The sequence below is a fragment of the Triticum urartu genome, chromosome 4 (assembly GCF_003073215.2).
Source record: "Triticum urartu cultivar G1812 chromosome 4, Tu2.1, whole genome shotgun sequence".
In the NCBI taxonomy this organism is placed as follows: Eukaryota; Viridiplantae; Streptophyta; class Magnoliopsida; order Poales; family Poaceae; genus Triticum; species Triticum urartu.
Window position 1 is genome coordinate 530,778,539 of NC_053025.1, and position 72,089 is coordinate 530,850,627.

Here is a 72,089-nt window from a genome sequence, read left to right on the forward strand (position 1 = left end):
CACTGGAGTTCAGAGTATGCTCATTACGGTCACCGTATACATTCTCGTGGTGATCATACGGTATCTAGCTCACGATATGTCTCCGTATTTTCTTAATGACACTGACGGACTTTGCATTTGATGCGTGCTCCGTATTTTGTTGACGACACTTACGGTCATTGTATTTGAAGCGAAGGCATGATATGGTCACTGGACTTCAGAATAAGCTCATCACGGTCACCACATACATTATGTCGTGCTAACCAACATGTGGTTGGATGGTTAGGAGGACAGTGGTTTCTCGAGCCCACCAGGTTTAAAGTCCCGGTGCTCGTATTTATCCTGGTTAATTTCAGTATTTTCGGGCGATGTGCGTTCAATGGGAGGAGACGTTCCACTCGACTACGAGGCACCTATGGTGACTTCGTAAAATCTCAAGATCATATGCTGGCTCACTCTCTCGAAGGTGCTCATAGGGGTAGGGTGTGCGTGTGTGCGCTTATAGCGTTGAGTGCTTGCGCGTATATATGAGCCCTTACGTCTATACCGTGTTAAAAATACATGTCATGATTATACGGTCACTGGCTCACTCGTACAACTCCGTATTTTGTTGATGACACAATCAATTGACTAGTCAAACGTTCCACGTGGCACAACTAGTGTTGCACCATCGGGGCGCGTAACCGTGGGGCCCACCGATCAGCCCGTATATGAAAAGAAAGAAATGGTAGTTTGAGTCTGTACTGTGTTAATAAAATACATTTTAGGGTGATCATGCGGTCACTGGCTCACCATACAACTCCGTAATTTGTTGATGACATGATCAATTGACCAGTCAAACTGTCCACATTTAGCAGCGCACATTACCATAGGGTGCACCCGTTAGCGCGTATATGAAGGACAGAAATGGTAATGAATTAGTCGTCGGTGGGTACTCGAAGTCGTGAGATCGGGCAGTCACCGGCGGTGGGGGGGCGGTTGATTCAGCGGTGTGGTGGGGATCGCCGAAGAAAGAGCTCGGCGCGGGGGGCCTAGAGGGATGGCTGGTGCGGTGGCGGACTAGCATTGGGGAGTGGTTTCGGGGCAGGCAGGGTGACGGGGGCCGGCAGTTCCGCCGGTGCTGGCTGGTGGCTCAGGGGGCTGGAGTTTGATGATAAACTGCAGGCCCTTGATTTCGTATCCAACAGCTGGAAAATCTAATGACCAGAGATGAAAAAGTCAGTCGACTGACATGTAGCCTCACCCAGCACGTACACATGCACGCACGCAAGACACGCACGCATGCAGGTGTGCAACACTAACACGTACACATAACAAACACGCGCACCCATGCAGGCATGCAACACTGACACGTACACATGCACTCACGAACACATGCATGTATGCACACATGCATGCAACACTAAAACGTACTCTTGCACGCATGCAACACTCGCACGCCTACATGCACACAGCACACGACGCAATTCATACACTCAACCTATACGTGCATGCACCCTTTGTTAAGGACATGGATTGTTACGGGTATTAATCAATCTTATCTGTGATAAGAAGAACATTGATGTTTGCAGCGGTCTTTATGAATCACAACGTATCGAACGGGCTATCGAGATAGTCGGCTTATCTACATGAAAAGGATGACGCCACACTCAATAAAAAATCATCGGTTTATGAAATGCCCGCTTCTGACCGCCCTGGCCCACCAAAGGTTCCTCTGCTGTCCGCTGCCTGCGTTGGGTCACTGACATGTAGGCCATGTACACAAAGAGCCCACACGTAATTGGAAGAACGGTGCGGTGTCCTACGTCATAATCGAGGGCGCCACTCATTGCACGCCCGACTGAACACGCCTCCTTGCCGCATTCAAATACCTCCATGAAACCGCCCATGTGGAAACCGAGAAACCCACTCTAGACACACGTTCGTTCATGACCGGGCCAGCATTAAACGCAACGCCGGCCGAGCTCCACCCATCCGCCGTCTATTTAATCTCCTATTTAAACGAGGCCAAACGCCGGCCAAGAATCGCACACCTCCACTGCTCCCCTATGCCTTACAATGGCTTACGAAGAGTAGTTATTCCGCACAAGCCATTTGTCTAGGTTTGTATCTCTCACACACACCCACGTAGGTGGGGGACGTGCATGAAGAGAAGAGGTGCACGCACGGCGCACGTACTCCCATCTCTTTCCCAACCACACCTGCGCGGGTACACGGTGGAGCTAATTTCTGTACGAAATGGCAGCCCACGTGGTAATTTGACATGTGTATTGGTTGTGCACTTGGTGGAGGGAGGATCGTCTACCACGGGTGAACAAACAAATTGCGACCTGACGCGTTATGTTAAAAAGAGGCAAACTATGTGGGGCCTACCTTAGAGGCAAGGCTCGCACGATGAGGTGAAGCTTGCTTACTAGTAGTACTACTGTACGCCTTACGCCCGCTCCCTCGCCCACGCGCGCGGTGGCTCGCAGGACGAGGAGAAAATTTTACTATTCCCTCCGTTTACTCCTCGTCCCTGCTACCTTGGTTAGAGAGATTATCATATTGTTTGGAATATATATGTTCTTTAGTACTCCCTCCTTTTACTTATACAAGGTCACTATAAAAAATACATTTTGCATCTATACAAGGACACAACTAGTAATCGAAACAAAAGTTACTACTCCCTCCTTTCTAGTTTGTGGCTCAATTTCAAAATCTCTCCAACCAAGGTAGACGGTGAGTGGTCGAATTAATTTTGTACTCCTAGTTTGCACAAGTAATTAGTACGCTCATTTTTCTCAACAAGTTATGTTTACCGAGGCATTAATTAGAATGAATGCATGAATGACCGGTATATTTTGATCTAAGGCACCTCAAAATCCAACATGTGATGGTACTAGTAGTAGTTAGTAGAATTGAGACTTATAAAATGGAAAAATGAATGTTTTTTAGATGAGCCCTATAAACCGTAGTGGGTACGTACTCCGTAAAATCAGATTTTCCCAAAACTAAGTCGCTCAACCTTTATTTTCTTGTTTCCCTTCCTGCCTCCTTGCCTCGAACAGACTATGCCAAACTCCCCAGCCTGATGCGCGGGAAAAGACCCACCCTCGCCTTTTTTTAGTCCGGGTTTGTATCGATGGATCGCGCGAAGCAGCAAAAACCCAAGTCGTGTCTTGTACTCGTCCATCGATGCTCGATTTCATGAATTCTGTACTTCCTATTGCCGACATGTGGGACATACAGCAACCGGGTCGACGTGTCAAGCACCAAATAACAGTGAAGAACAGCAGGGGGACGCACCCCAGTCGTACCGCCCCAGTAGTAGTAGTAATGAGCAATGAGACGTCAAATCACAATGCCACACCTTCCCAGACGGACGAAGCAACCATTATTTCACACTTCGGTTCGCCATCATCTCAAACCACGTAGTATTGCTTCTGCCGCAAGAGGGATACGCGCATCGCCTTGGTACATCATGACACGTGGGACCGCATGACAGGCCATGCTCCCCCGCCGATCGCTCGGTAAAATCACCTCATTGTTACTACTATACTTCCTCCATATCGGTTTACTACATGGCATGCACATCATTCTAGGTTGATAATTTAACTGGCTATATATGTGATGAACAGTATATGTTTAGAAACTGCATCTGCTTAATAATCCAATGATATACTTTTGGTGACATAGTAACTCAGATTTAGTTAGTCAAATGGATGACCTAGAACTACGTGCACGCCCTATAAACCGATACGTCTAAAAAACGAGACGGAGAGGGTAGTTCAATACGTATCTTTTTAGATCAATATAGTCGGGATTCACCTAGGAGCAAAACCAAGTGGTAGGCTGCACCTGCTGTGTTGGCATAGCGACTCAAGGAGGGTCAGTCCACACACAAAATGGCGACACACTCAACAGGACCCCTTTGTCCGACATGTGGCTCATCCACCGTCTTGTCCCACGTGTGATGCACCAAATTATAGTTCGGATCAGCGGTTGGAATTGGAGGCACCCCGGTTGTAGCGCCGCAATTGTAGAAAATGAGCATTGAGTGGTCACATCACAAAGCCCCACCTTTCAGGCATTAAGATGGATGGACGAAGCAACCATCATATCACTCTAGGGCGCAAGAGCATAAAGAAAAGAGAAAACCAGTGATGCATGCGGAAGCTACCTAGGGCACCCTAGGGTAGGGGTCTCCACTACAGATCTTTTTTTTGAAAGCACCTCCACTACTAATCGGCTTCTCCCTCGTCCTCTTGAAGAAAACCTATGATGCATGCGGCGGTAGTGTTTGTAGGAGTTCTACTAGGGCATGCGGGTCCACGTCATAGTAAATGGGAGAGGGATTGAGTTCGAGTCGATGCCTTAAATATGTGTGGGTGGCTTGGTTTAGGGGAATGAGGCAACATTTTGGGTTCAGGGACCAATGGAGATATAGTACGTACACAAAATTGTGGATGTAGGTTCGACCGAAAGGCAATGATGCATGGGCCCTGCATTTTGATATACCCGGGGCCGTGTGAAATTTTCTACTCTCCTCAAAACTAGTAAGGTACACATGCATTGAACGCATGAGATTTCGAAACCAACTTATGAATAAATACACACTATAGCATGTAAAGCTTTGATTCATATATGCATGATGTAGATGTTCATTTAGTTCTTATAGTTCATTTCATTCAAAATCAATTAGTTTTATAAAAATGTTAAGATTCATGGGGTTGTGCATTGTAAAGCCTAAAGTAAAAAACAAATAATGGCAATTCATTTAGGAAAAAAATCAATTATGATATGGAAGATTCTAGAACAAAGGAGAAGTGCTTGTGTTTTGAGGTTTGTGCATTATGCTTAAGTTCAACCATGGAGTCTTCTAAATTGTACATGTGGCAGATCTGGAGGAATGTTGATGATATCCAACGGCCAATAGTGCTCGTATTTGCCATCTCTGCACTATCGGATTAGCTTCATCCAGCAACCATCTTTCAAGTTATTCGCACACTATATAGTTCTTGTGCCATAGTTGCATGTCTTGGAAAAAAGCTACAAGTGGGTTGTACTAGCTATTTAGGAATAGAAGATGTATACATGGAAGTTGTAGGGAAAGAGGTTACATGGAGTATCTCAATTCCTATGAGTAGGGATTGGAAAAGACATGTCATTTGGTTGACATCATAGGAACTTTTCTATTGAATCTAGAGACGCCATGTATCTCAATTCCTATGAGGAGAGATTAGAAAAGAGATGTAATTTGGTTCAGATCATAGGAACTTTTCTATTGAATATACGCTAATTTTTATTTTCCTTTGAAATTATGGGAGTATAGGAATCCATTCATATGAACCAAGTGGCTCTAAAGCTATAGAAATGATATCATGTTTATTTCCTTTGAAATGTGGAGTATATGAATCTATTCCTATGAACCAATTGGCTCTAAAGGAAAAAAATCCTATAAAAATCATATCATATAGAGTTCCTATGATATTCCTCCACACCAAAGGATGGTTGAAATTGCTGCATGTGATACGATGGTCTTTATTTGTAGACTCCTCCCACATCTTTATAGTTACCTCTCGAAGATGAATGAAATGATATATACAGGGTATTCTACATGTGCAATTTGGTACTCGAAAACTCGGTAAAAGTTTGCGAGCTTCAAATATTCAATAAAGCTATATGCACTGCATTTTGGAACGGAGGGAGCATACGGCAGTTGCTAACACTCACGTGGGAGATTTGTGTGCAGGAGGAGTGGCTGTTGTGTTAAATGACATGGCAAAACTGACACACTACTAGGAAAAGGCCTACTAGGGGCGCACCAGTTTTGCCTACTAATGGCGCACTACTAGTGCGCCACTAGTACCATGCCACTAGTATTTTTTACTCATGGCGCACTAGTGGTGCGCCATTAGTATCTGGTATACTAATGGCGCACCACTGGTGCGCCATTAGTATCTGGTATACTAATGGCGCACCACTGGTGCGCCATTAGTATAGGCCACGGTGCGGCATTAGTATAGGCCAGTGGTGCGCCATTAGTATAGACCACGGTGCGCCATTAGTTTTTTTGAATTTCGAAGGCGGGAAAATAGTAGTGCCGCACCGTCTAACCCCCACCGTGCGCCATTGCTGTTTTTGAATTTTGAATTTGGATCTGGATCGCGATTTTTTTGCTCGTTTTTTTGCACGATATTATTTCAAATTTTGTTCCCATTTTTGGATCTTGTACGTTCATTTGCCATGTTCTTTTGCCGGAGAGGAGTTCGCCGGAGAGGAGGAGGAGGAGGTGACCGGAGAGGTGCTCGCCTACATCGCTGGAGAGGAGGAGGAGGTCGCCGGATAGGAGTTCACCGGAGCATCGGAGAGGAGGAAGGAGAAACCATGGGGGGATGGGAGGAGAGGAGGGAGGAGGAGCTCACCGGAGAGGAGGGAGGAGGAGCTCACCGGAGAAGAGGGAGGAGGAGCTCACCGGAGAGGAGGGAGGAGGAGCTCACCGGAGAGGAGGGAGGAGAAACCGTGAGGGGAGGGGAGGGAGGAGAGGAGGGAGGAGGAGGTCGCCGGAGAGGAGGAGGAGGTCGCCGGAGAGGAGGAGGAGGTCGCCGGAGTGGAGGACGAGAAGGTCGCTGGAGAGGAGGAGGGTAGTACGGTGGAGGAGAGAAGGGAAGATGGAGTGGAGGAGAGGAGAGATGGAGTGGGGGAGAGGTGGAGTGGAGGAGAAGAATGAAGAGGTAAGGAGGAGAGGACACGCCCAGCCATATATACGGCATAGTAATGGCGCACCATGGGCAGGTGCGCCATTACTATTTTTTTTGATTTATTTTGAATTTTGAAGGCGGGAAGATACTAATGGCGCACCATGGGCAGGTGCGCCATTAGAAACTTTTTTTTATTTTTTTGATTTATTGAATTTTGAAGGCGGGAAGATAGTAATGGCGCACCATGGGCAGGTGCGCCATTAGTAAGTTTGAATTTTTTTGAATTTTTTTGCCTCTCTAGATCTTAAAAGCCCGTATCTTTTTTTTTTAGGTTTTTGAGGATTTTTAAAATGTTTAACGGGGTTCCCTCGGTTAAATTTGGATGTAACTTTTCGAGTAGATGATTTTTCATATAAAAAACTTTTTCATCCGAGTTTGTATGCAAAAGTTACGCCCATTTTTACAAATTCTCGAGAGATTTTGCAAAAAAGTCGAAAATTCATGTTTGTAAATTTTGCTAACAACTAGACCACATATCACATGGGAATCTTATTTTCTTTTATTTTTTTGACATTTCTATCATTTTCTCTTTTTTTGAAACTGAAAAGGCGGTCCACGGGATGGGGGGGGGTGCATTCGGGGGAATGTTTGGGCCAAATTACTAATGGCGCACCGCGAGATGGTGCGCCATTACTAGTTCAACTAGTAAGGCGCACCACTCCCACGGTGCGCCATTAGTAGTTTAAAAAATAAAAAAAATTGAAATTTTTTTGGAAACATAATTAGTAATGGCGCACCGTGGGAGTGGTGCGCCATTACTAGTTAACGGTGCGCCATTAGTAGTTTTGAAAAAATTATTTTTTTTACTAATGGCGCACCGTGGATGTGGTGCGCCATTAGTATTTGCACACTAATGGCGCACCAACACATGGTGCGCCATTAGTATTTAGTAATGGCGCACCACATGTACAGTGCGCCATTAGTGTCCATATTGGCTATAGCTGTTTTTGTAGTAGTGACACTTTCGAATGCCGATCTAACGGTTCTTACGGCGTTCGTCAGGAAAAGGCTTGTGGCGAACGTTTGTCAGATAATGATTTACAGACACATGCATTGCACTGATACGTGTCCCCCTCTCTCTCACGCACACGCACCGTCCCGAGTCCTCTCGCACCCACCGTCTATCTGCAGGTAGACGTCACACACATATGTGCTCTTCACACCCTACCCTCAGAACTTCTAAAAAACAAAAGATGTCGCGCACATTTTATTTTAGCTCACACGTCACACACTTATACTATTACTCTTGTGGCGAACGTTCTTTGGGCATAGTATATTGTACTCTCATGAAGAGAAGCGGTGCACGCACACACTAGTTCTCTCACACCCACTCACGGGTACACGTAGGCACGCATTTTTTTGAAGCTGGTACAACAAAATCACTCCACTATATATATAAGCAGGAGCCTTAGCGCTTGCTTTACTAGGGTTCCTCTCGTTCACTCTCTCATGCTCTCCAGATCTAAGCAAGACATAGGTGGCCACACTCTCTCTTAGCTCATGCCTGGACACAAATCTGGTCGGACAACCTCGACCAGGGCAGGGGTGTAGGCTCTATTGCAAAAGGAATTGCCTAGGAGGTACTTAGGCACGCCTAGGCGCTAGGCGTTGGCCAAACGCCTCGCCTAGGGCGTAAACCGTAGTCTAGGAAGTGCATGCAACAAATTGTTTACTCAAGCGAGAAATCATGCCATATTGCACTGAAATGCCAAACATCACATATTCAAATGGTAGTAGCTAGTAGTTAACTTATTTATCTGCCCTAAATTAACATCAGTAAACATATAATCACAAATACACCCTGATAGTAGAATCTATATTACTGCCTAGGCTGCGCCTACATCGCTACTAGGCGAACGACAACCTCCTCGCTTACGCCTACCGCTTTTTCCAACCTTGGGTGTAGGTGCATCGTTCACGCTGTCGTCGGCGGCGAAGGAGGAGACCAACAGCTGCCGATGCGTCTTGATCGGCGGCTGTGCCGTTCTCTCCGAGAGAGCGCTAGCTCCGGAGGGCCTCCGACCCCTTCTTCCTCCCTCCAGTATTGTGGCCAAGATGCGGCCTCCCGACGCCGTCTTTGCCGCATGCCGATGACCCTCAGGTATATATTCCTTCGAAACCTGCCTTGCTCTACTGCCCCAGATCCCCACTTGGCTTCGTGTGGATCTTTTTCTACTTCCGTCCGCTGTTCCAATGCCACCTAGACTTTTACTATTATTAGAGGTAAAGCTAGTTCATACAGTCGACTCTAAGAGTTGGTTCAAATAGGGAAGAAGTGGGAAAGATATAGCATGAATCTACGACTTGGTTCTAAGAGGAAACGGGGGAAAGTAGTAGATACTGGCTACCCAACTGGTCTCTTGGTTGAAAAGACGAAGAAAACATGGTGGATGGCAAAGGGTGGGGGGAAGTGGACCTATCTCTTCGTTGAAAAAGGAAAGAAAGTGACGGGTGTTGGGGGACAACGCAAATGAGAATGAGTAGGTCTAGATTTCCTGTGCTCACATAGGAAAATGTCGCCGAGGAGATATAAAATGGGACAAATGCAGACATGCTGCCTGAGTGTTTGCCGCTCTCGGCAACCACATCTGCCTCACCACTTTATGCCCCTGCTGTCCCTACGTCCATATCGCTACTGTTAATGTAAAATCACATGAAGCATTAAGCAATGCCACCTAATGTCACTAATAAGTAATGGTCTAGTGTCGTTGATAAATTGAAGCAATGCCACCACCATTTTATGAAGTGCTTCCGTCTTGCTTTATTTCCCACGAATTGTGTTTTTGCAGTTACACTTAAATCTCGCACCACTAACATTGCTTCATCCCAGTGGAACTACACAAATTTGATTGGACATTTGCTGACCATGTGCTACTCTCATGACAGTAATACTAATGCTATTGTTCTACATGTTAATCTAGTGACAATGTTGATGTGATATGATGCTACTTACTTAAGGACACTTTCATACTGTCAATCTAGTGCCAATTATAACACAATAGATGTTGTTGTTAATCATATGCCACTGCAAATATCTCTCACTGTTTAAATAACTATATTTCATATTTGCGCAAACAGGGATGTTTGTCTCCATATCGTTTCGGCATGTCTGTCTCCGTATCGTTTCTATCAGCGCAATCAAAAGCACACACCTCATTTTTAGTAGAACTATGCAAAATGAGATGGCTATCTGTCGTTGCCGTCGTCTAACCACCCATCTTCCAGGTATTCCTACATTGGTAGTTACTAGGTAGAATGACCAACGCAATATAAAAGAAGTTCATTCGTACATTTTACTTCCTGATTGTAGTGTAGGGACGAGCGAAAACAAATACATCCTAGTCCAGAATGCACTTTCTACCAGTTCATACATGGAACGAGGACTAGCTGGCACGGCTGCACGGCGGTTTTTTGGACAGGTGCACGGACAAGAGGAATTGTGGTCTGCTTATTTCTGTAAATAGCGGTGCTTAAATTTAGTTGAATGCACAAGAATTTCAGCTGGTCAGTACACTACATGGTTCAGTTCAGCATTCTAGCTGAGAACACAATTATAATTGGTTATTATGGAATGAGAGAACCTAACCCTGGATGTTGTCAACAAGAAAAAACCAGAGTGAACTCCAGGAAATTTAAGCCTGCCTGGAGGCACTTTGCTCAGAGAAGCCTTGCTTGTTTTTTCATGATTTGTAAACCTTCTCACAACTTTGTCTTTTGCTATGAACTAGTATATGTTTGTTATGTTCTATGAATCATTGAGATGTATAAAATTTCTTAACTTATGCTTTTCAAGTTTTTTATGAAGCCGAGTTTAATGTGAGTGTTCCACATGAATGCTGGACTAGTGTGTGAACGTTTGGAATTTACATTGTGGCCTCAGTTAACAACATGAACCAATATAACAAGATACATAGTTGCTTATATGTCAGACAACAGTTTGTTGATTGTTAGCTAGTCGATAGCCTAGTGTTGAAGCAAGCTGAGCCAATGTGTCGTGTTTTGCACAACTGCTTACAGGTGGGGTAGCACCAACAGTGTTTACAAGTAATTATGTATACGTCGGCGCACAGTTCTCAAACGAGTACTCTATTTCATCAAAACACACACTACTCGTATGATAAAACTAGTGAGGACACATCTGTTTCGGCAACAATTACGATAATTCACGGGCACACAAAAGTAGCAGCAGTTCCCATGATGGATTCAAACAGAGTACTAGCCCTAGAGGGCTCGTTAACAAGCAAGGTTCGGATAATTAGACAAAATCCAAACTACTATTAAACACTAGCTGGGGCAAGTATTTCATGGCTCGATCTAATTTGGGCTGGACACAAGACTGACCTTGCCATGAACATCATCGAGGACGTCCGACAGCAGATCAATCCTGTGAACCTTCATGAAGACAACCTTGTGGCCTAGCTACTCATAAACTTGTTTGTGGAGGCATGCCATGTCATGTTCCCGCGTAAGCTTGACAAGAACAGTATGCCTCACAAAAGAAGGAGTAGCTTTGAATTTCTTGTGCTTCAGTACACCTTGGAGAACACGCCTGACAACAGTGAGGCTGGAATACAACTCTTCATTGGTATAAGCACAAATGGCTTCCAGGATCTGATGAAGCTATGTAGCTAGGGTAGGGTCACGGACCTGTCCTAACTGCCCTACCCAAGGACACCTCTAGAATAAATCACCTTTCAATCGACTTGGAGGTGTTCCACTCGACAGACTCGAAGACATTTGACCAAGAAGCAATTACTCGACCAAGATCCAACCACTCGACGGCCAGGAGACCTAAAGTCACTCCGCACGCTAACGGTCGGTCATTAAATAGCTTTTATGGTCATCATAGCACTTTATTACTAGCGTTATCAGTAACGCCCTACCTTAATGTACATTGAACCCTTCGTAACGTGGGCTGGCCGGGGTCCTGGCGCACTCTATATAAGCCACCCCCCTCCTCCGAGACAAGGGTTCGCACCTCTGTAACTCATACACACATAATCCAGTCGACCGCCTCCGGGCTTCGAGACATAGGGCTTTTACTTCTTCCGAGAAGGGCCTGAACTCGTAAACCTTGCGTCCTTACAACCTATCCATAGCTTAGACCTCGCCTCTCCATACTTACCCCCCTACATTACTGTCAGACTTAGAACCACGACAGTTGGCACCCACCTTGGGGCAGGTGTTTTAGCGTTTGTTGGAGAAGTTGTGACTTTTTTCCAACCCGAATCATCATGGTTTTCGGTGGAGTTTTGGTGGAGGGCCGCGAGATCCGTCTTGGCACGCTCACATTCATCGTCGACGACTCTGCTTGGCTCCAAGAGGCTCCGCTCGACGTGGACGCACTCCCTGCTCACGGGGCAACGCACTTTAGCGCGTGCGTCCGCGGTGTTCTCCTGCGGCAACCGTCGACCCCTTATCGGTCGGCTCCTATGTTGTCCTTACTCCCCGTTTCCCGCCGGCGCAAGTGTTCCGGTCGGTCGAGAGTTCAGCGGTGGGTGAGGCACGCGGTGGCGCGTCAGTCGGCCACCCCCCAGGTCGCGGCGATCGAGCTCGACGAATCCCTCTACGGCCTGTTCGACTGGCTCCGCAGAGACCGCATCCGAGTGCGATAGCAACGATCCGGCTGTGGAGGTTCTGATGGTCGATGGACCGCCCAGTCCTCCCGGTTTTCCCCGTACCGACGGAGGCGCGGGTGGAGGCGACCCGTCGCGTCTCCATGAGGAGTATCTTCCTGAGCCTCTCACATCACTGTAGAGAGAAGAACTTCGCCGCCGGAACATGGATGCACTGCACACTCCTATCGTTGGAGAGACCCCCGAGGCTCGCGCCTTGGAGGACGCGCGCCTGGCAAACTGGGCCGAGCGCACTCGACTGGAGAACCTCCAGCGAGCACTCGACGAGCGTGCGCGACAACGGATTCCTGAATCCAGTCGACGTCAGCTCTTCCCGCCCCCGCAGGTATATCGAACTCTGATTCAGAATTTAGCAGCTGCGGCCCGTATAGCGGAGTCGATTCAACCTTGCCAGTAGGAGGCTGGTAGAGGCTTGCTGCAGATCAGAGCGTTACTCCGAGTAGCAGGAGATCAGAATTCCGCTGTTTCTTAGTCGCGGAACGGGATTCACAGCATATCCATTGCCGCGGACACAGTCCAGTCGGCTCACAGCCCGAGATCGCCCCCGAGGCGTGAGGGACGTGGAGACCGGCGTGACCAGTATGGGAACCATGAGCAGTATGATCACTGAGTCGATCGTGACGGTCGACACCGAGTGCCCACGCCTCCCCCGAGGAGCGGGTCGTATGTGCCTCGCCAGCAGGATGAAAGACGCCCTCATAGTGGTGGGCGAAGGATTCTAGTCGACCCCAGAGGGCCAGGCTTTGACGCGAGATCCATTCTCGTCCAGGGTTTGGTCGACAGGAACAGGGCTCACCGAGAAGGTCACGACAGAGATGCACCTGCCAGCAGCAGAGTATATGTTTCGGGGCTAGAATGCTTTAGTAGAGCCATCAGGGCCGCTGTGATTCCTCCCAACTTCAGGTTGGCGACTGGAGTCAGTAAGTTCACTGGCGAGTCCAAGCCCGATACTTGGCTTGAAGATTACCGAGTGGCCGTCCGGATCGGCGGCGACAATGATGAAGTGGCCATGAAGCACCTCCCTCTCATGTTGGAGGGCTCGGCCAGAGCGTGGCTGAAGCAGTTAGCGCCTAGCAGTATTTACACTTGGGAGGATCTCTCCTGAGTGTTCGTCACCACATTTGAAGGTACATGCAAGCGGCCGGTAGGGCTGACGGAACTGCGGTCTTGTGTACAGAAGCCAAATGAAACTTTGAGGGATTACATCCAGAGGTGGATCACGTTACATCACTCGGTGGAGAATGTGCCCGACCACCAAGAAGTTTGTGCCTTCAAGGAAGGCGTCAAGTACAGAGAACTGAATTTGAAATTCGGTCGAACTGGGGATATGTCCCTGAATCGGATGATGGAGATTGCAACCAAGTACGCTAATGGCGAAGATGAAGATCGGCTCAGGAGTGGCAAACTCAAGTCAGTCGCCCAAGAACCCGGGGGCAATTCCAATCGGAAACAGAAGCGGAAAGACGAGCCAGCGGCTCCCAGGGAAGTCTTAGCTTTGGCCCAAGGAAAGTCTAAAGGGAAACCTAAAGGGCCTTGGAATCCCAAAAATGTTAAAGACCAGGAGGGGAATGATGTGTTGGACTTACCATGTCTCGTCCACACAAAGAAAGATGAAGAGGGTAATTTCATTTACCCGAAACATACCACTCGGCAGTGTCGACTCTTGATCCAGCAGTTCCAGGGCAAGCAGCCCAAGGGTAAGGAAAAGGAGTCAGACAAGGTCAAGGACAAAGAGGACAGTGATGACGGATACCCTCAAGTCAATTCCACCCTGATGATTTTTGCTGATGTTGAGAGCAAAAGTCGACTGAAAGTTATTAACCGAGAGGTGAATATGGTCGCTACGGCGACACCTAGTTACCTGAAATGGTCTCAGACTGCCATAACATTCGACCAGTCCGACCACCCAATACACATCGCCACCCCTGGGAGGCAAGCTTTGGTGGTCGACCCAGTTGTTGAAGGCACTCGACTGACCAAAGTCCTGATGGATGGCGGCAGTGGTTTGAACATATTATACGCTGAGACGTTGAAAGGGATCGGCATTCCGATGTCCAAACTCAGTGCCAGCAACATGAGTTTCCATGGAGTCATTCCTGGGAAGAAGGCTGAATCACTCGGCCAGATTGCTCTTGATGTGGTTTTCGGTGATTCCAAGAATTACCGCAAAGAAAAGTTGACGTTTGAAGTTGTGGACTTCCAGAGTTCCTATCACGCTATTCTGGGCAGGCCGGCTTATGCACGCTTCATGGCCCGACCATGTTACGTGTACTCAAATTGAAGATGCCTGGCCCCAAAGGTGTGATCACCATTACGGGCAATCGGAAGAAAGCGGAAGAATGTTTTCAGAAAGGTTCGAGGATCGCCGACACGCAGATGGCAGTGGTGGAGTTGCAGGAATACCAGAAGACTGCAGACCCGAGTGATCTGTTGCAAGCCAAGAAGCCCGCTACAGAGTCAGCTTTCCAGTCGACTGGCGATACGAAGACAGCTCACATCCACCCGACTGACCCCAGCGCCGCTCCGACTCATATCTCAACAACACTCGACTCCAAATAGGAAGAAGCGCTCATCCAGTTCCTCTGTGAGAATTGGGACATTTTCGCATGGAAGCCTTCTGACATGCCAGGTCTTCCCAGGGAGCTGGCTGAGCATCGCCTGAGAGTCGACTCAAAAGTAAAACCTGTCAAGGAACATCTCCGACGGTCCGCCGTCCAAAAGAGAAAGGCTATTGGCGAGGAAGTGGCTCGACTCTTAGCAGCGGAGTTCATCCGAGAAATCTACCACTCTGAGTGGCTCGCCAATGTTGTCATGGTCCCCAAGAAGGACAAGTCACTTCGCATGTGCATTGATTTTAAACATATCAATCGGGGCTTGCCCGAAAGATCATTTTCCTCTCCCCCGCATCGACTAGATAGTCGACTCGACCGCGGGATGTGAGCGACTGTCTTTCTTGGACGCCTATTCCGGGTACCATCAGATCCGTCTGTATGGACCTGACGAGATCAAGACAGCTTTCCTCACTCCATTCGGGTGCTTCTGTTATGTTACCATGCCATTCGGCCTCATGAATGCCGGAGCTACATTCATGAGGATGATTCAGTCAAATCAGTCAAAACATAGAAGCATACATGGATGATATCGTGGTCAAGTCACGGAAAGGTTCTGACCTGCTGACTGACCTTGCCGAAACCTTTGCCAACCTCAGGAGGTATGATATCAAGCTTAATCCATCAAAGTGCACATTCGGAGTCCCTGGCGGAATGTTACTCGGTTTTCTCGTTTCCGAACGGGGAATCGACGCCAATCCTGAAAAAGTTGGCACTATACTCCGAATGAAAAGCCCTGTGCGAGTACACGACGTCCAGAAGCTTACTGGTTGCTTGGCTGCCCTAAGTCGATTCATATCTCGTCTCGGTGAAAAGGCATTGCCTCTTTACTGATTGATGAAGAAGTCCGACAAGTTCGAGTGGACTCCTAAAGCTGATGCAGCATTTGCAAAGCTCAAAGCTCTGCTCTCCACCCAGCCGGTGCTTGCTGCCCCAATCAGCAAGGAGCCTTTGCTGCTTTACATTGCAGCCACAGGACAAGTCATCAGTACGGTACTTATGGTCGAGCGGGACGAGGAAGGGAAAACCTTCAACAGCGCCCAGTATATTATATTTCTGAAGTCTTGACCCCGTCAAAGCAAAGATATCCTCACTATCAGAAGCTTGTATATGGGATTTATATGATCACCAAGAAAGTTGCTCACTACTTCTCTGATCATTCCATTACAGTCATCAGCGACGCTCCATTGTCAGAGATCCTGCATAAAAGGGATGCAACTGGTCGAGTGGCAAAATGGGCGATCGAACTCCTTCCCCTAGATATCAAGTTGAGGCAAAGAAAGCTATCAAGTCCCAGGCAATTGCGGATTTCATCGCCGAGTGGATTGAACAACAACTGCCGACTCAGGTTCACTCAGGGCATTGGACCATGTTCTTTGACGGTTCCAAGATGCTAAATGGTTCCGGCGCCGGAGTGGTGTTGATCTCCCATAGAGGAGATAAGCTCAGATATGTTCTTAAAATCCACTTTGATTCCTCTAACAATGAGGCAGAATACGAAGCACTTTTATATGGGTTGCGCATGGCCATTTCACTCGGCGTCCGTCGCCTCATGGTCTATGGCGACTCAGATTTGGTGGTCAATCAAGTGATGAAGGAATGGGACGTCAGAAGTCCAGCCATGATTGGTTATTGCAATGCAGTGAGAAAGCTGGAGAAGAAATTCAAGGGGTTAGATCTTCACCACATACCCCGACTGAAAAATCAAGCAGCTGATGATCTGGCAAAAATAGGTTCCAAAACAGAAGCCATTCCCAGCAATGTGTTTCTGGAACATATCCACACACCATCAGTCCAGGAGGATCCCTTCGCTGAAGAGGCCCCACAGCCAAAAAGTGCCATGGATCAGAGTGAAGTTGAAGTTCCAGCTATGGTCGACCTGGTCATGGAAGTCTTGGTTATCACTCCCGTCTAGACAGAACCGTACATCGCGTACATCCTAAGGAAAGAACTCCTAGAAGACAAAGAAGAGGCTCGACAGATCGAACGTCGATCCAAGGCCTTTATAGTCATAAAGGGACAGTTATATAGAGAAAGCGCGACTGGGGTCGGCCAGAAGTGTGTTACACCAGAAGAAGGTCAATGATCCTTAACGATATCCACTCGGGGACCTGTGGTCATCATGCATCCTCTCGGACCATTGTGGCTAAAGCATACCGAGCGGGGTTCTACTGGCCAAGAGCCAATGAGATGGCGAAAGAGATAGTTGACAAATGTGAAGGATGTCAGTATTACTCCAATATGCCGCACAAGCCCGCGTCAGCCCTGAAAACCATTCCACTCGTCTGGCCCTGCGCTGTTTAGGGGATGGACATGGTTGGACCACTGAGAACAGGCAGGAGCGGCTTCACTCACGTGCTGGTAGCAGTCGACAAGTTCACCAAATGGATTGAAGCCAAGCCTATCAAGAATCTTGATGCTTGCACCGCTATCAGTTTCATCAGAGAGTGGATATTCAGATATGGAGTTCCACACAGCATCATCACCGACAACGGGTCAAACTTCGATTTCGACAAATTCAGGGCCTTCTGCGCCTCTCAGGGCACTCGGGTCGACTATGCTTCAGTCGCTCACCCCCAGTCGAATGGGCAAGCAGAAAGGGCAAACGGCCTAATTCTCAAAGGACTGAAACCCCGATTGATGCGCGATCTCAAGCACGCAGCAGGTGCATGGGTCGACGAGCTTCCATCAGTCCTTTGGGGATTGAGGACAACCCCGAATCGATCGACCGGAAGAACCCCATTCTTTCTGGTCTACGGAGCCGAGGCAGTCTTACCGAGTGACCTGCTTCACAACGCTCCCAGAGTCGAGCTCTACTCAGAAGATGAGGCAGAACAAGCCCGGCAGGACGCAGTCGACCTCCTAGAAGAAGAAAGAGAAATGGCCTTGATTCGATCGACCATCTATCAGCAAGACTTGCATCGATTCCAGGCCAGAAATGTGAAGAGCCGAGCCTTCCAAGAAGGAGACTTAGTCCTCCGAGTGGATCAGCAGAAACCACACAAGCTCGCTCCTACCTGGGAAGGCCCCTTCATAGTCACCAGAGTCCTCCACAATGGAGCATACCACCTCTACAATGTCGATCGCCAGATTGATGAGCCACGAGCCTGGAATGCGGAGCTACTCCGCCCCTTTTATACTTGAATTCTCACTCGGATGAGATGTAATAAGAAAAACTCATATAGTTTATTTGTCAAAGACAAGAGCGTTATAATTTTCCCAATGATTATTATTGTTTTTGTTTGCGTAAGAAATCCCCCAGTGGGTGGCTTAGCTGCGAATCCGCTTCGCCTAAGTTTGTAAAAACAGTTTCCTACCGAGTGGCGAGCCAGCCTCCCACTCGGGGGCTTAGCTGCGAATCCGTTTCGCCTAAGTTTGAAAAAATCCTACCGAGTGGAGAGCAATCCTCCCACTCGGGGGCTTAGCTGCAGTCCAGTACTCGCCTAAGTTCTCTCGCTTGGAGACTTAGCTGCAATCAGGCACTCGCCTAAGTTTGAAAAAATCCTACCGAGTGGAGAGCAATCCTCCCACTCGGGGGCTTAGCTGCAGTCCAGTACTGGCCTAAGTTCTCTCACTTGGAGACTTAGCTGCAGTCAGGCACTCGCCTAAGTTTGAAAAAATCCTACCGAGTGGAGAGCAATCCTCCCACTCGAGGGCTTAGCTGCAGTCCAGTACTCGCCTAAGTCCTCCCACTTAGAGACTTAGCTGCAGTCAGGCACTCGCCTAAGTTCGACAAAAATCCTACCGAGTGGAGAGAAATCCTCCCACTAGGAGACTTAGCTGCAGTCCGGCACTCGCCTAAGTTTGAAAAAAAATCCTACCGAGTGGAGAGCGATCCTCCCACTCGGGGGCTTAGCTGCAGTCTAGTACTCGCCTAAGTACGAAACACATCTCAATCCTCAAGGATGACGAGGGGCGGGTCGACTGCCACCTTCTCCTGGAGAGCTTCGCCACAAATACAAGACATGGGTCGACTGCTTCCCTCTCCTTCAGAACTGCGCTGCGGGTGCAGAAGTTGTCTCGAATGAAGAATGGGTTCACTCTGTAGGAGATTCATAAAGATATTCAACGGTAAACCAAGTTCAGATAAATTCTAAACGTTCCAGACCACAGATCGAAGTACTCGGGCATGCAGCCCGAAAAATTTTAACGGTTACAGAAACCACTCGGCATTCCGAGGAAAATTTAAGGTGGGACATAAGAGTTGGTTCACTCCGCGGGAGGAGGGCTGGCAGGCTCAACGAACTCATCCAGGTCGACGCCGTCGGCTATCCGAGTGGCTGCAGCGATGAAAGTCTCCATAAAGGTTCGGAAGTCATGCTTCTGGGTGTTGGCGACCTTGATTGCTTCCAGCTTGTCTTGTCGCACCTCCTTGCAGTGGACACGAACCAAGGACAGAGCCACATCAGCGCCACACCGAGCAGAAGACTTCTTCCAGTCCTGCACTCGGTCAGGGATTCCGTTAAGTCGAGTCATCAGAGACTCGAGATCATTTTGGAGCGTAGCCTCTGGCCAAAGTGTCGGGTCGATCCATGACATGGCGACCTTCAGTCGAGCCAAGTAGTCCACGGCACCGTCGATGCGAGATTCCAGTCAGAGCAGATTCATGGCAGTTTCATCTTTCACGGGAGAGTTGATTGGATCCAAACCTTGTTCGATCCGCCCAGTCTCCTCTTCAAAGTTCTGGCAAAACTCTGCATTCACGATCCAAGGATAAGTCAATTTTCATACACTGAGTCGACACAAAAAAAAACACCAGTCAGAACTAAATGTGCACCTTCAAGCTTGATGTACAACTTCTTGGTGAGGCTCCTCAAGTAGCTCTCCAGATCGTCCCTCCTGCGAGTGATGCCTTCCATCTTTTCGTTCAGGTTGAGGTTATCCTTCTTCCAACGTGTACACTCCCTGTTGGCTTCATTCAGAGCGGTCTTCAGCCTGGTATTCTCTTCTTCTAACTGGCCGACCGAAGCCAGCTTCTGTTCGGCCAGAGCGGTCTTGTCGTCAGCCTCCTTACGGGCAGCAGCCAAGTCCTAGTCCTTCTTCGCCAGAGCTTCTCTCAGTTTTTCTGCAAAGAAATGATGATTGATTCGGAAATAGCAGAAGGGTAATCAAGCCTAAAAACTAATCAGTCGACAAAATTGTCTTACCTGCGGCGCCGTCTCTGACCTTTTGCAACTCTGTCCTGGCCAGCTCCATATCAAGGTTCAGTTGAATCTTCTGCTTCTCCAAGTCAGCAAAGCGAGCTCCAAGATCGCAAGATTTCTGAAATCAAAGGGGAGAAGTTATCGTTACAACAAAAAAAAACAACAAAGGCAATAAATACTAAGACTACGGTCGACTGCCAGCAGTCCACCATAGTCTCGGGGACTACACCCAGTAGGTGCACTTAGCGTGCCCCCACCGGTTCTGATCCCACTCGACCGGCCCGCTGAAGTCGAGTCCAAAAAAAAGAGAGAAAGAAAGTAGAACTCAGACTACAGTCGACTGCCAGCAGTCCACCATAGTCTCAGGGACTACACCCAGTGGGTGCACTTAGCGTGCCCCCACCGGTTCTGATCCCACTCGACCGGCCCGCCGAAGTCAAGTGGAAGAGACAAACTACCAGTTTGGTTTATACATTTGGAAAAATACAAAGACTACAGTCGACTGCCAGCAGTCCACCGTAGTCTCCACTAGTCCAAAACTTCAATCGACGCACCCAGTGGGTGTACAGACACAAAGATTTTCGGAAAGAATCTTCAGATAGCCGACTAACCTGAACGTTGCTCTGGAGAGCCGAGCTGGCATCATAGGCGGCTTGGCTGGCGTCCCGCACCATCTTCATCTTCTCCATCATAACACCCGCCTGGCGTATGGCTTTCCTAGCAGCATTCACCTCGTCCTCTGGGACATGATTGGTCGCAAAAACTGAAGGCGGGTCGACAGGGGCCTGAGTAGTCGAAGAAGAAGGCAAGGCACTCGACAGGGGCTCCGCGAAGGTAACAGAACCCCGATTGATGTCACCAGTGTCCTGAACGACTGGTTCCGCCCTCGGCATCGACTGTAGCGCCTCGCTTACAGGAGCTCGCCTACTCTTCCTCGTTAAAGACCTCTCGGGCTCTTCATCATCTTCAGGGAGGTCAATAATGTTGGGAGCTGTGAAAAGTTCAAATTGCCAAAATCCCGTCACCCAATGATGCACGATGCAGTTGAATCGACCAAAGAAAGATAGTATGGCAGAAATCATACCTGGATTAGAAGTGACCTCATCCTCCATCACCTCATCATCATCCCTATAAGCTGAGGTCCCGAAAGTGGCAGCGCTAACAATTCCAAAGTTCGTCCAGTTAAAACAAGAAAAACAAACAACGCAGAGCGTCGAGTGAATACAAGGAGAGACACTTACGCGGAGGCGACAGGGATATTGATCTTGATCTTTGGCAGCGCCTTCCGAGTCTTCGGCTTTGCAACTTTGGGGTGCTTTGGCGCCTTCTCAGTCGGGGTTGGTGAAGAGACCCGAGGATGCTTCGAAGACTGACCAGTCTGAGGAGTTGCCTTGTCGCGGGCACTCGGCCGTTCTTGGTCAAGCTTGGATCGTCTCTCTATGCGAGGAGGTGACTCGACTTCTTCCCCATCACTTGAGTCGTCACTTCCACCATCCCCTTCACCATCGGAAGTCCACTCGCCACTTTCGCCACCACTCGCCTCGCCTTCCAGAGCTTGCTCTTGCTCCCCGTTGGGCATTGAATACATTTCAATAATGGCCTGAAAGAAAGCAGGGAGAACAAAGTCTGTCGACGCAATACAGACAGCTGCGCGAGTGAATTCAGATTACAAGCAAAAGCTCAGAATCAGACTTGCTCTGGTGCACACGACTGGTCGAATGGGGGAACTCTCCTGGCTCCTCTGGGATTGTCCTTGTTCCCGGTAATGCTCGACAGCCACTTCTCCAGCGTGTCGTCATCGACCTCCTCCGGGTGGATCCGAGTGGACTCTTCTAGACCCGAATACATCCACATCGGGTGGTCTCGGGCTTGGAGAGGCTGGATGCGCCGCTGAAGGAAGACCTCCAAGAGATCCATACCAGTGAGCCCGTCACAAATGAGCTGGACCACTCAGTTGACCAACACCTTCACGTGCGCCTTCTCCTCTAGGAGCACCTTCAAAGGGGAGGGTTTTTCCACTCAGTCCATGGTAAAGGGAGGGAGGCCGATCGATTGCCCTGGCGTCGACTGGTCTTTGCAGTAGAACCAGGTCGACTACCATCCGCGAACTGAATCGGGAAGAATCATGGCCAGAAATGAGCTTTTTCCCCTCGTCTGGATGCCAAGACCCCCACACATCTGGATCACTTGGGTCCTCTCGTCACTCGGATTAGCCTTTTTCACTCTCTGGGAGCGACAAGTGAAAATATGCTTGAAAAGACCCTAGTGAGGTCGACAACCCATGAAGTTCTCACACAAGGAAATGAACGCGGCAAGATAAACGATTGAGTTGGGGGTAAAATGGTGGAGTTGAGCCCCAAAGAAGTTCAAAAACCCTCGGAAGAAAGGATGAGGAGGCAAGGAAAACCCACGGTCGACGTGGGTGGCAAGAAGAACGCGCTCACCCTCCCGGGGTTGCGGCTCGGATTCCTTCCCCGGAAGCCGCGCCGAGTCGTAGGGGATCAGCCCTCCCTCGGCCAGGTCGTCGAGGTCTTCTTGGGAGATCCTCAAGTGGATCCAGTCGCCTTGGATCCAACCCTTCGGCAGGCCAGTCCACGAGGAAGATCCGCCCCGGCTCGTCGCCTTCCCCTTTGACCTCGCCATCACCTTCTTTGCCCGCTCCAGAGCCGCTGTCTTCTCCTTCACCATTGTCGCCGACGAGACGCGTGTGGCATGGTGGTGCTGGAGTGAGAGCGAGCGCAGAGGAGAGGCGTGAGGAGGAGAAGAGATAATCGGGCGCACTGTTTGGGAGACTGCGGTCCAACGTCTTATATGAGGCCGCTTCCGAGTGGCTGACAGGTAGGCCCAGATGGCTCTGTCAAATCCCGTAACGACCGCATGAGCGATACGTGGCGAAAAAGCTGGCGCGGGGATCGAGGTAGCTCCGCTCTATCTCTTCCGATTACTGCGGCCTCCCCCGTCCTGCGCACTTGCCAAAATTCGGATCCCACTAAATCCACGGGCAGCAAATAACTTGTCAGACCAAAGATCTCCTCCGCACCGTCACTCGGAGCCTTACAAGTAAAGAAACTCACTCAGCGAAGAATTAAGAATGGATCAAGGCGACTGAAAAGGGAGTTGCTGTCATCACTCAGGTCCGTTGATCCGAAACAAGATATGCTCACGGCATAGAAAATGAGTCGGAGAAGTCCTCAACTCCTTCCCCACTCAAACCTCGATCCATTCGGGGGATAATGATGAAGCTATGTACCTAGGGTAGGGTCACGGACCTGTCCTAACTGCCCTACCCAAGGACACCTCTAGAATAAATCACCTTTCAATCGACTTGGAGGTGTTCCACTCGACAGACTTGGAAGACATTCGACCAAGAAGCAATTACTCGACCAAGATCCAACCACTCGACGGCCAGGAGACCTAAAGTGACTCCGCACGCTAACGGTCGGTCATTATGTAGCTTTTATGGTCATCATAACACTTTATTACTAGCGTTATCAGTAACGCCCTACCTTAATGTACATTGAACCCTTCGTAACGTGGGCTGGCCGGGGTCCTGGCGCACTCTATATAAGCCACCCCCTCCTCCGAGACAAGGGTTCGCACCTCTGTAACTCATACACACATAATCCAGTCGACCGCCTCCGGGCTCCGAGACGTAGGGCTTTTACTTCTTCCGAGAAGGGCCTGAACTCGTAAACCTTGCGTCCTTACAACCTCTCCATAGCTAAGACCTCGCCTCTCCATACTTACCCCCCTACATTACTGTCAGACTTAGAACCATGATAGGATCCAATAGCCTAAAAACTCTATTTTCACAGTGCGTATATTCAGGTCATCCCCTCATAGCGAGTGACATGTATAACCACACAATCCTTGTCTGCATCAAGGCTCTAATTGAAACAGAAACAAATTCGGAATTACTTTCCAGCATAAGAAACACAAGTTATTTAAACCACTGTATAGCATGGCATCGAAGCTAATAAAATTTTGCATTATTCATCACCACATACGTAGATGAAAAACCACAATTGAGATCGGCAAAGAAGAAAATAACCTTGGGCAGCTCAGCGGGGGGGACACATCCTCGAAGGGGGAAAACTGCTCCTGCAGTGCCATGAGGGTTGTAACCTCAAACAAGGCATTGACCATCTCAGTAGTGGCCGTGAGCGTATCTGGGGTCGGCTCGGTGGCTGCCTCCCTCTTCTTGGAGCACTCTGTCTCGTGGGGATCAGCCTCCCGCGTTTGCTCCAATATCGGCAGATCTTTGCCTGGTTCTCCTTGGTCCATCATGAAACTAACGAATACTACGACACCACTGAAAGGAAAACACAATCGCAATGACAATGAAACAAAAAAGAGAGTGAGGATCGGTTTCTGCTTTGCAAAAGTTGATTTTTTTCTGAACGAAAATATACCAACATCACGGATCCGCTTACCTCCCCTTTGTTGGGAGAGAAGAATAGTGACAGATGCGAGTGTTGCCTTTCTTGAAGACGGTGAGGGAGAAGGGGATTCAGCGAAGAGTGAAATGATGTTGCTTCGTCCGTCAAACTTAGACTACGGGGTGGTGGGGTTTTGTGATATGACGGCTCGTTATTGCCGCGCTACGACCAGTGTGACTCTCCGCCTCCATACTGCCTACTAATTTGGTGGATGGCATTTGGGCCCCCGCGCTGCATGGCCCGCATGTCGGTGAACAAAAGTATAATGAGATTCAGTAGAGGGAGACATTTCGATGACCTAGGAGGAGCCAGAAGCGGTATTGTATCCACTGTACTAGTAGTAATTGTTTTTCTGGATAGCTGTAGAGTGTCTCCATTGTACTAGTAGTAATTGTTTCTCTAGACCCAAGACAAAACGGACCATCCACCCTAGTAAATAGTAAAATCAATTCAAAAGTCCATATATTTAATGAATGAGAGGCGCTACCCACACCCAGCACATCCCCCCTCCCCAAAAAAAACTGGGTGTTCTTCTTCCTCCTCACTCCCACCCACCTCACGTCTGCTCGCTCCACTTGTACCCCAAAATTCCTCACCTCACTCCTACAAAAAACCCCAGCTCCCCTTCTTCCTCACTACTACAGAAAAACCCCAGCTCACCTTCTTCTTCACTCGCACTACAACTAGGCTCGTCATTCGTTACTCTGCTCAAATCTGTGAGCAAGACGCGACGCCCTCGAGGAAAATGGAGTCGGCTGACCCCAGCGCCAAGAATATGAGGCTGCACCCGGTAGCACGGGGAGAAGCGGCGACCCCGCCCCCACCGGATCCCAGGAACCCATAAAATCTCGGGTGGACCGCATCAGCGATTTCCCGGACGTCGTCCTTGGGGAGATCATCTCGCTTCTCCCCACCAAGGATTGCTGCCGCACCCAACTCCTCTCAATTCGGTGGCGCCCTCTATGGCACGCCGTGCCCCTTAATCTCGACTGTTGTGACGCCCCGAGACCGATGCTCGAGAAGACTTTCATATATTCCGGGTTTCGCCATGTGTTTCATTTGTGCTTACCCTTTTATTTTTTCATTGCATCATGTCATCATGCCATCATCTCATAAATCTTTTGCATCTCAACTAAATAAATTGTGTGGATTTTCGATCCATTTAAATCAAGGGAAGAGTGACTTCTCTTTATAACATATCCTCCTAATATTTAGGGAGCTACTATAAATATTCCACTATTTTGGAATTCACCTTAACACACTTGCAAAATCCCAATGCCTTTGTTATCACAACTCTTGGCCTCTAACTTTGCTATATATCCTTTCTCTATTTTTCCAGAGCTCCACCGAGATTCTCAATCATTTCTGGACCGTCCTAGCACCCACTTTCTATTAGAACCCATTTGAATTAAATTCAAATTAGTGTGGACCTAGTTTGCCCAAGCCTCTTCCAATCATTTTTGTTAAATCCTTCATATTTTCTTGGTCCAAGGAAAATATCCCTGTTGGTCTAATTCCTTTTCTAATTCTCTCTTTCTGTTCTCCAAAGTTCTCTTTATTTTTATTTTTTATTGGGAGCCCAATTTAGCTTTCCAGGATAGCCCTCTCCTTCTCTCTTCCTAGTCTTCCTTTAGCCCAGCACAACAAGGCCAACCACTTGACCTTTTGGCCCATGGCCCGTATCCCCCCTAACCCTAGGCGCATCTGGACCCTCTCCCTCGCGCCGCCAGAGTCAGCGAGCGCTGCGGCCTCGCTCGACCCCTCCTTCTCTCGATCTCCCTCTCGGTCCTTCTCTCTCCCGATCCATCCCCTCTCCCCTCGATCTCTCCCTTTCTTTCCTCCTAGTACCGCCAAAGGAGGAGCCCGATCCCCATCGCAGCCTCTCCCTCGCGAGCACCCTCCTTCCCCTTCCCGTTCGCCTGCCTCGACATGGGGCCTTGCTCCTCCTCCCGCTCGCGCCTCCTCCTGCCTCGTCCATGGAATCCGCCGCCTCGACTTCTGGCTCCGGCCTCCACCGGCCGCTCCCTCCCGGGCCTTGGCCTTGTCCTCGACTACCCAGGCCAGAGCTCCCACTGCTGTGCCTTGGACAGGAGGTCCCTCACGGCCGCCCACCGCCGTCCTTGTCTGCGTCCGTGGAACCAGGCCGCCGAGCTCCACCAAGCCCCGCCGTCGTGTCCGGTCGCTGCCGGCGACCACGACCAGCGCCGGCCATCCTCCTATCGCTCCTGCTACCCAGCTCTGCTCGACACGCACGGCCCCTGCGTCTGTGGCTTCGCCTCCATCGAGCTTGCCCCACCGCCTCCGTTCTACTCCGGCCAGATCCAGTTGGCCCCGTCCTCCTCCATCTGGGGACTCACCGTTCCCCTCGTCACGTCGCCGGAGTTCACACCCAAGGCCGCTACAACCTCACCAACGGTCGCGTCCTTGCCTTCCTATACTACTATTGCGAGATGCCAGGGCCACCACTACACCTGTACATCATGCCGTGTTCGTTCGCACGCCAAGACCAGACCCATCAAGTACAACCACACCATGTTGATACGGGTACCACTACCGCCGACCTCCGAAGAACATGGTTTTGCTGAGTACCCCTTCGTTTTGTCAAGACCACCAAGTCCCACGACGACCTTGTACCACTACCGTCACAAGAACCGAGACCGGCAAGTCCGAAGACCCAAGTACCATGACGCCAAGTACCCCTTCGGATCGCCAAGGTGGATCTCGAACGTTGACGAGGATCCGATAAGACCGTCGACGTGTACAACCACAATGTGAACGTGTGCCCGACGACCCCGAAGACCTATGTTACACCAAGTACCACAACGACCTTTGACATGTACCCCTACATCGCACCGAACATGTACCACTACGTCCGGAGGCATCGGATCCGTCAAGTTCCACTACCGCCGTGAACAACTACCGTCGCCGAGATCGCGAGAACCCCTACTTCCTCCTCGAAACGTGAACGACTACCGTCGACCCCAAGTGACTCGGATTCGTCAAGTCCTTCTACGAAAACGTGTACCTCTACCGTCGTCGTGTACCCCCTACTTCCACCACGTCCCGAGAACGTATACTTCCTCTACTTGGCACCGAACGAGAACCGGCCCGTTTGCACGCTTCGAAGGTATAACCCCGAAACGACCGCCCGTGGACAAATGCATATGTTGTATGAAATGCTCGCGGTTGCACCGTGCCCGACGTGTTTCTTGCTTGTTCCTTGTTGCCATGCCATTGTCCCGTGGGAACCCGGTTGCCGGGATCACCCCACCTTCTATCGCATGTCACACTCCCGTCACTTTTCCTTTTGCACCGGTATCTCCATGAGCTATCGGAACCGGAATGTTGCCGTGGCACCATTTCCGTTGTCATTGTCGTGGCACCCCTTTTGTTTCTGCCACGATGACAAATGCTTCTTTATGCTCATGTCAACTTTTAATAAAAATTGCATAAACTTGTTCATGTCATTCGCATCATGATAATAACATTTAGATGGTTAAAATTGTTGTTTGCTTTTAAATTACTAATGCATATGGGGATTTACCGGATTCTTTATTTGTTATATCCGGCCCCATTTAAATTGTTTAGATGGTGTAGTTTTGTTATGCCTCACCTCTTGCCATGTTAATCAACATTTAATATTGTTGGGTACCTAAACGAGAGAGAACTAAATAATTATTGTTGTGTCCGTCAATATGCAACTCGTTGCATATTCAGCTCCACTTAATTTGTAGTTTTGTTTGTGAACTTTGCCATGCCATGCCTCTTTAAACCGGACATGCATCATACTTGATTGTGCATCGTGCCATGATTATGTGATGGTTGTTTACTATGTTGTTTGCTTCTTTCCGGGTTGCCTTTCTCGTCAGCTTCTGTTCCGTTCTGGAGTTGTGAGGATCCATTCGACTTCGTCCGTGTGTCTTCTTCATGACTCGTTCTTCTTCCTTGCGGGATCTCAGGCAAGATGACCATACCCTCAAAATCACTTCTATCTTTGCTTGCTAGTTGCTCGTTCTTTTGCTATGCCTATGCCGTGATACCTACCACTTGATTATCATGCCTCCTATATTGTTGAACCAAGCCTCTAACCCACCTTGTCCTAGCAAACTGTTGTTTGGCTATGTTACCGCTTTGCTCAGCTCCTCTTATAGCGTTGTTAGTTGCAGGTGAAGATTGAAGTTTGTTCCTTGTTGGAACATGTTTACTTGTTGGGATATCACAATATCTCTTATTTAATTAATGCATCTATATACTTGGTAAAGGGTGGAAGGCTCAGCCTTTTGCCTAGTGTTTTGTTCCACTCTTGCCGCCCTAGTTTCCGTCATATCGGTGTTATGTTCCCAGATTTTGCGTTCCTTACGCGGTTGGGTAATAATAGGAACCCCTTGATAGTTCGCCTTGATTAAAACTCTTCCAGCAATGCCCAACATTGGTTTTATCATTCGCCACCTAGCCTCTTTTTCCCTTAGGTTCCGCGGACTCAAGGGTCATCTTATTTAAACCCCCCCGGGCGAGTGCTCCTCTGAGTGTTGGTCCAAACAGAGCCACTTGCAGCGCCACCTTGGGGAAACTCGAGGTTTGGTTTTAGTTGTACGTAGTGTTCATCTGAGTGTGCCCTGAGAACGAGATATGTGCAGCTCCTGTCGGGATTTGTCGGCACATTCGGGCAGTGTTGCTGGATTTGTTTTAACTTGTCGAAGTTGTCTTGTAGAACCGGGATACCGAGTCTGATCGGAATGTCTCGGGAGAAGGTATATCCTTCGTTGACCGTGAGAGCTTGTCATGGGCTAAGTTGGGACTCCCTTGCAGGGATTTGAACTTTCAAAAGCCATGCCCGCGGTTATGGGAAGATGGGAATTTGTTAACGTCCCGATGTAGAAAACCTGAAGTTGACCTTAATTAAAATACATCAACCGCGTGTGTAACCGTGATGGTCTCTTTCCGGCGGAGTCCGGGAAGTGAACACGGTGTTGGAGTTATGCTTGACGTAGGTTGTTCTAGGATCACTTCTTGATCATAGTTTCACGATCGTGCTTTGCCTTCTCTTCTCGCTCTCATTTGTGTATGTTTAGCCACCATATATGCTAGTCGCTTGCTGCAGCTCCACATACTACCTTGCCTTACCTATAAGCTTAAATAGTCTTGATCGCGAGGGTGTAATATTGCTGAGTCCCCGTGACTCACAGATACTTCCAAAACCAGCTTGCAGGTGCCGAGGATACCGAGCAGATGACGCAACCAAGCTCAGGAGGAGCTCGATGACGATCTTGTCCTTTGTGTTGTTTCGTTCTAGTTGATCAATAGTGGAGCCCAGTTGGGGTCGATCGGGGACCGTGTCGCATTTGGGGTTCTTCTTTTATTTTGGTTCCGTAGTCGGGCCTTGATTGTATTTGGATGTTGTAATGCTTTATTCATGTATTTGTGTGAAGTGGAGATTGTAAGCCAACTATGTATCTCTTTCCCTTATATATTACATGGGTTGTGTGAAGATTACCTCACTTGCGACATTGCTTTCAATGCGGTTATGCCTCTAAGTCGTGCTTCGACACGTGGGAGATATAGCCGCATCGAGGGCGTTACAACTGTCGTCAGCTATCTCTCTTCAATGATTTTGAAATCCCTAGAGCCATCATCTCCTCCCACCAGGGCTCCATTCAAAGCCTCTGCATCCTGTCATGCTATCTGAGCAAGCATACCATGCCCTGCATGGTGGACGCCTGGCTGAAATCCCCTGAATTGATAGAACTACAGTTGCTTGAGTTCTACTATTCCCCTGGAAATCACGTACCAGATACTGAACGCCATCTCCCTGTGCCCTCAGCACCGATGTCCATCTCGAGGTTTTCCTCCTCTCTCCACACCGCCACCTTTGCGCTGTGCGACCTACCAGACAATCTGGTACTAAACCTTCGACTCCCATTTCTCAAGAAACTTTCACTTGTGCGGCTTCGTATATTGGAGGCCTCATTGCACAACATCATCCACTCCAGTTGCCCTGCCCTGGAGTGCTTGGTGCTTGTTTTCACAGTTAGAATTGGTTGTCTCCAAATAAAGTCGCCCAACCTTGTAAGAATTGGAATTTGTTTTGACGGAAGGCAGCTCATCATCAAAGATGCCCCTTCACTTCAAAGGTTGATCCTTGATTCTAGTTATTCACTGTTGCAAATAACCGTCATCTCTGCCCCTAAACTGGAGACCTTGGGTGTAATACATGATCTTTGTGCTCATTTCAATATGGTGTTTGGCTCCACAGTTCTTCAAGTAATTGATGTGGAGCGAACCTCGTGATGAGGGTCGGTCCATTGTTGACCCGATCTTTCATGGCACAAAACTCCATCGCAGCAAGAACTAGATGCGGGTTTAGATGATACGACCCTATCTAATGCTAGAGATGAAGTTACAATAAGTAAGATGGATTCTGTTCAGCCAAAATAATATCAAGAGCAACACAAACTAATAGTAGTACGAGAAAAAGAATCGCATGCAATCATACGTGCATGGGATCCTATTGGTGTACGCCACTGTTTTGGTAGTTTTAAATTACATGCAGCCGAGAGATTAGCAAGTTGGGCTTCTCTTGCACACGATGGAGTCCTATATGCATGCAACATGCACGTGCATCTACAATATGGAGACACGGTCCAGCAAATCATAAGGAAAGTACAGTTTGTTTCGGATGCAAGAGAAAGAAATCACGTTGGTTATTTCTTTAAGAGACTACAGTGTAACGCCCTCGATGCGACTATATCTCCCACGTGTCGAAGCACGACTTAGAGGCATAACCGCATTGAAAGCAATGTCACAAGTGAGGTAATCTTCACACAACCCATGTAATACATAAGGGAAAGAGATACATAGTTGTCTTACAATCGCCACTTCACACAATACATTAATAAAGCATTACATCATCCAAATACAATCAAGGTCCGACTACGGAACCAAAATAAAAGAAGACTACCCCAAATGCTACACAGATCCCCGATCGTCCCAACTAGGCTCCACTACTGATCGACCGAAACGAAACGACACAAAGGACAAGATCTTCATAGAACTCATCTTTGAGTTTGGTTGCGTCATCTGCACGGTATCCTCGGCACCTGCAAGCTGGTTTTGGAAGTATCTGTGAGTCACGGAGACTCAGCAATCTCACTCCCTCGCGATCAAGACTATTTAAGGTTATAGGAAGGGTAAAAGGTATGAGGTGGAGCTGCAGCAAGTGACTAGCATATATGGTGGCTAACATACGCAAATGAGAGCGAGAAGAGAAGGCAAAGGCATAGTCGAGAAACTATGATCAAGAAGTGATCCTGTAACAACCTATGTCAAACATAACTCCAACACCGTGTTCACTTCCCGGACTCCGCCGAGAAGAGGCCATCATGGCTAAACACGCGGTGGATGCATTTTAATTAAGGTAAGTTTCAGGTTTTCTACAACCGGTCATCAACAAATTCCCATCTACCCATAACCGCGGGCACGGCTTTCAAAAGTTCAATCCCTGCAGGGGTGTCCCAACTTAGCCCATCACAAGCTCTCATGGTCAACGAAGGATATTCCTTCTCCCAAGACAATCCGATCAGACTCGGCATCCCGGTTACAAGACATCCTCAACAATGGTAAAACAAGTCCAGCAAGACTGCCTGATGTGCCAACAAATCCCTATAGGAGCTGCACATATCTTGTTCTCAGGGCAACACCGGATGAACACTACGTACAACTAAAACCAACCCTCAAGTTTCCCCGAGGTGGCACTGCAAGTGGCTCTGTTTTGGACCAACACTCAGAGGAGCACTGGCCTGGGGGGGTTAAAATAATGATGACCCTCGGGAGCGCGACTCCCAAGGGAAAAGTAGGTGGTGGTGAGGCAAATGGTAAAACCAAGGTTCGGCCTTGCTGGAGGAGTTTTATTCAAAGCGAACTATCAAGGAGTTCCCATTATAACCCAACCGTGTAAGGAACGCAAAATCCGGGAACATAACACCGATATGACGGAAACTAGGGCGGCAAGAGTGGAACAAAACACCAGGCATAAGGCCGAGCCTTCCACCGTTTACCAAGTATATAGATGCATTAATTAAATAAGAGATATTGTGATATCCCAACAAAATATCCATGTTCCAACAAGGAAAAAAACAACGGTTTGCTAGGACAAGGTGGGTTAGAGGTTTGGCTTAACAATATGGGAGGCATAGCAAAAGAGCAAGCAACTAGCAAGCAAAGATAGAAGTGATTTCGAGGGTATGGTCATCTTTCCTGAGATCCCGCAAGGAAGAAGAACGAGTCCATGAAGAAGACAAACGGACGAAGTCGAACGAATCCTCACCACACGACGTTATCGGTACCAACCCGAAGAAGCACACCGGAAAGAAGCAAACAACATAGTAAACAACCAACACATGAACATGGCATGATGCACAACCAAGTATGATGCATGTCCGGTTTAATGAAGCATGGCATGGCAAAATGCACAAACAATCCTACAAATTAAGTGGAGCTCAACATGCAACTCCATTGCATATTGACGAAACACCACATTCAACTTATTTAGTTCGATCTCATTTATGTACCCAACAATATTAAATGTTGTTAAACATGGCAACAGGGTGAAGCAAAGTAAAACTACCTATCTAGTCAAGTTTAAATGAGACCGGAAGCAATGAACAACAATTCTGGTAAATCCCCATATGCATAACTTAGGTTTGGTACTGTTCTGTCCTAAACACGATTTTAGAATTATTAAACATGCAAAACAAGTACACCATGATAATCTATGCATTTTTCTACCCCATTTACATGTAAAGTTTATTAAATTTGGAGCTACGGTTATTTAGTTACGAATTAAATCATTTTAGCATGGTATTTAAGCAAATTTAAACAAACAATATTTTAAACATTTTAAACATGCATGCAAGTTTGATATTATGAATCTACACAAAATTCTAAGCATTTTTCATATGTAAGTTATTTTAATCCGATGCACCATTTGTGAGTTATTAAATGCGTGATGTTTAGGGTCCAAACTGTAAAAATGCAGTGCACTAGTTAAATAGCAAAAACGTTCTGCGGGAAAAAAATGTGGCTCAGGCCAAAACTGACTGGCCCAACATGCACAGGAGAAGGGCTGGTGCTGCTCACATTGGGCCTGTGAGGGTGTGTGTATGACAGTGGGGCCAGGATGTCATAGTTTTGGTACTGTTCTATCCTAAACACAATTTTAGAATTATTAAACATGCAAAACAAGTACACCATGATAATCTATGCATTTTTCTACCCCATTTACATGTAAAGTTTATTAAATTTGGAGCTACGGTTATTTAGTTACGAATTAAATCATTTTAGCAAAGTATTTAAGCAAATTTAAACAAACAACATTTTAAGCATTTTAAACATGCATGCAAGTTTGATATTATGAATCTACACAAAATTCTAAGCATTTTTCATATGTAAGTTATTTTAATCCGATGCACCATTTGTGAGTTATTAAATGCGTGATGTTTAGGGTCCAAACTGTAAAAATGCAGTGCACTAGTTAAATAGCAAAAACGTTCTGCGGGAAAAAAATGTGGCTCGGGCCGAAACTGACTGGCCCAACATGCACAGGAGAAGGGCTGGTGCTTCTCACATTGGGCCTGTGAGGGTGTGTGTATGACAGTGGGGCCAGGATGTCATAGCCACAGTGATAAAATATAAGGCCACAGCCAAAACAAGTGGAGCTTGGGGCTCGAACCCAGGCCTCCTAGGTAGAATAGAGGGGCACTGCCCGCTGCGCTAGAGGGAGGAATTTGCACAGATATGGGCGCCTGGCTCTTTTGAACTAGGCCTAGAAGGCCGAGCCCTGTGCTCTACCGCGCGCACAGGAAGATGGCGACGGTGCCGGCAGCCAATGGCGGCGACCACTGGAGCAGTGGCGCACCAGCGGGGGTGCGGGATTGTGAGGTGATGCTGCTACGGGATGAGCGTGTGCATGTGCGCATGAGTGCATGCGCGCAGATAGGGTCTCGCGGCCATGACAAAGCGGCGCGGCGAGGATGGAGGCTATGGCCGAAGGCCGAGCCAGGGAAGGTGTGCGCGCATGGGGCTGCAGCAATGCGGGAGCCAAGGCAGGAGCTGTCAAGGTGAGGTCCAAGCAAGGCGCTAGCGTCCAAAGGACATGGAGACGTGGCCGGGGCGGCGATTTGCAGGTGCGGGCGCAGGAGTTCAGGCCGGAGGCGGCCATGGCGTTCCCAGATTCAGCAACGACAACAGCTTGCAGGACGGGTCGCGGGGCACAGCGGCAGCTTGGAGATGGGCGGCAGCGTTGGGGCTTGCAGCCGGCGTGAGAAGGCAGCGGCGCGTGGCTTCCGCTAGTGAGGATCCTGCCAAACAGAGAAGAGAGGGAGAGCTGAGAGACCGCGGGAAGAAGAAATAGGAAGAGAAAGAAAAGAAAGAGGAGGAGGATGGCGTGACCTGGTCTGGCAGGTCGACGTCGAGGCAGGGCGATGTGGAGCTGTTGGTCTAGCGGCTAGACTCCGGTGAGTCGTCCGTGGATCGGGACGAGGAGGCCGCGGCCTCGGGCGCAGATGCATGGGAGCACAAGCGCAGGTGACGGGGATCGAGCTCCGCTCGAGAGCGAGGGGCGTGGGGTCTTTGTTCCCTGGCCGCTAGATCGATCCAGTGGCTATTGGTAGTGGCGATACTGGTTGGCCTAGCACTGAAGACGAGGTGGAGCTGTGGTTGGTGCGGGAGGAGATGAGGAGGGGATCTGGGAGGATCCCAAAGGAGAGAGTGGCGGCGGCGGTTGAGGAGATGGATGGGGCATTGTCCCTAAAATTTAGGGTTAGGAGTTTATCTACTATATATACCAGAATATCCATAGGAGGGAGTATTTTGGATCATCTGATCAAAATCGGACGGTCGGAGATGAATGGGTTAGGGAATCCAAACATGCAAACGGTGATGTTTTGTAGATGTTTGAGGATGATCCAGACACAACGGTGGCGACAGTCCGGGTTGTGTTCGGGACAACTTTCAGACGCGCGCGAGGGGGGCTGTGAGCTGACGAGAGAGGTTAGGTTGGACCTGGCAGTTGGTAGTGAGCTGTGTAGACGATCTCGAGCTGATAGAAGAGAAGAGAGGGAGGCCCGGTTACTGTTTTCGGAGATCAAAAACGTCCGACGAAGAGACCGGCTATACTGTCGCTGTAGTTATCCGTTGGGCTATCAAACAGACTCCAAATGTGATGAAACTTGACAGGCGGTCTATCTACACTAAAATAAGACCGCATGCCAACTTTCATCCCATTCCGAGAACATTTTCCGCCCACTTATAAAATAATAATTTGGACGTGCCACGGGCGCGTGCAAGTATGTCTGGGCTGAGAACGGACAACGGATGAAACTGGGGGAACCCGGACAGATGCAAGTTTTGAAAACATGATGATGCAATGCACATGATGACATGAAAAGATGCAGCACGCAAGAAAATGACATGGCAACAACAACGAATAACTGGAAGACACCTCGCGCAACGGTCTCGGGGCGTCACATACAGCCACCTGAACAACCGACAGTTAAACGTACAAAAAAGTTTCTCACGTGGAATATCATCAGTTTAAAGGAGTCTGGGTGGGGGCACCTGATTGGGAAAAGTGGATCAACAGCCACACAAATAAAAGAGCTAGTATATTTTAGTAGGTCTTTGCCGAGATGCAAAAGGCAAAATAGTTTAAAACTAGATAGAGTCCAGATATTAGGAAGTATGTCTATGTGTGCTTTAGGGAAGGTTTTAGGTGTGCATGTCTTTCAAGTTGGCTACTACTATAAAAAAATCCGATGCATCATGTAATGAGGGAGGTTAGGTTATGATGAATTAGACACCTTCATGTGTTTCGGCCGTCGGCCATTAACGAGTTTAGAGAGATCTTCTCAAAATATCTATTGGCTTGTGAGTTCCTGCGACGCGTTGCGTAGAAGATTACAAGCTGAGTCTATACGATTCGTCCATGTTATTCCTTCATGACGAGGGTCGGTGCGTTGTTGGCCCGATCTTTCATGGCACAAAACTCCATCACAGCAAGAACTAGATGCGGGTTTACGAAGATGTTCACAAACCTCGCAAAAACAACATGCCAACCCCTCGATCCGAAGGAATAATGTCGACGAACCGTACAGGCTCAGCTTGTAATCTCCTACGCAACGCGTCACAGGAACTCACCTGCCAGTAGAGATTTTGACAAGATTTCGGCCGAAACACATGACGGTGTCTAATTCATCATAACCTAACCTCCCCCATTACATGATGCATCGGATTTGGTTTTATAGTAGTAACCAACTTGAAAGACACGCACACCTAAAACCTTCCCTAAGGCACACGTAGACATACTTCCTAATATCTGGACTCTATCTAGGTTTAAACTATTTTGCCTTTTACATCTCGGCAAAGACCTACTAAATATACTGACTCTTTTATTTGTGTGGCTGTTGATCCGCTTTTCCCAATCAGGTGGCCCCCACCCAGACTCCTTTAAACTGATGATATTCCATGTAAGAACTTCTTTGTACGTTTAACTGTCGGTTGTTCAGGTGGCTGTAGTCTCTTAAAGAAATAACCAACATGATTTCTTTCTCTGTCATCCGAAACAAACTGTACTTTCCTTATGATTTCCTGGACAGTGTCTCCATATTGTAGATGCACGTGCATGTTGCATGCATATAGGACTCCACCGTGTGCAAGAGAAGCCCAACTTGCGAATCTCTCGGTTGCATGTAATTTAAAACTACCAAAACAGTGACGTACACCAACAGGATCCCATGCACGTCTGATTGCATGCGATTCTTTTTCTCATACTACTTTTAGTTTGTGTTGCTCCTGATATTCTTTCGGCTGAATAGAATCCGTCTTACGTATTGTTACTTCATCTCTAGCATTAGATAGGGTCGTATCATCCTCTCCCCCTTGAAGCGAAATCGTCCTCGATTTTGGGTTATTCTCTTGAAGAATGTCATCCTCCGCAGATTGGATGGGCAATGGAATATTTCCCATGGCTATCACTTCATTCTTCTTTGCTTGTTGTTGCTCTCTCAACTTCTGCCATCGTTCTTTCCTCCAAGCCTTGAACAACTTCTTTTCCATAGACATGAGAACATATTTCCCATGAGCTTGTTGTTGCTCACTCTTTTCCATAGACGTGAAACCATCGACATCGGAATTACGTCGCACAAAATCTCACAAGAAAATTTCCTGACTGAAAACAGTACCATAGTTTGGTGTGTGATGTCAAGTTTGTCGTCGCACCTCCTGAAAATGTACGGTCGTGGATGTGGTGTCATTGATAGCTCCAGCTTCTCCACCATGTCGATGCCGACTGCATTGACCGAACTGTCATGGTCAATCGTCATGGCACAAACTCTCTCTCCCACTTCATAGTAGGTGTGAAAAAGGTCAGCACCATAACCTTTCTGCTCCAGCAAAAAATTGCCGGAGACCTCCAGTAGCTCCTTGCTGACGGCGCGCCGGCCGTCTCCTCTGAAGTGCTGTGAGAAACACCGGTCTCTGCTACCACTTGATGTGGAGCGAACCTCGTGACGAGGGTCGATCCGTTATTGGCCCGATCTTTCATGGCGCAAAACTCCATCACAACAAGAATTAGATGCGGGTTTACGAAGATGTTCACAAACCTCGCAAAAACAACACGCCAACCCCTCGATCGGAAGGAATAAAGTGAACGAACCGTATAGGCTCAGCTTGTAATCTCTTACGCAACGCGTCGCAGGAACTCACATGCCAGTAGAGCTTTTGACAAGATTTCTCTAAACTCGGTAATGAACGACGGCCGAAACGCATGACGGTGTCTAATTCATCATAACCTAACCTCCCCCATTACATGATGCATTGGATTTGGTTTTATAGTAGTAACCAACTTGAAAGACACGCACACCTAAAACCTTCCCTAGAGCACACGTTGACATACTTCCTAATATCTGGACTCTATCTAGTTTTAGACTATTTTGCCTTTTACATCTCGGCAAAGACCTACTAAAATATACTGACTCTTTTATTTGTGTGGTAGTTGATCCGCTTTTCCCAATCAGGTGGCCCCCACCCAGACTCATTTAAACTGATGATATTCCACGTGAGAAACTTCTTTGTATGTTTAACTGTCGGTTGTTCAGGTGGTCGTAGTCTCTTAAAGAAATAACCAACGTGATTTCTTTCTCTTGCATCCGAAACAAACTGTACTTTCCTTATGATTTGCTGGACCGTGTCTCCATATTGTAGATCCACGTGCATGTTGCATGCATATAGGACTCCACCGTGTGCAAGAGAAGCCCAACTTGCTAATCTCTCGGCTGCATGTAATTTAAAACTACCAAAACAGTGACGTAGACCAACAGGATCCCATGCACGTATGATTGCATGCGATTCTTTTTCTCGTACTACTTTTAGTTTTAGTTGCTCTTGATATTCTTTTGGCTGAATAGAATCCGTCTTACGTATTGTAACTTCATCTCTAGCATTAGATAGGGCCGCATCAGTCATTTACATTATCATCTACACTTGTAACCATAAACTGCATTTTAAATTTCTGCGCATAAGTTATAGGTCATCTTGGAGTACACATTTTGTATTAATATTATGTTCTATGCTCAATGAAGAGTTTCTCCAGGGATGGACTATCAATGGTGCTGGATTCTGTCAAGATCTTATATATCCAAATGAATTGTTTTGATCTGAACAAGATTATTGGCTTGCTGCAATGCTTTCCATGTCTGGAGAAGTTGTATATAAAGGTGATAATTTCACGCACTTTGGAAGCCCGCATATTGTGTACTAGAATAACCGTTAAGCTATTGCTCTTTCGACACTCTTTTTTTTGACCTTAACAGTTTTCAATCTTCATGTCTATTTAGGCAAGAGGACGGGGTAAGAAAGTTATAACAAATCGGTGGATTAGTAAGCATCAGGATTTTTCTCACTTCTCATGAGATTCGATTGAAGACGATAACGCAAGAACGATATGTAGCCAACCGTGCAAACACTAGATTTTTCACATTCTTCCTGCTGATGCGAGGTTACTATTGTCCATCAGGCTTAAGTTTATCAGCAACATGATTTTGATGGATGGGTATGTGGAAGAGCAAAAAAAAGGAGTTTCAGGTGGGCAAAAGAGCTTCTGATCGTGCCGGGCTTCTATTTACAACATATTGTGGTCATAATCCAGTTAATTTTACGACCCAGGATGTTCATTCTATGGAGCTACCCAATCCATTTGATTGTGACTTCCGGAAACGGTGGTAGAGTTAGATGTTGTTGCCCTTTTCAACCTGGGTTTTTTTGTAAACCTGATGAACAATTAACCCTCGTTCTTTTGTATAGTTTGTAAGCTGGAGTTAGATGTTCTTGCCCTTTCCAACTCGGGTGTGACTGTCATATTTTCTTTGAAGTAAGGCAAATGGCTTGCCAGTCGTTTAATTTAGAGTGAAATATTGTAACAACTAACAAATCCCAACCAAGGGAAATAACATCACTCTCGCCGGCTGCTTGAGCTCACTGTGGATTACAGAAACCAAGTGATTAGCCCCCACCAGCACCCACAAACTTATTTAGAACTAGCACATCAAATGGGCTGTAAATTTTAATAGGAAAGGCTGCATGACCGTGACATATATGGATTCTAACATTTGGGACCTGTGAGGAAATAGCCTATCCAAGGTGGTGTCGACTTACTAGCCAGTCAACAATGGATTCTGCCAACCAGCCATTGGATTGACATCCAACATATGTCGTGTATCTTCTATCTCTTGTCTTCTTGTTCCTTCAGCCACCCAAACCAAACCACCCCATCGGCACCGCCTGCTCCCGCCTCCCATGGTTGGCTGCGCCTCTGCCGCCCTACCGTATATACCCTCCAACGTTGGCCAGTCCCTCCCTCTATTCCCCCACACGTCCTGTTATTCTCCGGCGATGTCAGCCCCAACACGCACCCGCACCTGAACCTACGACTGGACCGGCGGATCTTCCACGGCTCCTGTTCGTCCCGTACAAGGCCTCGCCGTCGTCCTTCGCCTTGCAGCCTTGATTCGCTCGCCGTGTGCGGTGCGCCGCCCTCTTGCGTCGTCAACAACCGAGAGGAAGAAGGAGATGACTTTAGTGGAGAGGATGACAATAGGGAGCTACCAGCGTCATGGCAGTACGCAAGCAAGTGCCTCTATATTACAAGCCCAAAAATATGGTTCCTCCTAATGGTTGGACATCTGGGGCTCACGCCATTGTCAACGTAGTCAATAAACGAGAGAATTACACTACGAGCGGCTTACACCAGGGACCCAGCAGGTCGCGTAATTTTTTTTTTGAGGAACAAGCAGTTGTTATTTATACTAGTTTTAGCGACGGATCAGGGTAACAACAGGGCTGTGCGGGGGCTGTGGCCCGTCTAGCCAGGATTTTATTTATGCTTACCACATCATGAGCCCAGTTGTGTTTTTTTCTTGCTGAAAATGGCAAGCCAGTTCTTTTTTTAAGAAATACCCAAACAAGGCCTACTTGCTTTATCAGCCCTGCTGGGCTTCAAATCTTTCAAGACGAGGAGAGTTTTATTCAGTTTGCCTAGAAATGGGTTGTACATTTTTTAAACACATCAAACCTGGAATTAGTTTCAATTTTTTTCATTACAAGATTTTAAATTCCATTGATTTTTATGCGTGGACAATTATTTGGATTTTATAATTATATAAATTATTTTTCAAAATAATTGAATGTGAATCGATATTTCGGATTAAAAACAGTTGACCGCACGAAAATATGCAAAAATTTGTATACTTTTTAAGCGTGGCCACAATATGGGGTGTAATGCTAACAAAAAGAAGATGGGCACCAAAAAATTCTTAAGAATTAGCAAATGGGCTGTACATTATTAGAAATAATGCACATAAGAGCAATGACTATTGGATGTCCATGCAACGGCTGTCGTGCTTCTGCAATCTCTGCTTTTCCTACTCTAGCCGCTCAAACAAGCGCTGGCAGGACTGCGTGCTCCCTCCTCCCGCAGCCAACTATGCTGCCGCACAGGCCTCACCACCCCACCGTACTCCCATCGCTGGCCTAGCCATCCCTCTACTCGCCCACACCTGTTGTTATTCTCTGGGGACGACAGACGAACCAATAAACCCTCGTACTCCTCCGCGTGGGAAACAACAACCGAGTCTTCCCTGGCTCCGTGTCGTTCCCATCCTAGGTCTCGCCGTCGTCCACTGCCCTGGTGCTCTCGGCGCGGCCTGGTCAGCGTGGTCAATAAACGACATCCATCGGAAGTGGACTGTACATGGAGAGGCTGACAGCTGGGTCCACGGCCGCACGCAAGGAAATGCGTCCTTATTACGCGCAAAATAATGATTCCTCCACCTGACAGCTAGGACCCACGGGAAGGGCTTCTGTATTTCTTAAAAAAAATGTTCCCCCTGCTGACAGGTCAGACCCACCAGCTATATCTTCGCACGCAAGGAAGTGCGTCCTTATGACGCACAAAAAAATGAATACTCCCCTGCTAGCTGGGACCCACCATAGTGGGTGGCTGACGTGTCGGCCTACTAAGTTGACCGGGATAGAGGGCTTTGTCAACTTAGTCAATATGAACGATTCTAGCTCCAGTGACCATCTGATGTCCATCCAACGGCCATAGTGCTTCTTAAACCTCTGGTCTTTTTGCTCCAGCCGCCCAAAGCAGCGCCGATCGTGCCGCCTGCTCCTGCCTCCCGTGGCCGGCTGTGCTGCCACAGAGGCCTCACGGCCCCATCATATACTCGCATCCCTTGCCTGTCTATCCCTCTACTCACCCACACCTCCTGCTATTTTTTGGCGACGGCAGCCGAACCAGTCAACCCTCATACTCTCAACCGCGTGGGCAGCCACTGCCGTGTCTTCCCCAGCTCCGTGTCGTTCCCTTCGTAGGCCTCGCCGTCGTCCAGCGCCCAGGTGCTATCGGCATGGCGTGATCAACGTGGTCAACGAACGACATCCATCGGAAGTGGACTGTACGTGGAGAGGCTGACAGCTGGGTCCACGGCCGCACACAAGGAAATGCCTCCTTATTACGCGCAAAATAATGATTCCTCCACCTGACATCTGGGACCCGCCATAAGGGCCTCTGTATTTTGCGAAAAAAACGTTCCCTCCGCTGACAGGTCAGACCCACCAACTATATCTTCGCACGTAAGGAAGTGCCTCCTTATTGCGGACAAAAAAATGAATACCTACCTGCCAGCTGGGACACACCACAATGGGAGGCAGACTTGTGGGCCTACTAAGTTGATGGGGATGGAGGGCTTTGTCAACTTATTCAATATGTACGATTCTAGCTCTAGTAACCGTACGTTGTAAATCCAACGGCCTTAGTGCTTCTTCAACCTCTGGTCTTCTTGCTCCATCCGCCCAAAGCAGCGCCGGTCGTGCCGCCTGCTCCTGCCTCCCGTGGCCAGCTGTGCTGCCTCGGAGGCCTCACCGCCCCCATACTACTCCCGCCGCTGGACAGGCCATCCGTCCGCTCACTGACACCCCTGTTATTCTGCGGCGACGGCAGCCTCACACCACAGCCGAATCAGGGAACCCTCGTACTCCTCTCCGCGTGGGCATCCACTGCCGCGTCTTCATCGGCTCCGCGTCGTCCCTTCCTAAGCCTCGCCGTCCTCCACCAACTTCATGCTCTCAGCGCGGCGTGGTCAATGTGGTCAACGACTGACTTCCATTTGAAGAGTACTGTACGTGGAGAGGCTGACAGCTGGGTCAACGGCCACGGCCCAGTTTTCTTGTGATTTTGCAAAGTAAGTCGCTTTGTCAGGCCTGTTGGGCTGCAAATCTTTCAAGACGAGGAGAGCTTCATTCGGCTGGCTGAGAAAATGGCTTGTTAGTAATGAGAAATGGGCTGTACATTTTTAGAACACATCGAACTGGCAATTAGTTTCAAATTTCTTTTTTTATTTTGAGATTTTAAATTGCATTGATTTTTATGCATGGACAATTTATTGGATTTTATATTGATATACATTTATTTTTAAAATCTGTTTGAATGTGACTCGAAATTTCGGGATTAAAAAGACTTCGGACCGCACCGAAATATGCAAAATTTTGTATAATTTTTTAACCGTGGCCACAATATGGGCTGTAATGCTAACAAAATGAACATGGGCTCCAAAAAAACCTTAAGAATTAGCAAATGGGCTGTAAATTATTAGAAATAATGGCAGATGGGCTGTATGCTATTTTCCACAGATTTGAGGCTTTCCTAAAAAAAGGTTGACGTACAAGGAGTGACTGTTGGATTTCTATCCAACGGCCGTCGTGCTTCTTCAATCTCTGCTCTTCCTGCTCCAGCCGCTCAAACAAGCACCGGCGGGACTGCCTGCTCCCTCCTCCCCGCGTCCGGCTGTGCTGCCGCGCATGCCTCACTGCCCCACTGTACTCCCATCGCTAGCCTAGCCATCCCTCTACTCACCCACACCCGCTGTTATTCTCCGGCGACGGCAGACGAACCAGTAAACCCTCGTATAGTCGTACTCCCCTCCGCGTGGGAAACAACTGTCGAGTCTTCCCTGCCTCTGTGTCGTTCCCTTCCTACGCCTCGCCGTCGTCTATCGCACTAGTGCTCTCGGCGCGGCCTGGTCAACGTGGTCAACGACCGACATGCATCTAAAGTGGACTGTGCGTGGAGAGGCTGACAGCTGTGTCCATGGCCGCACGCAAGGAAATGCCTCCTTATTACGCGCAAAATAATGATTCCTCCACCTGACATCTGGGACCCACCGGAAGGGCCTCTGTATTTCAGAAAAAACGCTACCGCCGCTGACAGCTCGGACCCACCAGCTATATCTTCGCACGCAAGGAAGTGCCTCCTTATTACGCACAAAAAATAATACTCCCCCTGCTAGCTGGGACCCAGTATAGTGGCAGGCTGACTTGTGGTCCAACTAAGTTGACGGGGACGGAGGGCTTTGTCAACTTAGTCAATATCCACGATTCTAGCCCAGTGAGCGTACGATATCCGTCCAACGGCCGTAGTGCTTCTTCAACCTCTGGTCTTCTTACTCCAGCCGCCCAAACCAGCGCCGGTCGTGCCTCGTGCTCCTAGCTCCCATGGCCCGCTGCGATGCGCTAGAGGCCTCACCGCCCCTACTACTCCCACCGCTGGCCAGGCCATCCCACTACTCACCCACACCCCCTGTTATTCTGTGGTGAAGGAAGTCTCACACCGCAGCGAACCAGTGAACCCTCATACTCCTCTACGCGTGGGCATCCACCTACCGCGTCTTCCCTGGCTCCGCGTCGTCCCCTTCCTAGGCCTCGCCGGCGTCCATTGCCTTGGTGCTCTCGGCGCAGCGTGGTCAATGTGGTCAACGACCGGCTTCCATCGGAAGACTACTGTACGTGGAGAGGCTGACAGCTGGGTCCACGGCAGCCGCAAAGAAGTGCCTCCTTATTACGCGCAAAATTGTTATTACTGTACCTGACAACGGGGACCCACCAGAAGGGCCACCGTATTTCGTGAAAAAATGATTCCCCCCTGACAGCTGGGACCCACCAGCTACATATTCGCACGCAAGGGTGTGCGTCCGGGCAAAAAAGACGATCCGCCCCCCCCCCCTGACTGCTGGGACCCACCAGCTATACCTTCGCACGCATGGAAGTGCCTGACAGTCGGGACCCACCTGGTCGAAGCGTACGTAGAGTTGTCATTCTGGTCGCGAACGTGTATGTACATACTGGTCGATGTAGAGCGCACATGTGTCATAGTTTAGGCGCGCATGTAGCATGTACATGTACGTACATCGGCCAGTGTGCAAGAAAGAAAATACGGCCACGTACGTACATACGGGCGGGATCTCGAACGCCTACTCATGCATACGTACGGCCAGAGCTCGTGTATATGGCTGGGTCAGAACGGAGAAACTGCGTCGTAGTCGTGTTCATGGGGAGGCAACGGAATGCGTCGTGTTCATCGGGAGGCAACGGAGCTCGTTGGAGCCAACCGGCTTGGACGGAACAGCCGATGGAAACGAGGCCTGGCATACCGCAGAATGGAGGAAACAGCCTTGTGTTCGACCGACCATGTTCGAAACGGGACCCTGTTCATCGGGAGGGGTCTGGCGTACCGCAAAACTGAGGAAACAGACCTCCTATGGTCAAAACGGGGGTCCTGTTGATCGGGAGGGGTGTGGCGTACTGCAAAATGGAGGAAACGGACCTCTATTGGAGCGCTACGGTCAAAACGGGGTTCCTTTTCATCAGGAGGGTGTGGCGTACCGCAAAACGGGACTCCACGGGATACTGTTCATCTCCACCGTCGACCCCCTCCAGCCTTCACGGGCTGCTGTTCATCCACAGTCGACCTCCTCCAGCCTCCACCTACGACTGTTCATCCACGGGTTCCTGTTCATCCAGCCTCCACCGCGTGCTACTCCACCGGCTACTGTTCAACTAGCCCTCTCCACGGGCTCCTGTTCAACCACCCCTCCACGGGCTACTGTTCATCCAGCCCTCCACCATCTACTGTTCATCCTGCCGTCCACGGGGTGGTCCTATTCATCCAGCCCTCCACGGGGTCCTGTTCATCCATCCCCAACTGGCTCAATCTATCGGGGTCCTGTTCATCCAGAGGCAACACCACAGGGTCCTCTTCATCCACCACCACTGGGAAATGTTCATCCAAACCCTCCCTGCAACACTCACTGTTCATCCAGAGGCAACACCACTATCAGGACCCCGATTCCAAGTCACATAGATCTAGCCGGTAACACCTCATATCACATTGCGGCCTCACGCACGGTATCCCCACGGGTGTCACCTTACCATGGCCCGGGACCGTTTGTGCATTTTGGCTAACGTATATGATAGTGTCGCTAGCATCCATATGACAGAGAAGCCGGCCGACATGGCTAGTCGTGAACTCAAAGCGGCACAGACCTATGGAGACAGGCATACATGAATCACATCGAGCATGTCGGTCATCAGCGAGTGAATTCGGGCTGTACCACTGGGCTAACAGGACTACGGGTGTCGGGGGTTTGGTGCGACATATGCCAAATGATGGCTTATCATGGTGGGGGCGAGTAGAATGTCGCTGGTGCCTGGAAACGGGATGAGGCGAAGACATGCACGCCGGCGAATCTTACCCAGCTTGAGGGCTCTCCGAGGAGATAATACCCCTACTGCTGCTCTGTGGGGTCTCCGCATGATCACTATGGCAAAGTGTTTACACGGTTTCTCCTTGAGCTGTTTCTAGGAGGTAGGAGAGGGCAAGGCTAGCTGTCTCCCTTCTATATGGTCTGGTCTAGAGCTAATGGGTTCCAACCCTTTGCATGGGTGCCCTGGGGGGTTTATATAGGCCTACCCCCAGGGGTACAATGGTAATCCGGCTGGACGCGGGCCCAGTCGTCAATGCCTCTGGCCTCCGTCTTCTCTGCCGACCGCTGGGCCCCGCCGACTGGCATGGTACGGAGCCGACAGGCCACGTCCGCCGCGGGCGGGTCTTGCCGGCTGCTGATTACTGTAGCCGTGCTTCTGATGACGCGGGCTTGATCATGAGGTCGTGGCAATAGCCCCGCCGCCCGGCGGGTGATCACTGTCGCCACTCCCCATCACATCTTGGTTAATGGCTCGTGGGTCCCGGGGAGGGCTCGGCCGACTCCCCCGGGCCGACTCCCGACGGGTCTGACTGGTGGTCCTCTTGCCGTCTCCTGGGGTCTCACTGACTGGTGGAGCCCGCTGCCTCTAGGCCATACAGACAAGACATCGTGGGTGCAGGATTCGACCCTGCGGTGCTGATGTCAGGGCCCGCATGGCAACAGTGCCACGCCGCACGGAGATCTTCCGGGGTACAGCGTGTTGTGGCCATGCCTGCCCTTAGTAAGGGGCAGGAGCGGGCTTCATTGTTGCCACTCCCCTGCCCCGTCCCACTTGATGAGATCGTGAGGGGTGTTGGAGTCGCAGACCAACTCCCCAAAGTCGGCTTCTCTGGAAGTCGCTAGTCAGGAGTCGGCTTTCCCTGAAGTCGTCCCTGGGACTCGGCCGTGGGTGGTCAGTCGGCCGTCTTGCCGTTTACGTTCTGAAGGCGGCTCTTCGTCCTGGGGTCTTGAGGGGCGCAGCCTGCCCTGATGTCTTGAAAGGTTCTGGGGCTTGGGTTGGCCTACCCGTGGCCCATTACTCCGACAGTAGTCCCCGAAGCTGCTGAGGCACCACGGACGATCGGCCGAGAAGCCTCGGCAGTTTCTCTTTCCGGGTGCTCAGCACATGGTCTTTGATTGACTTCTGCCGGGCCGACTAGAAGGACTCGGACTCGCTCAATTCGGACTCACTCAATTCCAACTCACACAATATTTCGAACGTCGCGGCGGGATCCAAGTAGCGTGCTGGCTAAGCTTCCGGGCCATCGCCCGTTCTAGGCCTGTCATGCGACGACACGTGGCTGGGCTGTCCTGCCAGCCTACGCGCGCGACGGGCAGGCCCATAGGCGGGGCCCACCACTACCGCGCCTTGGCGCCCGAGTAGATCTGCTGCGTCCCCAGCGAACGGTTGGGATTCCCGTGGAGTTACTGCACGGTAACTTTATCGTGGAACGTGGGCGATGTGGGGCCGTGGGCGCAGTAAATCCCCACATCCACCCCCTCGGCTTCGCAGCCCACGAGGCTATAAGTAGGGGGAAGAGGGGGGCACGCGCACCCCTCCTTCCAACTACTCCTCGCTCGCTTCCTTCTCACTGCTCCTCGCTCTCCTCCCTCTTCTTCTTCTTCGCTCCACCGCGCGCCCAAGCTCCGGCGAACGCCGCGGCGATCAGCTCGTGATGAGTTCTTCCTCCTCCGCCGCGCCTCCCCCGGTGCGCTCCGGCACCTGGGACGGCTTCGAAGTTCACGAAGACCACATCGAGTTCCTCCGCCGGAATCGTCGGCTCCCTGGCAAGGATCGCGTGCAGGTGCGTCTTGCGCCGAAGGGGGAGATTTCCCCCGCGCCGCAGGAGGGCGAGCGGGTTATCTTCCGCTCGCACTGCCTGCGCGGGTTGGGGCTGCCGGCGAGCAGTTTCTTCCGATCCTTCCTGGAGTTCTACGGCCTCCAGCCGCACCACCTCACCCCAACGCAGTGGTGCTGCTGTCCGCCTTCGTGGCCTTGTGCGAAGGCTTCCTCGGAGTCCTCCCCACCCTCGAGATCTGGGGGAGTTCTTCTTCTCCAAGCTCGGCACCCAGGCTGCGGGCGTGCCGGCTCAGTGCGGCGCTTTCATCATTGTGTGAAGGTCGGGGGCCGACAATCCCTTCCCCTCCATCTCGCTGATAAAGTCAGTGAAGATGTGGCAGAGATCCTACTTCTACGTCAGGAACGCCTCCGCGAGGGGGGACTGGGTCAACCTGCTGGCTTTCGAAGCCGGCCCGCTGGCTGGGCGACTGCCCAACTGGTCGTACCGGGCCAAGTCGTTGACGCCTGCGGGAGCCGGCACCATCACGCGACTCCGAGTGTTGACGCAGTCGGCGGGTTTGACTGGTCCAGACCTACTGGCCGCCTTCGTGGCGCGCCGAGTTCTCCCACTCCATGGCCGCCCCCACATGATATGCCAGATGAGTGGGCACCGTGACCCGAGTCGGATGTGCACCAAGGACATGCCTCACGAAGAGGTGGCCTTCATGGTGAACTACCTCTCGGACAGCAAGCTCCTGGAGGATTGGCGGTCTGGCAAGGAGCCGTACTCCCGCGCTAACCCCCCGCTCGTGGTGAGTTGCCTTTCCTTTCTTTCTTTGGACTGTCTTCTTTCTTGCCGAGTTTGTTTTGACCAGTCAGCTTTGGTCAGAATCCCCTCCTCCACCCGCCAGCCGGCACCTCGGGGACGTCCCGCGAGTTCCTTGCCAACTGGGCGGAGAGCGACGTCGACGACCCCGATCTGGGGGCAGCGGCTCTGGAAGACGACGCCGAGGGAGGAGGAGGAACAGCAGGCGACTTCAGGCCTTCAGCAACTTTCGCCGACTGGCCTGACGACGACACCGAGGGAGAAGTCGCCCGTCGCCATCGGCCAGGAGCCAGCCAGCCTGGCGCGGGCTCTTCTACCGCGCCGGGCGCTCCGGGTGGCGGGAATAAGCGCAGGGCCGTGCCGACCTTGTTTGGCAGTCAGCCAAAGAAGCCCAAGGGCTCGGCTGGGGCGACCCGGCGGGACGAGGCGGCTGCAAAGGCCATCCGCTTCTGTAAGGAAGTGAAGAAGCCGCCATTGGTCTCCGCGTGAGTATTCTGTCTCGATGCTTTATTCTTTCTTTGTGACTTTGTCTGAGTCTTTGCTTGCCCCTCTTGCTTCAGGGCTCCCCTCTCTCTTGAGAGGGTCACCGCCGCCTCCGTCATGGGGTCAGCGGAGACATCCGCCACCACTCGGCGGATTGACCCCGCTGCTGACCTCCGGGAGGCGACAGAGTGGAATGCGCAGGAGAAGCGCAACGAAGAAGAGGCCATTCGTCTAGAGAAGGCGGAGGCCGACAGGGCGGAGGCCGACAGGGCGGAGGCCTCCGCCAAGAAAAAACTGGCGGAGGCCGAAGCCGCCGCCGCGACGAAGCGGCAGGCTGAGGAAGCCGCACACCTCCAATCGGCGGTGTTCGTCACCCCGTTGAACTATGCGCCGCCGCCTCCAGAGCTCACGGGGCAGACTGGAGAAGCCGGCGGGGAGAACCCCGTCGTGGAGAGGGAGGGCGGTGACCCCTCTACGCCGGATGTGAACGTTCCGCCGCCGCCTCCGCCGCCGTCTGAAGGTGCGCAGGGCGAGTAGCCGGCAGACCCTCCGGTGCCGCCGACCGAAGACGAGGCCATGGCGAGGCTACTCCTCCAAGTCGTCTTGCCAACGCGCAGCCGTCTGGAGAAGGCGACTTTTGCACCCCGCCCCCTGGAAGCCGGGACTGCCAGCTCGGTGATCCCAGACGCTGAAGCGACGAGCGCCGCACCCATTGGGTGGGTGCGAGGAGGCGGCATAGCGCCGCTGAACCAGGCGCTCCTGGACGTCCAGGCGAAGCTTCGTGCTGAGGGCGACGCTCTCCAGAGTTGCACCAAGGCATTCCTAGCGTCGCTGCCAACCGTCCGGGTATGTTTTTCCTTTGGTCTTTGTTTTCTTGTTCCTCTCTGTGGGGGCGCACCAGCGCACCCACTGGGTGTAGTGCCCGAGTTTCAGGCTGGCTGCTGAGCAGGCGGCCCGGAACTCCAATTGATGAACTCTGGGTATTATCTTTTTGTCTGAAACGTTTGTCGCAGGACTACCACAACCTCCGCGTTACTGCCTTCAACCGTAACGTTGAAGAGCTGGGCAAGCGGACCGCCGATTTGTCGGAGAGCCGGAGTAAGTCTTTTTCCTTCTTTGCGGGGGCGCGCTGGCGCACCCGCGGGCTGTAGTCCCCAAGATTCGGGCCGACTGCTGAGCAGTCGGGCCGGATCTCCCTAGCGACCTTATTTTCCTGATGACTTAATGCCTTCTTTCTTTCATCTTCTTAGGGGCCAACGCTGCTCTTCAACAGCAGCTGAGCGACGATAACTCCGCTTTGCGCGCCAAAGAGGAGGAGTGCAGCAAGCTCGCCACGGAGCGTGATTTGCTGGCCACTCAATTGGCAGAGCAGAAGGAGCTGCTTGTGAAGGCGCAGAGGGAGGCGGAGGAGACGGAAACCGCCCTCCTGGCCGAGTTCGCGAGCGAGCGCTCCTCCTGGTCTGACAAGGAGGCGCTGCTGGCCTCCGGCTTCCACGAGATTGAAGACATCATTGATGGTGAGTTTCTTTATTTTCTTTCTTCGAGCTGCCGATTTGAGTCATGTCGACTCCAGGTTTTTGACTTGCTTCTTCGTTTCTTCCTGTCTTTGCAGACTTCTATCCTGGGCAGTCGCAGGCCGCCATCCAAGCCATCGAGGCTAACCGTGAAGGTCGGAGGGCGGAGGGCGCAGAGATTGCCGCCGACGCCCCCCGAAATCTTGACGAGCACATCCTGAGCATCGAAGCTCGCCTTCGGCCGCCTCATTGGATGCTGCGCCGGCTTCAGCGTATTGGTGCCCAGGCGATTGCCGCCTTGTGGCCGGACATGCAGGCTCCGCGCACCCCCAGCCTGACGGCCGACTGGCTAGAGGTCGCGGCTGGTCGTCTTGAGGCCTGGAAGCGCTCTTCGGCCTGAGCTGGAGCACGCCGGGCCTTGGAGTTCGTCAAGGCATGGTATCCGGGGCTAGATCCAGACCGGCTGGCCATGCTTCGGTCGGAGGCCCAGCCGGAGCTGGCAGCTGCGAAAGACGCCCTCGTCAAGCGTGCTGCGGCGATCGCTGAGTACATCGACACCAACATCTTCGTCCCCGAGCGGTCTGAAGACGGCGAGGAGGTACCGCCATAGTGGTTTGGGATGAACCCAGACTATGGCGAGGACTCGGCGGAGGTGATTGGATCCAGTGTCCAGGAGGAAGGCGAGGCGGAGGACGGAGGCGAGACGGAGGCACCAAAAGACGGAGCAGACGGCCAGCCTCAGCTCGACCGCGCCTCCAGCAACGAGCCGCGTGCGACCGACCCGACTGCTGCCGGAGGCGATCAAGCCGAGACCATCCAGCCGGCCGCCCCGACGCCTGACGCTGCCGCCTCCTCCGATCCTCCGAATCCATGTGCTGTTTCCTAAGCTACCGCTTTACCTTTATTTTATCTGCTTCAGTAGTCTTTGAAGAACTTGTTAATTCGCACAATTCCACCCGGAGTATTTTGAACCTCTGCTCGAAAATTCGGCCAAGGGCCTATGTTATGTAAATATATTTATCCGAGTTCTATCTTTTCTTGCTCATTGCTCTTTTGGCTTTTTTCCTTTGCCACTCTCTCTTAGTTGCCTGCCTTGCCAATCGGACAGCCGCTCTGCGAACTGTCGCTGGATCGAGTGCTTGGCTACTTTGGGAAAGCAAGTACTTAGCCGTTTTTAAGAGTTTTTGAGCAAGTTGAATAGAAGGCGGCAATCCGACTATTCGAGAGTCGGTTTGCGAGAAAGGTTGGAAGCTGTCCTGAGCTATGTTTTATGCTTTGAGTCCTTAACCATTTTTCAAGCGAACGCCCATTCTACCTTACCTCTGCCCACCGTACAATCGCTCTGCGAGCTGCGGCTTCTGACAGAAGACAGTTTAGGTGTTACACACTACTTGTCCGGCTGCAGGAAGCATTTCATAGTGCAAGGCGGCAAGTCGCTGGGCCGACTTGTCGAGCCCGGTGCCAAGTGGCATGACAAAGACTAACATACTTGTAGGCATAATTTTTATCATACAGACAAAAGAGGGCAGTCCCCAAGTGTTGGGAACGTAGTAATTTCAAAAAATTTCCTACGCACACGCAAGATTATGGTGATGCATAGCAACGAGAGGGGAGAGTGTGATCTACGTACCCTTGTTGATCAACAACGGAAGCGTTAACTTGGTTGATGTAGTCGTACGTCTCCACGGCACGACTGATCAAGCACCGAAACTACGGCACCTCCGAGTTCTAGCACACGTTTAGCTCGATGACGATCCCCGGACTCCGATCCAGCAAAGTGTCAGGGAAGAGTTCCGTCAGCACGACGGTGTGCGACGGCGTGGTGACGATCTTGATGTACTACCGTCGCAGGGCTTCGCCTAAGCACCGCTACAATATTATCGAGGACTATGGTGGAAGGGGGCACCGCACACGGCTAAGAATATGATCACGTGGATCAACTTGTGTCTCTAGGGGTGCCCCCTGCCCCCGTATATAAAGGAGCAAGGGGAGGAGGCCGGCCGGCCCTATAGGCGCGCCAAGGAGGAGTCCTCCTCCTAGTAGGAGTAGGACTCCTACTAGGAGGGGAAGAAGTGGGGAGGGAGAGGAAAGGGGGGGCCGCCCCCCTCTCCTAGTCCAATTCGGACCAGGGGGGAGGAGGCGCGCGGCCCACCTTTGGCTGCCCCTCTCTCTCTCCACTAAGGCCCATATGGCCCATTACTTCTCCCGGGGGTCCGGTAACCCTCCGGCTCTCCGGTTTTCTCCGAAATCACCCGGAACACTTCCGGTGTCCGAATATAGCCGTCCAATATATCAATCTTTATGTCTCGACCATTTCGAGACTCCTCGTCATGTCGTGATCACATCCGGGACTCCAAACTAACTTCGGTACATCAAAACTCATAAACTCATAATATAACTGTCATCGAAACCTTAAGCGTGCGGACCCTACGGGTTCGAGAACAATGTAGACAATGTAGACATGACCGAGACATGTCTCCGGTCAATAACCAATAGCGGAACCTGGATGCTCATATTGGTCAGACCGCAAAACAACATACGTTGTTCCCTTTGTCATCGGTATGTTACTTGCCCAAGATTCGATCGTCGGTATCTCAATACCTAGTTCAATCTCGTTACCGGCAAGTCTCTTTACTTGTTTCTTAATACATCATCTCGCAACTAACTCATTAGTTGCAATTCTTGCAAGGCTTATGTGATGTGCATTACCGAGAGGGCCCAGAGATACCTCTCCGACAATCGGAGTGACAAATCCTAATCTCGAAATATGCCAACCCAACATGTACCTTTGGAGACACCTGTAGAGCACCTTTATAATCACCCATTTACATTGTGACGTTTGGTAGCACACAAAGTGTTCCTCCGGCAAACGGGAGTTGCATAATCTCATAGTCATAGGAACATGTATAAGTCATGAAGAAAGCAATAGCAACATACTAAACGATCAGGTGCTAAGCTAATGGAATGGGTCATGTCAATCAGATCATTCACCTAATGATGTGATCCCGTTAATCAAATAATAACTCTTTGTCCATGGTTAGGAAACATAACCATCTTTGATTAACGAGCTAGTCAAGTAGAGGCATACTAGTGACACTCTGTTTGTCTATGTATTCACACATGTATTATGTTTCTGGTTAATACAATTCTAGCATGTTAATAAACTTTTATCATGATATAAGGAAATAAATAATAACTTTATTATTGCCTCTAGGGCATATTTCCTTCACCAAGTTCGTCTCGGGGGGCCCAAAGTCTTGGTACTTTAATACAAAAGGTAGCGTGGTACATACTGCGTCAACTATAAAATCTTCGGAGGAGATTTGCATTCCATGGACGCTCTGTCTCCTTGCCGGAGTCGTCCGTCTTGCGTGCTTGGGGCTTCTAAGCGTCAATCAGGTAGTAGGAGTCATTGCCCAGTACTTTGCTGATGATGAAAGGGCCTTCCCAAGGCGCCGGCAGCTTGTGTTGGCCGGCCGTTCACTGGATCAGCCGGAGCACAAGGTCGCCTTCTTGGAAAGATCTTGGCCTGACCTTCCTGTTGTGGTATCGGCGCAGGCTCTACTGGTAGATGCTGGACCGGCTGAGTGCCAACAGCCGGCCCTCTTCCAGCAGATCGACACCATCTTGTCGTGCTTCTTCTGCTTCCTCCTTGGTGTACATGGTGACTCGTGGGGAGTCGAACTCTATGTCCGTTGGGATGACGGCTTCGGCACCGTAGACGAGGAAGAAGGGCGTGAAGCCGGTTGACTTGTTTGGAGTCGTGCGCAGACTCCAGAGGATGGCTGGCAGCTCATCGAGCCAGCAGCCAGCCGAGCGCTCCAGAGGATCGATCAGCCGAGGCTTGATGCCGGACAGGATGATGCCGTTTGCTCGCTCCACTTGGCCGTTTGACTGTGGATGGGCGACGGACGCTAGGTCCAGTCGGATGCCATGTGTTGCGCAAAAACGGGCCAAGGCGCCTTTGGTGAAATTTGTGCCGTTGTCGGTGATGATGCTGTGTGGTATGCCGTACCGAATTGTGATACCGGCGATGAAAGTCACGGCAGTTGGACCGTTTAGCTTCTTGATTGGCTTCGCTTCTATCAACTTGGTGAACTTGTCCACTGCGACAAGTAAGTGAGTTAAGCCACCTCGTGCTGTCTTGAATGGTCCCACCATGTCTAGACCCCAAACTGCGAAATGCCAGGCAATGGGGATGGTCTTGAGTGCAGAAGCTGGCTGGTGCGGCTTGGACCTGAACTTTTGGCACACTTTGCATTTTTGGACCAACTCCTTGGCCTCTTTCAAGGCAATTGGCCAGAAGAAACCGTGTTGAAAGGCTTTGGCGACGAGTTCTCTTGAAGCCGCATGGTGGCCGCACTCGCCATGATGGATGTCTTTGAGAATCGCTTGGCCTTGCTCTGGCTCTACACAGCGCTGGTAGACACCAGTGACGCTGCGCCTGACCAAGTCTCTGTTGACTATGGTGTAGGCTGCCGCCCGGCGTTGTATTTGCCGAGCTGAGGTCTCATCAGTCGACAGCTCTTTGTTCACCAGGAATTTGAGGATGGGCTGGGCCCATGAGGGTGCTGCTATTTCTTCGACTGCTAGAACTGCGACTTGGACGAGGGCGGTTGGGCTGGGAGGCGGCGGGTTGGAGTCAACAACCGTTTGCTGGGTTAGTGAAGTCCCCAGGCCGACTGGCGCGGTCCTTGGGCCGAGGTCTGGAGTCTTCGTGTCTGCCACCGCAGTCCCCGGGCCGGGTTTGATAGTGGCGGCTTTGGAGTCATCCGCCAAAATCCCCGTACCGACTGCCGGAGCTCTGGAGTCGGATCCGACATCTTCGGGAGGAGCCGGCACAAAAATGGAGTTTGATTCTGGTGAAGGCTTGACAGACGGCTTGAGGAGGCGTTGAAGGGCGATGCCGGATGGTATTGCTTGGCAGGTAGAGCCGATTCGTGCCAAGGTATCTGCTTCGTCGTTGTCGTTTCTTGGCACATGGAGGAACTCGCACCCTTTGAAATACCCGCTGAGTTGCTGTACGAGGAAACGGTAACTCGCCATGTTTGCATCTTTTGCGTCCCGATCGCCAGATGATTGCTGGACCACTAAGTCCGAGTCGCCATAACACAAGATCCGGCGGATGCCAAGCTCTTTGGCAAGCCGGAGCCCGTGAATGAGCGCCTCGTACTCGGCGACGTTGTTGGAGGCGGCAAAATGGATTTGTAGTGCATATTTGAGCTTGTCGCCTTTAGGAGAGGTGAGGACGACGCCAGCTCCCAAGCCGGTGCGCATCTTGGAGCCATCGAAATGCATCCGCCAATGGGTGGAGTCAGGCACTGGAGGTAGGTACTGGGTCTCGGCCCAGTCGACGAGGAAGTCGGACAGTGCTTGTGACTTGATAGCGGTGCGGGGCTGGTAGTGGATGGTGTAAGGAGCTAGCTCTATGGCCCACTTGGCCACTCGGCCAGAGGCATCTTGGCTACCAATGATCTCGGCAAGTGGGGCCGTGCAGACCACCGTGATTGGATGCTCTTGAAAATAAGGCTTCAATTTCTTGGCAGCAAAGTGTACGCCATAGCACATCTTCTGGTAGTGGGGGTAGTTCTACTTGGAGGTCAACAGTACCTCGCTCAGGTAATATACCGGTCTCTATATAGGTAGCGCCTTGCCTTCCTCCTTGCGTTCCACTACAATGACCATGCTGACTACCCGGCTGGTGGCGGCGATGTACAGGAGCATAGGTTCTTTGGGAGTCGGAGCCGCCAGGACGGGTGGAGTAGTCAGCATCTTCTTCAACTGGTGAAAAGCTTCGTCCACCTTATGGTTCCACTCGAAAAAAGTGGTCTTCTTCATGAGTTGGTATAAGGGGAGGGCTTTCTCACCCAGCCGACTGATGAATCGGCTGATGGACGCCAAGCAGCCGGTGAACTTTTGCACATCCAGCAGTCGGCTGGGTACCTCCATTCTCTCAATGGCCTTGATCTTTACAGGGTTGCAATCTATGCCGCGTTCAGAGACCAGGAAGCCTAGGAGCTGGCCGGCTGGTACTCAAATGTCTCCTTGAGGTCTTCCAGCAGTGTTCCACGCTTTTCCGTCTTCACCACCACGTCGTCCACGTAGAAGTGGGCGTTCCTGCCGAGCTGCTTGAGGAGGCACTTCTGCATGCAACGCTGAAAGGTGGCGCCGACATTCCTCAAGCCGAACGTCATGGTGAGGTAGCAGAAGGATCCAAACGGCGTGATGAAGGCGGTCTTCAGTCTGTCAGCCGGGTTCAGCTTGATCTGGTGATATCCTGAGTATGCATCCAAAAAACACAACAGCTCGCATCCGGCTGTGGAGTCTATCACCTGATCGATTCTTGGTAGAGCAAATGGGTCCTTGGGGCAGGCCTTGTTGAGGCTAGTGTTGTCAATACACATTCTCCACTGCTTGTTCTTCTTCAGTACCAGGACTGAATTTGCTAGCCATTCTGGAAAGAACACTTCCATAATGAAGCCGGCTGCTAGGAGTCGGGCTATCTCTTCTCCGACAACTCTTCTCTTCTCTTCTGATAGGCGGTGCAGGGGCTGCCTGACTGGCTTTGCATCAGATCGGACATGTAACTTGTGCTCGGCGAATTCCGTCAGTACACCTGGCATGTCTTTGGGGGACCATGCGAAGATGTCCCGATTCTCATGGAGGAAATCGACGAGCTCGCCTTCCTATTTGCTGTTGAGGTTCGCACCTACGACGGCATACCTCTCTGGGTGCTCCGGATCCAAGGGTATCTTCTTTGTCTCTTTGGCCGGCTTGAACGAACCCTCAGCCTCTGACTCTTTGGGGTTGGGTGATACCTCAGGCTGCTTGCCGGCCATCGCCACAACTCGCTCAAGGAGCCGCTTCTCGGCCACGATTACCAGGGACTCGACCAGCCAACTGCTCTCAGCCGCGCAAGAAGATGACTTCCGGTAGTCGCCAGCCATAGTTAGAATCCCTCTGGAACTGGGCATCTTCATCTTGAGGTAGGCATAGTGGGGGACCGCCATGAACTTGGCCAAGGCGGGTTGGACGAGCAGCGCATGGTATGGGCTCTCGAGGTCCACCACCTCAAACCAAACAGACTCTCTGCGGAAGTGATATTTGTCTCCAAAGAGGACGTCCATCAGGATCTTGCCGACTGGCGAGCTGGAAAGCCTAGGAAAAATGTCGTGGAACATAGTTCGGCTGTTCTGAAGCTGTCTTTGCTTGACTCCTAACTTCTCCATGGTGTCCTAGTACAGGATATTGATGCTGCTGCCTCCGTCTATCAGAACTTGCGAGAAACGCGCGGCTCGTCTGTCCGTAGCAAAGGTGGTGTCCAGGACCAAGGCATAGGAGCCCGGACTCGGCATCACTTCTGGGTGGTCGGCCCTGCTCCAGTTGATGGGCTTCTCGGACCAGTGCATGAACTCTGGCGTCTCCGATGCTACGGCATTCACCTCTTGTCGCTGCAGCCGCCTGCTGCGTCGATCATCAGCCACACTGTTGAACACCACATAGGCTCCGTGCTCTTCAGGGTACTCGTCCTGTACTGCGCCGACTGGCCTGACAGCCGGCTGCTGGGGCGGAGGCGGAGGCGGCTGCCCAGCAGGCGGGGGAGGCAGGAGGCCGTCTCCCTTAGCGATCCTGGTGAGCCAGTGGCACTTCCGGGTGGTGTGATTCAATGGCTTCGCGCCTCTATGGAACTTGCAAGGTCCATCCAGGAGAAGGACGGCAACCAGTTTGGCTTGATGCCTTTCTGTCGCTTGGGCGGAGGCTGCTCATCTAGCTGCTGGGCTTCACCGGTCGCGACCTGCCGGCTGCTGGAAGCTGGCTGAGGGACCTTGCGCTTGTTGTCGCCCTACTGTTGTCGCCGGCTGGCGTCTCCTGCTGGAGTTCTTGGATCTTGCAGGGCCCCTTTGCCAATTGTGCTGATTTGAATCTCCGCCTTCATGGAGGAGTCGGCCGTGGTGTACTTGTCCGCTATGATCGGCAGCTCATCGAGGGTTTCTGGCTCATCGCAAAGGAGCTTGTGCTTGAGGATGCCTTCTCTGCACCCGGCTGTGAAGTACTCGATGGCCTGCACCTCGTGCACGCCCTCACAGGAGTTCCGAAGCTCGGCCCAGCGCGTGAGGTAATCGCGAGTCGACTCGTCGGGGCCTTGCACGCACAAGGAGAGCTGACGAGGCTTGGGAGTACGCTTGTACGTGCTAGTGAAGTTGCGGACGAATGCTTCGGTGAAGTCGACCTAGCTATTGATGCTGCGGGGCTTTAGGCTGTTCAACCATGTCCGGGCCGTGCCCTGGAGCATGAGCGGAACGTACTTTACAGCGACATGCTTGTTGCCATTTGCTATGCTGACAGCCGTGGAGTAGTCGACTAGCCAGACTTCCGATTTCACGGAGCCGGTATACTTGGGCGTGTCTCTTGGGAGCGTAAACTCTCTCGGAAAGGGCTCGCCCCGAATGCGGGGCCCGAAACAAGGTGGACCTAGCTCGTCTTCTTCTTCCAGCGCCAGGGATCGGTGAAGCCGGTCGATCCAATGGCGGGCGTCATTCTCTCCAACTCCCTCTCGGCAGCCAAGGCGGTCGCCGAGAGTCGGATGATCAACGGCGGCGGGGAGACTCGCCAATCCTTGCGAGGAGGGGGAGGCGGACAGTCGTCCCGTCGTTCCACTGCCCTCGGGCGACCATCTCGGTCGCGCTCTATGGTAATGCGAGTCCGACTGCGGCTGACAGCCGGCTCCTTGTCTCTTCTTCCTCGGGCGCTGCCAGTCGGCGTCCGAGACGTCGTGCCTTGATCTCGGTGTAGGTCGTCGTTTGGCCGCTGCAGCGCCTCCGTGCGGCAGCCGGCCTTGTTCTGCGCGGCGGCCTCGTCGAGAAGCCACTGGACTCGCTCCATCATGAGGCGGCGCTCTTCGCCCTCGAAATTGTCCAGCTCGTCCGCCGCTGCCTGGGCGGCTTGGATGTTCTCCACTAGTGTGGCGTACACAGGGCGGCTTGCCCCAAATAGGTTGGCGATGGCTATGCCGCGCTGCTGGACCGTGCCAAGGCGGCTGGGCCCCACCGGGGCCGGCGAGCCGCCGACGGCGTGATCCATCTCCCGCTGGTAGGCTTCTGACAAGCGTCTCATGCTGGCCAGCTTCTTCGCGCCTTCAACGAGCTGAAGGCGGCGCGCCTCCAGCGTCTCTGCGTCAGCGTCTTCCGGAATGGGCGCAGTTAGGTCTTGCAGTGCCGCATCGAGTGAGTCGTGCGCTCCTCTGCCGGGGAGCTCGTCATGACTGATGATGAGCACCTCGGTGAAGGTGCTTCCGTCGCTCTCCGCGTGAGGGAGAGGTTCGTCATACACCACCACATTGGTGGGGAAGGAGTCGAGCGACGCAGTGTCGGAGTCGACCAGCATCGGGTTGGTGGAGCCTACGGACTCCAAGTCTACGGCAGGCTCGCCGGAAACGTGGAATCGATCGAGGAGGCCCGCGAGGAGGTTCTCGGGGATGCCCGTGCCTGCGTTGGACGCAGGTTCGTCGGAGAGGCGGACCTCGCCGACATGTTCGGCCAAGCAGCTGGCTGCGCAGGCGATCTCAACGCCGCTTAGCGCGTCGGGGCAAACTCCGTGTGGCATGCCTGGCTGGCCGCGCTCGCCAGGGAGAAAAAGGGTTCCCGTCCAGAACAGGTCTCCGGACGGCGATGCACCAGGCCCCACGGTGGGCGCCAAATGTCGGGGGTTTGGTGCGACATATGCCAAAGGATGGCTTATCATGCTGGGGGCGAGTAGAACGTCGCCGGTGCCTGGAAACGGGATGAGGCGAAGACATGCACACTGGCGAATCTTACCCAGCTTCAGGGCTCTCCGAGGAGATAATACCGCTACTGCTGCTCTTCGGGGTCTCCGCATGATCACTATGGCAAAGTGTTTACACGGTTGCTCCTTGAGCTGTTTCTAGGAGGTAGCAGAGGGAAAGGCTAGCTCTCTCCCTTCTATATGGTCTGGTCTAGAGCTAATGGGTTCCAACCCTTTGCATGGGTGCCCTGGGGGGGTTATATAGGCCTACCCCCAGGAGTACAATGGTAATCCGGCTGGACGCGGGCCCAGCCGTCAGTGCCTCTGGCCTCCGTCTTCTCTGCCGACCGCTGGGGCCCGCCGACTGGCCTGGTACGGAGCCGACAGGCCACGTCCGCCGCGGGCGGGTCTTGCCGGCTGCTGATTACTGTAGCCGTGCTTCTGATGACGCGGGCTTGATCATGAGGTCGTGGCAATAGCCCCGCCGCTCGGCGGGCGATCACTGTCGCCACTCCCCATCACATCTTGATTAATGGCTCGTGGGCCCCAGGGGAGGGCTCGGCCGACTCCCCCGGGCCGACTCCCGACTGGTCCGACCGGTGGTCGTCTTGCCGTCTCCTGGGGTCTCACTGACTGGTGGAGCCCGCTGCCTCTAGGCCGTACAAACAAACCGTCGTGGGTGCAGGATTCGGCCCTGCGGTGCTGATGTCAGTACCGGCATGGCAACAGTGCCACGCCGCACGGAGATCTTCCGGGGTACGGTGTGCTGTGGCCATGCCTGCCCTTGGTAAGGGGCAGGAGCGGGCTTCATTGTTGCCACTCCCCTGCCCCGTCCCACTTGATGAGATCGTGAGGGGTGTTGGAGTCGCAGGCCGACTCCCCAAAGCTGGCTTCTATGGAAGTCGCTAGTCAGGAGTCAGCTTTCCCTGAAGTCGTCCCTGGGACTCGGCCGTGGGTGGTCAGTCGGCCGTCTTGCCGTTGACGTCCTGAAGGCGGCTCTTCGTCCTGGGGTCTTGAGGGGCGCAGCCTGCCCCGATGTCTTGAAAGGTTCTGGGGCTCGGGTTGGCCTACCCGTGGCCCATTACTCTGACACCGGGGAACCCGGGCTGTTGCAGGCTAGGCAGGACTCCGGAAGTCACTGCGTGACATTTCCCCGAAGGGACAGACATAGGAACGAAGTGAAACACATGCCGGCCAGTCAAGTGCCCTGAGTAGTAGTGCTGGGCTAGCAGCACTCCGGTGAACTGGGCTGTAGCGGACTACTATGGCTTGAGGAGCAATAGACTACATTTCCCCATAAGAAAGGCTGCCAAGGATAAACAACTAGATTGTCGGATCCCACACATACCAAGCATTTCAATCATACACACAATATGCTCGATATGTGCAAATACAACATGGCATCACAACAAAACTCTACAACTCAAGTACTTTATTTAAAGGCTCTAGAGAGCCATACATAACATGTTCATATAGGTAGGGGTCACATGACCCGACACTCAAGTCATACAAGCATACAAGCACATGCGGAAGCAAATAGTCTGAGTACAGACACTAGAAAGAAAGAAGGCTTCTCGAAGCCTGTCTATCTACATAGGGTCCTCCATGGCCAGGATCACCACCTGGGTGGCAAGTCACTCATCGACATCGAGATCTACATAAAACCCATCGGAGGGGGCGGTGTTGTCGTCTATAAATAGTAATTAAGCAAACATGAGTACAAAGGTACTTAGCAAGTCTTACATCAGAACCTACTATACATGCTCATTCTCAAGAAGGTGGTGGAGTTATTTCAGCAGCTTTGACTCTTGGCTAAGCTATCCTACGGGACACCACTAGTAAAATAGTTTGTGCACACGATTCCACTAATCACCAACACAATACTCCACCGGGGATCCTCCCCCGTCACCCTACGAGTGGGCCATCCTCGGTACTCACACTTATCTTGAGTCTTTTAGTAGTATCCATTAACTTGTCTATGAGCTGTATAGGCAACCAAGTAGTCCTTTACCACGGACGCGGCTATTCGAATAGATGATGTTAACCCTACAGGGGTGTACTTCTTCATACACGCTTTCACCACTTACCGCCGTTTACACGACATGTACTCGGCAACCTTCAAGCGGAAGCCCAACGAGGGTGTCGGCCACGGCCTACCTAAACACTCAAGTCTCTAGTCCAGGTTTATCGCCTATCCAGGTTCCATCCGCAGGGAGTCCGGCCGAGGTTTCCACATACGGCCCCGAACGACATGAACAGGGACCCGAGACGCCAAACGGGCGCCCGGCATACCCGGCCATGGTGTATCTATCGCAACATAGCCCACCCCTAGGGTCAGCGCTACGCACGGCCGCCAACACATAACCTACAAACACCAGAAACTATTTGCAACTCCTGGACAGAGTACTAGGGTGATCAAGAAGCTGAGAGGGTCCATTGGTTTCGGGCCCAACGTATGGTAGTAACTGAATCTTAAATCACACATACAGATCTCAGGTCTTATGGACGGCTTCAATGAAACAACCCACCATGTACTCCTACATGGCCTCTCATCGACACCTTTACCAAAACATGTTCAACACATTCCTCACATTACCGACATAATCATTTCACTCTAGCCCATCACCTAGATGAACCAGACCTGACACAACTCTAAGCATAGCAGGCATAGCAAGGTAGGAAACAAAAACATGGCTCAATCAACTCCTACACATGCTAGTGGGTTTCATTTAGTTATTGTGGCAATGACAGGTCATGCAGAGGATAAGGGTTCAACTACCGTACCACACAGCACTTTGAAACGATGTTGTCTTAATGCAGTAAATGAGAATAGAGGCGAGAACATGGGATTGTATCGATATGATCAATGGGGCTGCTTGCCTGATGGAGTGGTAGTAGGGTACTGCCCTTCAGTTGTATACTCGGAGATATCCTCGGAGGCAGAACCTACACGAAGGACACACAGAACATAATCAACACATGACAATATGCAACAATATGATGCATGCTATGACATGGCAAAATGATGTGTCCTGCCTAATGCAATGTGAAACAAGTTGAAATGGGTCCATTTGAACCAAAGATTCAAATGGAAGTTAAAGTTCTTATGCATAATAAGTGTGTTTGTTTGTTTCACCTAAACAGCAAGGTTAAAATGGTTTGTCTTGCATGAAACCATTACAGATGGATAGATTGAATTTTTCTGATCATTTTTCATATATAATTTGTTTGATTTGGAGCTACGGTTGATTTTCTATGATTTTTAGAAGTTTTGGCTGTTTTATGGAATTTCCTATATAAAAATAAATCCGGAAAATGAATAATTGCGTCAGCACTTCGTCACTGTGATGTCAGCGAGTCAAAGGCGCCAGGGCCAGTCAAACCTGACTGGTGGGCCCCGTCTGCCAGTGTCTCAGCTAACTAACAGAGTTAAGTTAGTACTAATTAACTGTCAGTGGGGCCTGGGCCCACACGTCAGTGACCTAAACTAACTAAAATTAGTTAACACTAATCCTAAACTAATTAACAAGCCGGCCCCACCTGTCATGGGCTCAGGGGGGAGTCAACCTGGGCCTACACGGTTCAGGCATGGTCAACTCGCCGGTCAGCGGGTCAAAGCCTGCCGGCGTTTAGCCGCCGGCGAGGCCAGACGCGGCGGCGCGCTGCGGGATTTGCCCACAGGGCATCATTTGCTGCACGGAGAGCAGCTACAGGCAGCTGGTGCTCGCCCGCATCCAGCCGTGGTGATGGCTTGGCCGGGGAGTGGCCGGAGCATCGCCGACAACGAGCTTGGCGGAGGCCGAAGCTCGGGTCAGCTCGTGCGCGTGGCTGTAGTGGCCTAGGCGGCATGGCGCTAGCACCTACAACACCTACGCGATGCGGTGAGCATGCTGGACGTGCCAGCGGGACCGCTAAGCGGCCGGAGTTACATCAGCGACGAGCTCAGAAGGCGGTGCGTTCGGACGGAAAAGGCACGGCGGCTACAGAGCTCTAGCGACGAAGCAGAGAGAAGGGGGATGAGCAGTAGCTCACTGGGAAGCCGCAGAGAAGGTCAGCATGCTCGGGGAAGGCTCGGTGTGGTCGGAACGGCGACGGGGATCTCGGCGGCCCGAGGTTGAAGACGACGGCGGCGGGGATGATGCAGGGGCTCCGGCGTCATGCGGCTTGGCTAGTCGACGTAGTCGACGACGGCGAACCGTCCGGACACGGTGAGAGGGCGTGGGGACGGTGTTGGACGTGGCTGCGGCGAGCGGCGGCGATGGTGACGTCTCGGGCGACGTTGGGGAGGGTGACAGAGAGGAACCAGAGGGAAGAGCGAATGTCTGCGAGGTCGGGGAGAGAGAGGGGGGTCGTACCACGTCGACAGCTCAAAGAGGGGAGCAGCGAGGCGGCGGGCAGCTGCGTGGCACGCATGCTGTGCTCGCCGTCGAGCAGCTGCTTGCCTACCTAGCCAAGCCAAGCAGCTCGCTAGAGCGTTGGCTCGGCTAGGCCGGCAGGTGGGCCTGCTGGGTGGGCGCCAGGTAAGCTTTTCACTTTCTCTCTTTTCCTATTTGTTTTCTTTTTCTATTTTTCTGTAACTTTAGGGCTTTATTAAAAATACTTAGGCAATTACTAAAATCCTGAAAATAATTGTGGGTTCTGTTGGGATTATTCCTAACAGCCCTGACTTAACTCCAGAATTATTTGGGCATTTAAAATATTGTATAGCATTTAAATGCCCAAATTCAAATACTTATGATTTAATTCAAAGAATCTAGAATGTCCTAGAAAAGAGTGCACCATTTTTGCCAGGGTTTTAACCCAATCCAGAAATGATGAACATTTTGTGAAGGGCATTTTGGGTTCATTGAAAATAATTTTAGTAAACCCTAGTTGTTTCCAGGGGGGTGCTGGGGGTTCTGTCATCCCCATTTCAAGTTTCTGTGGAAGTAGACATGATGCAACACTCTAATGCATGAACCAGCTAGGGTGTGACAACCACGGGGTCTGATTCATCCACCCCCACCGTGAACTGTTCATCCAAAACCTCCAGCAATGCTCATTGTTCATCCAGAGGCATCATCGATCAGCTTCAGTTAGCAGAAGTAACCATCGATCGATCGCTCAGGTTCAGTTAACAGTCATCGATCGATCGCTCGGGTTCAGTAACACGTAGCCTACAGTGAAATCACTCTGGTTCAGTTAGAGCCCAACGCCTCGCTCGGGTTCAGTTAGAGCCTAACGCCTTGCACCCATGCGCGTGCGTGTATGAGAGAGACGCGCATCCCTCGGGCCCGACCACCCACCGTAATCGGGAACACCCTGATACTTTCCTCGCCCTCACTTCTACCATAGTTTTTTCCGTCATGGACGGCCCAAAGAATGTCATGCAGCTGCGTCTCCGGCCCGCCAAGGACGAAAAGCCAATTTTCTGTCATGATTTTTTGTCATAGACGTAGGACCCCACCACATCTATGATGATACCAGATTTTGTCACAGTTATCATCATAGAAGTGTCATAAGTATGATGGAAAAAAATTTTGTTCGGCCCAAAATGTCACGGATGTGTCTTTTTTTGTAGTGGAGCTCCCAGGAGCCGCCAGCAAGGATGTTGCCGTGGACACTGAGCCAGCCATGGGGCAACCGACTCCAGCGGGGCGTCAAGTCCTAGCTGTAGAGACAGCTGCTCCCATGGCAGAGGAAGTGCCTTTAGTCCTTGCCGTCGAGCCTCAGGCTCCGGCATGGGCACATAATACCATCTGATTCCTCCAAACAGGGGGACTCCCTGAGAAGCAGGAAGAAGCAGAGAAAGTAGCCCGTCGGTCTGGCATGTATCAGTTCGTCACTACTAGGAAAAGGGCTAAAGATAGGATTGACACTAATGGCGCACCAGAGATGTGGTGCGCCACTACTATATACTAATGGCGCACCAGGTGGAGGTACGCCATTAGTGTGGAAGACACTAATGGTGCACCAGACAAAAGGTGCGCCACTAGTAACAAATTTTTTTCCATTTTTTCAAACATACTAATGGCGCATCTGGGCAAAGTGCGCCATTAGTAGTTAGAACTACTAATGGCGCACCGGTGACAAAGTGCGCCAGTAATTTGTTTTTTTTTGTTTTTACTTTTTGGCAAAACTACTAATGGCGCACCGTTGCACAGTGCGCCATTACTAGTTTAAACGGTGCGCCATTAGTATAAAAATTATTTTTTTACTTTTTTGCAAAACTACTAATGGCGCATCATTTACTTTTTTTTTTTTACTTTTTTGCATCATTTATCGGGACGAGCACGCGGAGTCTCCCATATGTCCGGTATGCGGCGTCACTCGATACAAGAAGAGGAAGAAAGCTCCTCGAAAATCGGTGTGGTACTTTCCGATCACTCCTCGTCTACAGCGGTATTTCACGGACCCTAAGGTAGCAAAGCTCCTGCGTTGGCACGCGGATAGGGAGGAGAAGAAGCGGGAAGATGACGGAAATGATCCGGAGATAAATAAAAAAGACAAGATGCTGAGTCACCCTAAGGATGCGAGCCAATGGTGAGGACACTCGATCTCGATCCCCCTCCACCGCCGCCGACGAGCACCCGGCCCCCCTCACCCTCCCCCGCTCCACCGCCGCCAACGGGCACCCCCCGCACCCTCTCCCGCTCCACCGCCGCCGCCGATGATATTTTCAAGTAACAAATTTGAACATATTTTTTAAAAAAATATTACTGTTTTTATAAAAAAAATATTACTGTTATGATTTAAACAAGTTTGAACATATTTAAACACAAATAAATATCAAACAACATTTAAAATGCAAAAAAAAAATATTGCGGAACCTGGGAATCAAACCCAGGACCTCCTGGTGTGTGTGCTGTGTGTTGACCAGTCGGGCTAGTGGGCGAGTTCTGATGTGGATTGGGTTAGGTGCAATATAACCTGTGCTCGAACTGTAATAAAAAAACATTCTAATGGCGCACCGCTGCGGGGTGCGCCATTGCTATCTCAAAAAAGATCTCTAATGGCGCACCGAGGAGTGGTGCGCCATTAGTAAGCTATCCTCCCTCTCCCTCGCCAGATCCCCTTCGACCCTCTCTCCCTCGCCACCAGATCCACCCGCGCGCTGCCCCGACCCATGACGCCGCCGCCCCGACCCTCACCGGACTCCACCCCCGCCGCCCCTGCGCCCCCCCCCCCCCCCCCCCCCCCCCCCCCCCCCCCCCCCCCCCCCCCCCCCCCCCCCCCCCCCCCCACCCCCCGCCCCCCCCCCCGCTAGGGTTCCTCCCCGCCGCCCGCTCCTCTCCTCCACCTCGACGAGCGGAGCGCCTCTTCCGACCCCTGCAGCAGCCGGCGACCTCGGCCCCGACGCACGCGCCCACCCCGCCGGCCCCTGCCGTCCTCCGCCTCCGGTCTCCCCAGCAGCAGCCGGCGAACCAAGGACGGTGCCGTGACCATCGTCTCCACCTCCCGCCGTCTCTCCCTGCGCGTGGCCGGCGGCTTCTCTCCTACGACGCGCTGCCCGTGGTGAGCCCCTCTTCCTTACTCACCTCCATGTTCCTTGTTCATCTCTCTGTTCCCTGTTCCTCTCTTTTTCATGCTGCTATTTACATGGATCAATGGATGTTGGATAGATGGATGTGTGTTGATGTTAGGTAGTAGATGGTTTGCTTGATGGTTGGTTGAATTGTGCTAGTTGCTTGCTAGATGGATGGACGAATGGTGCGAGTATCTAGACATCTTTTGCTACTGTGAAGGGTCAGTGCTAGTGTAAAGGGTAGTAGTAATTCGTTCCCTTTTGCTTCTGCCTGGTGCTAATTTGCTGCTGTTAGCTTTGTGTGGCTTCTTATTATTCTCTAAATCGTTCTTCAAAGCAGGCTTTGCGTCGCTTTAGGTAGTTTTCTCCATGTTTTATCAAGTGACATGTTAACAGCTTGCTAGTTTAGGATACATAATTAATGCCTTTAAATGGTGCACTCTGTAAATGCCTTTAAATATAACTTTGCTAGTTTAGGATAAATAATTGCAGAGAAATAATCACATCAATGCCTTTAAATGGTGCACTCTGTAAGAAATTAATAACCTAGCATCACAATTCAGAAATACTCCTGCTACTCATGTAGGTGCCGCATGAGTTTTTTTGGTTTTGTTACTGCTAGGTAGGTTGATAAGGAGAACTCCATATTTGACAAGCACAATGTCCTGTTTTTTAGTAGGAGCACATTTTACATACAGTTTGGAGTACTAGCTCAGATACTGGTTCAAATTTTGATGTGCTTGCTTGTTACTATAAGTGAGTTTATAATTGCACCCACTTGCTCGTCCTCATATTTTCTGTAGCCATGCAATTTATAATTGCACCCACTTGCAGCAACTAGCTGGAGTAGATTATGGCAAGTGAAAGCAACAAATTCTCTACAATTCGAAAGCTCAATATCCTTGCAGTAGGAAGAGCTGGCTTTAACTGAATTTGGACTTGGTGCACTAGCTTGGCAATTTTGCTTGCTTGCACCGCTTGAGTAGTTCTCCATCTAATGTAGTCAATAGATGTTGTCAAGTGATTGTGTCATGGTTTTGGTTCTGTTTTTAAAAAAGGAAAGCCACTTGTTCAGGCCTCAAGAAAATATTTTCTCAGAATATTACTGCTAAGCCCAAGCTTGTTAATCAGCACGTACATTTCTGTCATATATTGCTAATGTCTGCTCAGATGTGTGCTTGCTATTGTCACCTATCTTTTTTTTCTTCTACATGATATGGAACCTTATGATACTGCACCAATAGCCTTTGTGCATCCAAGGTATCAAACTATGTGAACTAGAAATAGAAATAGAGATAATTGATCATTACTTTTCTGAACTGTCGCAGAAGCCTCAGTAGTTCTTTCAAGTTCGTACATTGAAAGGCTTGTTACACAATTTCTGAATTACTTGTGATGCCTCTGACTTACTTGTGATGCCTGTTATCATGCATGTTTTATGATCTGTTGTAAGGGTACTAATTGGTCTCTTCTGCTGCTTATCAGAGATAGCGGGAAGGAGCCACCGCCGCTCTGCGACACCGCAGTACGAGTTGGATGCTTCCGAGTTCTTCACTATCATACTTGGGACTTCAGTATCATCCATGACACAGGTATATAAAACGAGAGATCTCCCCTTCACCCATCTCATTATGATATCTGTTGTTTGCTACAACACTCATTGTCCCAAACTGCAGAGGCTGCCTGAAAGTTTTATGAACATGCTGATGGGTGAAGATCCGCCAAATAATGTGAAGCTGCGACAGGCCAGCAGCGGGTTTCGCAGGCTGTGGGATGTGGAGTTGGTGATCAAGGAGGGCCACATGTACTTGTCTCGTGGGTGGGAGAAGTTCTACCGTGCCTACGACCTGCGGCTGGGGTACTTCCTTCTCTTCAGGTATGACAACGACGCCACCATGCTAATCGTGAAGGTGTTCAACGCGACTATGTGTCGCATGCGCTACGTTGAAGATTATGATGCCGGTACATTCTGCCTCTTCTTATTCCTCTACATTTGGCTTTGTCTCACATCGATTGTTAACGTTCATTGTTGCATTTGGACAGGTAATGGGAGCAGCAGCAGCGACAATGGCTACAGCCAAAGCAGCAACGACTATGGCTTTAGCAAAAGCAGCAGCGATTCTAGCTGTAGCGAAAGCAGCAGCGATTCTGGCAGCAGCATAGACAACAAGAAGGATGATCTGGACTGGAGTGCAGGAGAAGAGGAGCAGAGTGGGGATGAGGAGCTCCAGGATAATGATGGGCATCAGGCTGAGGATGACCTAGCGATGGTGGTGGCTGACCAAGGGCAAGAGATGGTGGTGGCTGACCATGGGCAAGAGATGGTGGTGGCTGACCATGGGCAAGAGATGGAGGTGGCTGAGGATGACCTAGCGACGGTCGTGCCTGAAGGTGGCCTCGTGATGGTGCTGGTGCCTGACAATGACCACGCACCGGTGGTGGCGCCGGCGATCCCACAGCTGGGCGACATGACCACGCCAATTGAGGTAGAAGACTACATCCCACTGCCTCCACCACCTTCACCGCCTCGCCGCTCTTGGCGCATCAGGCTGAGGAAGGAGAAGGAGAAGAACAATGCATGAGAACTGAACTTTGTCAGGTATGTCAGGTCTCCAAAATGATATATATATATATATATATACTTAGTTACCTATGTTATCTCTAATATGCTTAGTTTCCTATATGTTAGCTTCATTTTTCCTAAGTTGGCTCTAATATGCTAACTTAGAGCTTATATGCTTAGTTTCCTATAGGTTAGCTCCAAAATAACTTATGTTAGCACAAAATGATCAAGTTTAGATAATAAGCTTATAGTCTTTTTCTTGTTCTTCTTGTTTTCCAAAATGACATAGGTTAGCTTCATTTTACCTAAGTTGGCTCTGATATACTAACTTAGAGCTTATATGCTTAGTTTCCTATAGGTTAGCTCCAAAATAACTTATGTTAGCACAAAATGATCAAGTTTAGATAATAAGCTTATAGTCTTTTTCTTGTTCTTCTTGTTTTCCAAAATGACATAGGTTAGCTTCATTTTACCTAAGTTGGCTCTGATATACTAACTTAGAGCTTATATGCTTAGTTTCCTATAGGTTAGCTCCAAAATAACTTATGTTAGCACAAAATGATCAAGTTTACATAATAAGCTTATAGTCTTCTTCTTATTCTTTTTCTTTTCCAAAATTCTTCTTATTCTTCTTCTAGTCTTCTTCTAGTCTTCTTCTTTTTCTTCTTCTAACTTCTTGTTTATCATTTTGCAGATTTGATTTAATTCACGGAAGCTTGCATGGATGGAGTGCTTCTTTTCCATTTGTGTTTTTATTTTGTATCAATGTGAAACTTTTTTGAATTGATGGATAACGGTGTTGGATGAACAATGTGAAACTTTTGTAATATGTAATGATGGAACTATGTGTTGGCTATGTATGTATATATGATGGAACTTGTGTGTTGGCTATGATTGTTATATGGATGCTTGTTGTATATATATATGTGTTGGATATCTCATAGGTGAAATAGTGACCTGAGATTAAGAAAAAAAAA